This window comes from Schistocerca nitens, chromosome 1 (assembly GCF_023898315.1).
Source record: "Schistocerca nitens isolate TAMUIC-IGC-003100 chromosome 1, iqSchNite1.1, whole genome shotgun sequence".
Lineage (NCBI taxonomy): Eukaryota > Metazoa > Arthropoda > Insecta > Orthoptera > Acrididae > Schistocerca > Schistocerca nitens.
Window position 1 is genome coordinate 521397336 of NC_064614.1, and position 72089 is coordinate 521469424.

Genomic DNA, 72089 nt, shown 5'->3' on the forward strand with positions numbered 1-72089 from the left:
ATTAAAACATTTCCTTTTATCAATAGTGCAATTTATAAACAATGTTTTGTGAGTAGAATAAAATTTCCAATGGTAAACTTAACTGCTTTTTCGACGTTATTTTACCAGCTAACTAAAAATAGGAAAGCCTTGAACCCCTTCCACTAAATTTAGTTAGTATTAAAATTCTTTTACAGGGAGTGCAGTGGAGCTGACACTGAAATCATTAAGTATTTGGTTATATCATCGCTAGTCTCACTGAACTCTTCTGAATTCTACATGTCATGTGTGGTCTGGCGTCTCCTTACCAGTAACAGGTCCCAGGTTCAAACTAGTCAATTCCCTAAAAAACACGCTCAGAGCGTCGTTGCGCGAAAGTGGTAAGGAGACACGATATAGAACAAACAGACACAACGCAGAATGTTAGACACTGAATGGATATTATGTTGAGAAATAGGGTTTTGTAGCGAAAAGTGGGGAATAATATGGTGCATTGGAATTCTGAATAAATCCACCCTCTTTTAGAAGAAAAATGTTGCATTACGTACTGAACGCTCCTCATGCGATGTAAGTATATATCAGAAGTTCTGATTCACAATAAAATTCTCACACCACAGTATTGCGGAATGCCATTAGAGGAGCCAAAAAGAAATGGTACAGTTCATCTCTATTTTATAAATAGTTTGCATCATTGTGTTTTAGATCTTATAACGGATGCTAGGGCACTGTGGTGCATATATATATCGATGTGTGAAAGAACCAAAGAAATTAATCTACAAACTAACAAAAGTTAACTACATGACTTGACTTTTTGCAGTATAAACGCTTCCGACTGGTTCAAATATTATTAATCACCGAGTATTAGCCTAATAAATGAGTTATATTGACCATGTCCTAAGGATAAGGGGCTGATCGACTGACACTGCTGGGCAAGTTGTTTAGTATCAGTGTTTCAACTGCTGAATAATGCAACTCAATCAAGCAGGATCTATTGTAACAATAATCACTATGGTGTTCTGCTGTAATTGTTATATTTTTGATTTTACACAAATGTGAGGCAGTTAGTCCCTTCGACTTACAATTTCATGATGGTTATACTCATTACGAGTCTCTGTTTCATATCTTAATATGCTATAGCATTAATTAGCACAAACACACTATAATCCTCAGTGCAATTCAATTGTAGGTGGCCAGTGCAGTTGTTGCAACATGCGTACTCGTGGTACTATGTAGAAACTTAATAACACATTTCAAAATAAACTCTTTTGTGACGATTGGTAAATTGCCAAGGGTCAACCCACAGCATTGAAGACACGCTCAGTTGACAGTATGTACAATTGACGGCCTTTGTACTCCATATATCTTACATCATACATAAACCTCCATGAACATTTATATCTATCTCAGCTCAATATCTCAAGTCAGTATCACGTTTTCTTCAGATATATATTCCTTCATCTTCCACTGATCACTTTTCTTGATCTCCATAAATACACAAAAACTCCACAAGGATCCATTAGCTTTCTACATATGATAAACCACATTAACTTCATAACATCATGACACCACTTCTCTATACATCTCAATATTCTTTGTATATACCGCTACTTATCAAATATATGCCACTCTACATATTCTTGCATTGCCAATCCCCATCAGCTGTTATTCAAGTACAATTCCAGTTCCTTATAGTTTGCTTACTCTTTCATTACTTATGAGACAAAAACTACAAGGTTACATAAAACTCCTTACTGACACTAATTAGCTCTTTCCATATTTAAACAGATGTTTACCTACACTATCATTGTTGTAATCTAACTTCTAAACAGTTACATAATACAATACTTCTTTGGTACTTCATATTTATCTCCTATTATTATAATGAAACATACTATAGATATTACTAATTGGTTTTGATTGCACTGCCTGGGCAACCACAACGACTATGACAACACAATAACTTCTACTATATTCTAGATGTTGTCTGAATAACCACTATTCAATCTATTTGTTGATGTAATGAATACATCCTACTAATTTCTTAATTGCTCCTTAGTGTTTGCCAGGATTTGCTAATCATCCAACGAATTAATACCTAAAGATCTCCTATGTCTGTGGACAGCAAAGATTGTAAAGGAGTGAGTCTTGGAAAAGGAAGAAAAGTCTCACTCAGATGGGAGTGTACCAATCGCCAGTTACTATACAGACAAAAGAGTTACTTGTTCTCTGTGCTTTAACTGTCTTGGTCATACCTTTCATAGTTTACCTAACTCCATAGCAACTGAATTTGTACTTCACTCTCTCCACCATCTACCTTCTCATAATCCCTCAAATCGTCATCTCTTCTGGAATCATTGTAAAATTGACGACCATTTCCTTGGTTCTTGCGCCCATGGCTACCTCCTCTTCTTAGTTGGATTGGTTGGTTACAAGAGTGATTTCATTGGCAATTATAGTCTCCTCAGTTTTGCTTATTCGTCCAACAACCTTCCTGTGCAAATGTTGATTCTAATTGTTCAACTACCTCTATCAGTGTATCTATCCTTGATCAGGCTTACTGATAAGTTTTCTTGAATTTTTCTACTCAATTTTCTCTTAATGGCAAATATCATTATATCATTATTTAAAGGTTGCTCTAAAGTTCCATTCGATTTCCACAAATGTTCATCAAACTCCCTCAGGGTACCTCTCCAATTGTTAAGTAATCTATATTGCAGTAAGTTTTCCACCATTGCACACTAATTACCCCTCGACTAGCACTTCTTTAGAAATTCTCCTTCAAGTTGACCATAACAGCTAACTTCCTCTTTCTTCGTCATCCCCCATGTGAAAGCTTCGCCCTCCATTCTACATATAGCAAATTGAATCTTATCTTTACCTTTAAAATGTTCAGAGTAAATGCCCATTAACCATTTCATAAATGTCATAGGACACAAGATTCCCTTAGGTTTATATCGTTATCCTACATGAGCCTGAGTGGCCTTGTAATCCCCATTCACCACTGTAATAACATTATCCTCCCCACTGCTTACTTTGCACTACCATTCTTCTTATCAATTTCATCAGTTTTAGTTTCTAATTGTTGGATTTCTGCCTGCAAGTGCTGCATATCCTGTGTAATCTTCTGACTATCTTCTCTACTTTGCACTGATATATCATTTTTACATTTATAGCCAAGTCAGTTTGCTTAGCCCCTAGTCCCTGAATAGCGTCATCACATTGCCATTGCTTCTGTGTCAGCTCTTTGATAAGTTGGCCAAAATGAGTCTCATCTTCTAGGATCTTTCCCTCCAATTCTTCTTTGACTTCCTTAACACCTTCCTCAATTTTACTTTACAAAAGCAGCCCTTCTGCGAATTCAGCGCTGGAAACCAGCATTTAAACGCTGGCCCAGCCAAGTACATCAAGTTCAGGCACCGCAGGGCTACGTCTGATGAATGTCATGTGGCAACCAGGAATCCTCTCTGTGAACTCTGCCACCACTGAACCATGAAGAAGGGACCTCTGCCTGTCTGCCCAGACAGAGCAAGCAGCGCCGCGCCATCCACCTTCCCTGCTCCCCTCCATCGGTGCAGACTTCGACTCACGGCACCACCATCACCATGCCACAGGAAATACGCGACCTTCTGCAGTAGAGAAGACACGGTTGCCGCTTGCGACTGCAGCGCGGCTGCGTACTGCCATCTCACCTCGCCTCATATACCGGAGACGCCAGCGCAGCACTCTGTCTGCCAACCAGCGCGTGCATGGCTCTCGCTATACGTCAACATCTGCAGCTACGACGCCGGAATATTACGAGGGAACTCTGGAGCATGTCAGAGAATGGAGCACAATCAGAAGAGTGTCCGAACTGTATGAATTAGTAAACAACTAATATAAAGAGTTGCTGTATCTGCACCAGGACCTACCTTTGCTGCCATCCACATCCTCCATCTTCGACATAATACCAGCCCACACCCAGACAGCCTACCTCTCTCACCTTTACTTTGGTGTCAGGTGGACTGATGAAGATGGACATGAAGGTAGACAGTCTAGAAGACAGCAGTCAGCACTATGGTTCCATAGCAGCAGCCTTCCCGAAATGGGAAGGGAAGTCGACAGACAAAGGACAAAGATCTCAAGAATGTGTGAAAGTAAGATATGTAAGTAGCAGCACGATACCTTTTACTTTCACTTGTGGGATTCCCTACATCGTTTGATTTGACCTTCGCCTACTTTTTTTTCATAATGCTGGAGTTAGATACGCTGTGGTGTTTGGTAAGGGACAGAGGGCCGAACCGTTAACTCCAGTAATATGCAACCAATGCAGTTTACCTGGGCACCCTGCGCATGCACTGAGTCATATCCCATAGTATGCTGGGTTTGCCATAATAAGGGCGTTACACCAGCCAGTGCAAACAGTGAGGCTGGCTGACTTGAGGAAAGCCTTCGGTACTCCATAAACTTTGGTGATTTCGTAAGGTTAATCCAGAAGAGACATAAGGATTTTTGCTGTAAATAAAGAATTGTGTGGAATAAATGTTTTAGGATGAGAAAGGGAGATAGGAATAACATGTTTACTAGTAATTAGAGAAAGGCATAAAGTAGGATTCAAGATCATGGCTAAACCAGGAGTATTAGGAGATGAAATCTGGAGATTGCGACACCCAAGGAAAACATTTAGCAGGTACGGTACAACTTAGATCGTTAGGGTAGATTTTAGCTGTAGTACAGCGCCAATGGATTACAACTAGATTACAGAGTCATAACAGTATTGTTTGGTTAGGTATCACTGTCTTCACATTAAGTGGCAATGTCTCAAAACAGCAAGAGCACAGAGATACCACATGGATGCATGACACATCACTGGCCATGACATCGTCAGTTAATCTGTTCCTTGTCCCTCAAGAAACTATTGTCATGATAGCGGTAAAACCATGAACAAAAGCCGACCGAGCAAAAGAAGTTACATAGCGGGAGAATCTATCAGATATTGGAAGAGATGTTATAGCACGTGTGGCTGGGAAAATGTTAAGTTTGTGTGCAGTATGGATGCACCTGTTACCGCCTGTAGCTTGGTAAGCGGTTATGGATGCACCTGTTATACCGCCTGTAGCTCGGTAAGCGGTATTCGAGAGCTCTTAAAGTGAAGCCACTGGATTATTTGTTTTCTCTCTGAATGAGAGGTATCTGTTTATTGAGCTATTGAGATTTATTGTGAAATACTGGAGAATTATTGTAAAAATGAGAATTAAAGTTATAAGTATCATGGAGTATTACGTATATTTATTGATGTATTGTGAGGGAGCAAGTTCAGATAGATTCCCAAGTCACAATGACTTGAAGTTGCAACCAAAGCAACGTTAGCTTGGATCTCCTACTGATGTAAATAAACTTTTTCATATTGCTAGGGTATAAAATTGTGGAGCAAAAGGGCAGTGTGCAAACCAACGAGTTCACACAGTCCAGTAACACTAAGTAATAGCACTCCGTCTTCAGGCCACAAGTGGCTCATCTGGACCATCCGACCTCCGTGTTATCCTCAGCTGAGTATGCAGACAGGAGGGGCATGCGGTCAGCACACTGCTCTCCCAGTCGTGATGATGGTTTTCTTTGAGCGGAACCGCTACTATTCGATCGAGTAGCTCCTCAGTTGGCATCGTGAGGCTGAGTGCACCTCGAAAAATGCCAACAGCGCTTGGCAGACCAGATGGTCACCCATCCAAGTGCCTGCCAAACTCGACAGTGCTTAACTTCGGTGATCTGACGGGAACCAGTGTATCCACTGCGGCAAGGCCGTTGCCATCCGTAGGTTAAGCGGCACTTTATACACCATCCCTCAGTTTCTATACGTTCAAAACTTCCGGTTTCTAAGCGTATCTACACTACTGCAACAAGGTCTTTGCGATCTAAGCAGTAGGGCAGTACAAAAATCGCAGCGCGGGATTAGCCGAGCGGTCTCGGGCGCTGCAGTCATGGACTGTGTGGCTGGTCCCGGTGGAAGTTCGAGTCCTCCTTCGGGCATGGGTGTGTGTGTTTGTCCTTACGATAATTTAGGTTAAGTAGTGTGTAAGCTTAGGGACTGATGACCTTAGCAGTTAAGTCCCATAAGATTTCACACATATTTGAACCTTTTTTTTTTTTTTTTTTTTTTTTTTTTTTTTTTTTTTTTTTTTTTTTTTACTCTGGGCACTGCCATCGCCATGCCACTGGAACAACGCGATCTTCCGCAGTAGGGAAGAGCTGGTGGCCACCTATGACCGCAGGGCGCCCGTGTCCTGCCATCTCAGCTCACCTCGCACACTGTACATGCAACCGCAGTGCCCTGCCTCCCGATCGACGTGAAATCTTACCCATACAAGGCACACCTGGATAGCTTCCGCATTCCTGTTGTACACATTATTCTCAGCTGCCGACTGTACACAGACCATCGTATTGTCCGACAGATCAATTGGTTACTTTTCTCAATAACAACTATTTTATTCGCGAATCACACATCGTCAGTTTGGCAAACCATAGGTGAGTAACCAGCATGTGGCTTGAGCGCGACTCTCCATCTGAAGGATAAGCTCGTCATAATTTTAATACTATTCAGATGAAGAACAGGAATTAAACCCTTTGTTAAGCTTCCATTCCAGTCGTTCAGTGTTTAAAAATGTGAAGTGTTAGATGGATTCAACCAAAATTGGGGCAGAATTGGCGATTTATTTTTGTATGAATTGTTAACCTTTCCTCATTCTAATAAGCATCACCATTTACCAGTAACGGTTACATTTCTCTTCTTGACAGGTTTAATTGTGCTTCTTTTGCCAAAACGCATTATAATTTCCACAAACTCACATTGCAGCAGCTACTGCGACAGAATTCTGAAACAGAATGTCTCATTAAACAAGTAGCTCATTGTGTCGGTTTGCAGTAACAAAAGAGAAAAAATTTCATGTTTGTTTTTACACTAGGAAATTCTCATTTCACTAGCTATCGATGACTCTTAAAAAATTACAGTCACTGGAGTGGAAAAAAATCAAAACTACAGCTTCTGAATTATAGCCATAGCCTTCTGTGCCATCATTGACCAAAATCTCGTTTCGAGTCTCGAGCTGTTTAAGAGATATGGGGGATGCTGTGAATATTTCATTCTCGCGGGCGTGCGATCGGGAATGAAAGTGCTACGTACAATCCATTTTCTCGAGATCGGAGGGAAATTGAGACCTCCTCCCAAGTCTAATGGAAAATTCAATCTGTTATCTAAATTTCATATGCATCAACATATGAAGTAATACGCACCAAATGCAAAATCATAGCGGCCGCTATTTTTGCTGCAAAGTTTTCGAATTTTGCGCAGCGTCTTACTTAAATGGGTGTATCACAATAAATACGACGATTATCATGGTGATGGGCACCTCGCCACGAACCTGTTCGATTCTGTCAGCGCAGTCACGTCACGTCACACGTGCTATACGAGTCTCAATATCCTCTTAACCTTACACTGTGACCATTAAAGCTTTGTGACCAGACTTTGTAGAATCGAACATGAGACCTACTAAGCCACACACAAAGGACGTATTCCAAACTACCCAACGATTCATAAAACGACTGAAGCAACCTAATTCGCCCCAATTACATGGGGCTCCCAAAATCAGAGTTCGGAAATCGACTTCCGAATACCGCTTCAAGGTGGTCATTTAAACAAAATCGATTCTGCAAATCCGCTGCTAGTTGCCGGTTTTCCAATTCAGAAATCTATTTTCGCTTCCATATGAACACAACCGGTACTGAAACGTGCTTAGGCTGTCAGATTTCGTCTTGCTTTTAAAAGTTTTCCGCTAATATGGACGGAGTGGCTTTTTGTACAGTGAAGGATAAGTAGAAATATCAGCCTGAAGCTGTTTACACCTCGTCTAGTTGAACAGAAATAGTGACTGTGCCGGCTAAATCAGAAATTGTAACAGCTGTTTTCAAGGCGTCATATAGCAAGTCCGCTTAAGATCTTAACTTGTAATACGACAGTGGAAAACGGTTTCCGAAATTCGGTTTTCGTCTTAGGGAAAATGTATCGCACGTAAGCATAGTGATGGAGACACAACTACTTTTACCACTACTTAGTGGACGAACTGAATGCTATTATGTAAAAAACTTCTCCCTTAATCCATGTGATTGTGCGATCTCCTAATGAGGGTCTACATGAGCCACGTGGAAAGACTCAAATAAAATTTGTAGTAATCTTGTGAGGGTATGCGACCATCTGTTCTTCGACCACACAAAAAGCGGGTTGTGAATGGAAGTGTGAAAGGATGGTCGTTATTTTACATGCACATACGATCTGGCGGACAGGGTGAGCAGCGATGTGTAGCTGCTTGCTGGTGACGCTGTGTTCTACATGAAGGTGACGTCGCCGAGTAACTGTATAAGGATACAAGATGACTTAGACAGAATTTCTAGTTGATGTGATGAATGGCAGCTAGTTCTAAACCTCGAAACGTGTAAGCTGATGAAGATGAGTAGGAAAAATAAACGCACAATGTTCGAATACAGAGTTAGTAGTGTGGTGCTTGATATGGTCAATTCGATTAAACATCTAGGCCTAACGTTGCAAAGTGATACGAAAAGACACACAAATGTAACGACTATAGGAAAGGTGGATGATCGACTTCGGTTTATTGGGAGAATTGTAAGAAAGTGTGGTTCATCTCTAAAGGAGACAGCATATAGAACACCAGCGCAACCCATTCTTGAATACTGCTCGAGTATTTGGCATCCACACCAGATCAGATTAAAGGAAGATATCTAAGTAATTCAGAGGAGGGCTACTAGGTTTGTTACCAGTAGATTCAAACAACAAGCATGAGTTAAGCAGATGCTTCACCAACTCAAATGAGAGTCCCTGAAGGGCACACGACTTTCTTTTCGAGGAATGTTTTTGAGAAAATTTAGTGGACCGGATCTGAAGCTGACAGCAGAACGGTTCTACAGCAGCCAACGTATGTTCGAGTGAGGACCACAAAGATAACCCAACAGAAATTATGGTTCATACAAAGGCATATAGAGAGCTGTGTTTCTCTCGCTATATTTGCGAATGGAACAGGAAAGGAAGTGGCTAGTAGTGGTACAGATTACCCTCCGCCAATCACCGTATGGTGGCTTGTGGAGTGTGTATGATGATGTAGATGTGAATATTATGTACACCAAATGCCTGTAATTAACGTTCTACAGCTAAATGCTGTGAGAAGAATCTTGGTAAGCAAGATGCAGGCTGAAATGTGAACGATGTGCACGTGGACAGGGTGTGCCTGTCAAGTGCCTCTAGACGTCCGTACATGGAATGTATTTCTCGTCGCGTAGCGCGCCAGGCATAGTATCCGCCGTGGATGCTGCAGGCTATGAAACCACCTGCTACATTCCATGGAACGTGCTCTTCAAAGTGATTTGCGACCACAGTGCACTCCAACACTAGCTGTCAACTGCATCTGGCTGGCGAATCACAAGCTTATTTATGAAAATGGATGCGTATAAAATATTTGCACTAAATCTATAAGCAATCGTCACAGAAAGAGGGAATCACCTAGTGACGTACACCACAGTCTTGCTATTCATGAACCCATGTTTCCCCAGCACATTCATAAAATCGAACAAACTTTCTCCTGCGTGGAGAACGCTCTTGCTTATAATAAATAACATGGAGCATTGCAGATCATACTTCTATAAGTAAGTCTCAGAATCTTATAGGAAATACGGTGAAAAAATATTGCCATGAGCTGTGATGTTGTTGGTCACCACTTCAGACCTGACCACCAGCAATTACTTTGAAATGCCTTATATTTGTAATGTTTGTATGTTCTGGAATTTGCAATGTCCGTATAAATAACAGCATTCTGGAATATTCTATATCAGTATAAACAGCTTCACATTCCATCAAGGAGATGAGTTCTGTTCTGGCTGTATGATGCTGTTAGTAATAAACGCTCTTCCAGTACTGTCTATTGAATTTCATTGATCACCCTGTTTTCGTATTTGGGCTTGACTGTGGTTCAGACATGTCACTGTTTGGTGGAGATTCTGAGTACTTTAAAACATCTTCATCACTATGGCTGTAATTAGGAAATGTAAAAGCCATCGCCTAAACAGACAGGAACCTGAACACAAGTAGTATATCTTTTACAATATCTGTATATTCAGGAGACATATGGATTCCAAAACAGCAGTAACTGAGCTGCACATCAGGAATCCATCAGTATTATCTGGAGACACAGATCATGATCCGACGTAATAGCTGAATTAATTCGACTGAGTCACCAAATACAACAGGTGGAATGACATGATGTGTTTCGAAAATATGATCTTTTATTGGCACAACACAGCCCAACGATGTTTCGAGAACAACAAAGAGAAGCTCAATAGCTGGGACTAATTCCTGGCAGAACTGAAGAAAAGTTCAGCGACAATCAGCAGCAAGCCCCCTTAGCAGAAGAACAATTGAATAACAGGGGTAACTGGGACAAATTATTTCAAAGGTGTGATTCCAGTGGCCAAACAGTTTATGAAACATTCCACAACTACTTAATAGGTACGTTAAAAACTCATCTTGTTTCAAGGAAATATCATAAAACAAGAAAGGGTAAATTGTGGTACACTGGACAATTGGAGAATTTAAAAAATAAGCTACTGTTGTTAAAGCGACTTGGCAAAGTAAATATTTCAAATGAAATTAAGGACCTCAAAATAAAAAAAACTGTGAAAGAAGGAGCTACAATTGGCTAAACAAAGATATAAGACTATGCTCATAAAAAATAGAAAAAAAAAAGTGCAAAACAGCCTGCCTAGTAATTAACACCGTTAAAGGTGAAATCAGAAATTTTGATAAGACAGTCCAAATACCAGCAGATATATTCAACAAATATTTTGTAAGCTGCGCTGATGAAATCCAGAAGCTGATCAGTAAACCCAGTGTAACATATAAAGATTATCTTAAGAGCACAAACCTAAATCATAATCAGGACAGACCTTCACTGAAACACTTCAAAGAGGTATGCCAAGATGAAGTTCTAAAAATTGTCAAGGAAATGAATAATTCATGTTGTTGTTGTTGTTGTGGTCTTCAGTCCTGAGACTGGTTTGATGCAGCTCTCCATGCTACTCTGTCCTGTGCAAGCTTCTTCATCTCCCAGTACCTACTGCAACCTACATCCTTCTGAATCTGCTTAGTGTATTCATCTCTTGGTCTCCCCCTACGATTTTTACCTTCCACGATGTCCTCCAATACAAAATTGGTGATCCCTTGATGCCTCAGAACATGTCCTACCAACCGATCCCTTCTTCTGGTCAAGTTGTGCCACAAACTCCTCTTCTCCCCAATCCTATTCAGTACCTCCTCATTAGTTATGTGATCTACCCATCTAATCTTCAGCATTCTTCTGTAGCACCACATTTCGAAAGCTTCTATTCTCTTCTTGTCCATACTATTTACTGTCCATGTTTCACTTCCATACATGGCTACACTCCATACAAATACTTTCAGAAATGACTTCCTGACACTTAAATCTATACTCGATGTTAACAAATTTCTCTTCTTCAGAAACGCTTTCCTTACCATTGCCAGTCTACATTTTATATCCTCTCTACTTCGACTATCATCGGTTATTTTGCTCCCCAAATAGCAAAACTCCTTTACTACCTTAAGTGTCTCATTTCCTAATCTAATTCCCTCAACATCACCCGACTTAATTCGACTACATTCCATTATCCTCGTTTTGCTTTTGTTGATGTTCATCTTATATCCTCCCTTCAAGACACCATCCATTCCGTTAAACTGCTCTTCCAAGTCCTTTGCTGTCTCTGACAGAATTACAATGTCATCGGCGAAACTCAAAGTATTTATTTCTTCTCCATGGATTTTAATACCTACTCCGAATTTTTCTTTTGTTTCCTTTACTGCTTGCTCAATATACAGATTGAATAACATCGGGGAGAGGCTACAACCCTGTCTTACTCCCTTCCCAACCGCTGCTTCCCTTTCATGTCCCTCGACTCTTATAACTGCCATCTGGTTTCTGTACAAATTGTAAATAGCCTTTCGCTCCCTGTATTTTACCCCTGCCACCTTTAGAATTTGAAAGAGAGTATTCCAGTCAACATTGTCAAAAGCTTTCTCTAAGTCTACAAATGCTAGAAACGTAGGTTTGCCTTTTCTTAATCTTTCTTCTAAGGTAAGTCGTAAGGTCAGTATTGCCTCACGTGTTCCAGTATTTCTACGGAATCCAAACTGATCTTCCCCGAGGCCGGCTTCTACTAGTTTTTCCATTCGTCTGTAAAGAATTCGTGTTAGTATTTTGCAGCTGTGGCTTATTAAACTGATTGTCCGGTAATTTTCACATCTGTCAACACCTGCTTTCTTTGGGATTGGAATTATTATATTCTTCTTGAAGTCTGAGGGTATTTCGCCTGTCTCATACATCTTGCTCACCAGATGGTAGAGTTTTGTCATGACTGGCTCTCCCAAGGCCATCAGTAGTTCTAATGGAATGTTGTCTACTCCCGGGGCCTTGTTTCGACTCAGGTCTTTCAGTGCTCTGTCAAACTCTTCACGCAGTATCTTATCTCCCATTTCATCTTCATCTACATCCTCTTCTATTCCCATAATATTGTCCTCAAGTACATCGCCCTTGTATAAACCCTCTATATACTCCTTCCACCTTTCTGCCTTCCCTTCTTTGCTTAGAACTGGGTTGCCATCTGAGCTCTTGATATTCATACAAGTGGTTCTCTTCTCTCCAAAGGTCTCTTTAATTTTCCTGTAGGCAGTATCTATCTTACCCCTAGTGAGACAAGCCTCTACATCCTTACATTTGTCCTCTAGCCATCCCTACTTAGCCATTTTGCACTTCTTGTCGATTTAATTTTTGAGACGTTTGTATTCCTTTTTGCCTGCTTCATTTACTGCATTTTTATATTTTCTCCTTTCATCAATTAAATTCAATATTTCTTCTGTTACCCAAGGATTTCTATTAGCCCTCGTCTTTTTACCTACTTGATCCTCTGCTGCCTTCACTACTTCATCCCTCAGAGCTACCCATTCTTCTTCTACTGTATTTCTTTCCCCCATTCCTGTCAATTGTTCCCTTATGCTCTCCCTGAAACTCTGTACAACCTCTGGTTCTTTCAGTTTATCCAGGTCCCATCTCCTTAAATTCCCACCTTTTTGCAGTTTCTTCAGTTTCAATCTGCAGTTCATAACCAATAGATTGTGGTCAGAATCCACATCTGCCCCTGGAAATGTCTTACAATTTAAAACCTGGTTCCTAAATCTCTGTCTTACCATTATATAATCTATCTGATACCTTTTAGTATCTCCAGGATTCTTCCAGGTATACAACCTTCTTTTGTAATTCTTGAACCAAGTGTTAGCTATGATTAAGTTATGCTCTGTGCAAAATTCTACAAGGCGGCTTCCTCTTTCATTTCTTCCCCCCAATCCATATTCACCTACTATGTTTCCTTCTCTCCCTTTTCCTACTGACGAATTCCAGTCACCCATGACTATTAAATTTTCGTCTCCCTTCACTACCTGAATAATTTCTTTTATCTCGTCATACATTTCATCAATTTCTTCATCATCTGCAGATGATATATAGTACAGATATTTTTAATATGTCAAACGATCTACTGATAGAAATAATACATTATATTGCAGCACCATTAACATATTTCATAAACGTGTGTCTCATAAAAGGTTTTTCCTGATTCTCTCAAACTATCCAAGGTGACTCCAGCCTTTAAGAAGGGGAGCAAATCTGATAAAGTAAACTACAGGCCTGTTTTACAAATGCCAGTACTAGCCGAAGTCTGTGAAGGCATAATGTATCAACAAATGTATGAGTACCTGGAACTAAATGATATGTTAAGCCCATCACACTTCGTTTACAGAAAAGTCAACTATACATGCCATAGAACTCTTAGTGAGAGATTTTAGCAGTGCTCACACACAGGTAACATTATATGATCTGAATGATCTGAGCAAGGACTTTGACTGTATTTACCACTCTGTTTTGCTCTCAAAGCTTGAATACTATGAAATATAGGACAAAAGCTTAAAACTCGTCAAATCATACCTTAATAAACGAAAGCAAGTGGTGAGTTCAGGAAATCATCTGTCAAACACACTTGAAGTTCAACATGGCATGCCACAGGGATCTAAATTATGACCAGATCTTTTCCTTGTACATATAAATGACTTACTGGGAAACATAGACATAAAGTGACATATGTATGCAGCTGAAGTAACTTCTCTCTCTGTAAGCCAAGTATTTGATAACTTTGTCAGCTGCATGAATTTAACATAAGAAAATGCAATATTATGGTTTAATGTATATGGTCAACCATTAAATGAGGAAAAGACTCAGAATATGTGGTTCAGTCTATGAAAGACTGTAAAAATAGAAAAACAAAATGCAAAATTTTTAGATATCATACTTGTCCATAAATTAACATGAAACTCTCATGTTGAACACAATGCGGTTAGGCTGTTAATGGTTATACATCCGCTGAAGAGACTGATGCTCTGTGTGACATCTGGATATGTAAGGACAGCATACCTTGCTTTTTTTCAATCTGTTTTAAGGTAGAGGTTAATACTCGGGGGAAATAGCAAAAAAATAGTGAAATTCTGTTGATCCAGAAGAAAGCAACCAGAATAATGGCAAAGGTAGATAATAGGACACATTGTAAAGCATTGTTCATTAAATATAGAATGTTAACAGTTATTAATCTATATACTCTTGATAATGTTAACTATGTACTTGCTGAACTACCAAATATAGATGTAAAGAATCAAAGGCACATCTACAATACAAGAATCTGCACTTCTATGCTCTTACCACAAAATAGATTAGCAAAAACTAATAATAGTCATAAATATGTAGCAATTAAAATATATAAAAATTGTCTAAACATGTCTCAAGCATACCAATCAAAGTTTATAAGGAAACATTACACAACTTCATGTTAACTGACCCATTCTATTCATTAGAAGAATTTTTAGAAGTGCCCTATATCAATGTAAATATGTACAAATATATTTTATAAAGTTAATAGGCTAAGTGATCTGACAAAATCTATTACATGTAATAATGCTGAATGACTAATAAAGAATCTGAATCGTTATGGGGAAATGACACAATCTTACAAACAGATTGATTTGGCCCTGTACCAGATCACAAATGCTGATATGACAGAAGCCAACAAAATGATACACTTGATGAAAGGTGGAAGACCACTGTGAACTCTCTTCTCTTACCTGGCAGATAGTAAGAGCAGAGATAAAGAGATTCAACAGTAGTTAGCTGTCAGAAATGTTGGAGCGAGTACACAGGAGATAGCAGCCTTGAATGTCGACCCAATACAGCGGGAGGTAATACAGAAGAAGAGGTGTATTGGTCTTTAACACCAATCTCCACCACCAGCCAGACTCGTCTGGAAGAACAGACTCGACAATTCAGGCTTATGATACAACCATCAAATAACAACACAGCACCCAATTAATGCAGTTGCATCCAACTCCTACGCCAAGTAGAACGCCCTGCAGAAGAACAGATGCGTGGAGGACAGAGGACAATGAGCCATTGTGTTTCCACTGTGGACGCTCGGGACACATTGTACGTTACTACAGAAGAAGAAGGCGAGTTTTCGATGACTACTACTACACTGCCAAACGTCATCTCGCAACAGTTATTCACGCCAGTCAGCTGCAGACGATTATAGTCGACTTTTGAAACGAAGCCCATTGCCATTTCTTGGAGAAGGTTTCCTCCAAAGACGCCGTAGCTGTTCCTCACGGCTGTATAGAGGTACCAGCCTCTCTGTTAGACAACGACTTCAGGAAAACGAAGCGAGTCAACCATCTGTGGAGGTGAGATCGCCACAGATGAAAATCCTCCGTGGATGACAGTCATCAGTACATCAAGAAATCTCATGACAGCATCCTCCATGGCCAACGCATCCAGGTCTCATTCGACTCAGGGTCTACTTTCTCTGTAATGTCAGATGCTTACCTTCATCAGCTTAAGAAAGCTATGTTCCATGATATGAACGTGATTGTGCTAAAAGTCGCAAATGGGAAATGCATCCAGCTGCCAGGAACATGTATCGCAAGACTAACTATCACTGACAGAACACAGTCCTTCGAACTTGAAATTTGCCGGCCGCGGTGGTCTAGCGGTTCTGGCGCTGCAGTCCGGAACCGCGGGACTGCTACGGTCGCAGGTTCGAATCCTGCCTCGGGCATGGGTGTGTGTGATGTCCTTAGGTTAGTTAGGTTTAAGTAGTTCTAAGTTCTAGGGGACTTATGACCTAAGATGTTGAGTCCCATAGTGCTCAGAGCCATTTGAACCATTTGAACTTGAAATTTTTTCAGAGTGTAGTCATAACTGTATTCTTGAATGGGACTTTTGCAAGCATCTCAACTACTCATAGACTGTAGAAGATCAGAGGTCGAGATTGATGGAAATGTTCCAACAAGCACGCGGAACAAGATTTCTCTGGAGATTTATTTTCCATTGAAGACATTGTTATTCCGCTTTCATCAACAAGATGGGTACTAGTCATCGCTTGGAATGGTTAGACAGAGTGTGAACCGTTTGTCGATTGCAAAAAGATACTTAGGCTCCCAAAAGTAATCCACATACCAGCGACGATCATAAGTATTGAAAGTGGTCAAGGACAACTTTGAATCAGTAACTGTCATGAGCAGCGAATACTCATCCATAAAGATATGTGCTTAGGGGCAGTTTACTGTAGCAAAGTAATATGAATGATATTTGTACATGTAATTCGTGTCCAAAAATACTCCTGACAATTATCGTGCTTATTCTTTCAGACATAAGCAGACATGAGAACAATCTGCAGCTGTCATACATTTTATGTAAACTGAATGTCAAGGTGGGGAGAAAGGAAAGGACAGGAAAGGACCTCATGATGTCGGCTGCATCGAGACTTTATACGAGGTCAGCAGCAGCAAGTGAAAATGTGCGCCAGAGCGGGATGTGAAACCAGGGTCTTATGCTTACTAGGCATTGCATTAACCACTGCACCATCTGGACATACTGTTTATCGCAGTTGGGTGGACTATCTCAGTATGCCCCTCGGCCATCGTGTTGGTCTATGAATCCACGGCCTTTGGTGCAAATGCACAATCATGTATTAACCCCTAAGGGAATCTCAAAGTAGCCAGCATGGAGGACATAGACAGAGACTGCAGACAGGTGGCACTAAGTGGCAATGTGGGTCAGCCAAGGAGCATACTGAGATAGTACATGCAAATGTAATACTGTATCCCAGTGATCCAGTTGTTAATGCAACTGTATAGTAAGCAGAGATCCCAGATTCACATCCTGGTCTCACACATATTTTCACTCTGTGCTGCTGATCACATAAAGTCCCAATGCAGCTGATGTCATGAGTTCTTGCCTTTTCTTTCCTTTCTTCCCCCTCCCCCTTCAATTTACGTAACTCCTAATAATGTTAACAGTATGTGAATGTGTGTACTTCTATTATGAACTACTGTAGTGGTCAAAATTCTTTATACCGTCCCACAAAGTAATAATTAGACCGCAGAATACAATAATAAGTCATTGATTATGGTTAAAACAAATCCTGAACGTGATCAGCACTTCATGTACTGAAAACCTTCCGTATATAATACTGTCTGAAGCACTTATGTAAGCAATCAACTATCACACACATGAATGGTGAGTAGAAGCGCTATTAGAATCAATTCTATAACACTCCTTTCCAGCATACATTTTAATTATGTATGTACATCCAATGTTAGGCAATTTTACATCTGACTGGCGCTAGTAAAAAGATCCAGATAGTGTTAGAATGTTGTGTGTAAGAGATGGGATTTCTAATATTAAATCGAGAATTCCCTTCAATACGGACTCAAGTACCAGCAACCAATAAATTTTTGATATGTCTTTCAATTAATATTGAAACAAAATTATTCAAATAGTTTCATCTTCCTCTAAAATAATTTTGAAAAATTAATATAGCTCAGTGTTTTCCTTCAACATGTAAATGCCTAGTTTATAATGAGCTAGCGACATTTTAATTTTCTAACTCTTAATTAGGTTTTACTGATACTTAGTTCAATTACTTCATCATGAAGTTCCACATTAACTGGTATGTGGTTGCTATTATTTATACACCATGAACTATGGGCAGTTGGACATCTGCTATATCACTGATGTGTGTATATAACATTATTAACTTTTGTTAATGCTCAGGTAGATTCTGTGTCCCTATAGAGAAAATGTTAAATGTTTGGGTAAACCTAGCAATAATAAAATTTACTTTACTTATATGTGTGCTAACTGTACACCTTCCTTCTTTTGTCGTTTAAGATCAAATTAACTGCCAAGTCAGAGGTATAATTATAGTCATCTCCTTCCCTTTTATCTTTCAAACACATAATTTTCTTAGTTTCTTTTCATATTATGAAAATTACTATCAAATACCTACTTTGTCTTTACCACCAATACTAATTAATTATTATCCATCTTTTTTCTTTTTATCAAATAGTGGTGAAAAGATTATTATCCTCTAGATGGACATATTACATGTAAACTGTATATCTGAACTGTTATTCTCTGACATTGCTAACAGAAAATTACTGCTACCTTTACCTTCTTTTTTATATATTTTGAAAAATCTTCTGTTTTATTCTTCCTTGTTTGGACTCAGGGTTAATTAATGGCAGATTATACTTGCTTCAGATAAGAAGTCAGAGGCTTTGTTTTAATTTTTCATTAACCAAAGTTTTATTTGATCTACATTTTTACATATCAGGTTATCGTTGACTGGATGAATGCCAGAAAAGCTAGTTTCTCGAAACAACAACGATAGAAAATAAACAAATACAAACAAAAAACCTAAGTGCCACCATCACTTTAAAGCCTGAAGTTGCATAACTGAATCAAAATTCTACCTCCTCAGTTACTAGCCAACATGACCCAGTAACATTTTCTTAATGAATGGTCGCTTGCCACAATAATTCTGCAAGTAATGACAATTCCGCACAAACCTCACATTAATGGTTCCTTTAACAACCATAGCTTAAAAATCGAGGAAAGATCTCTGGTAATATACAGGCAACGCACATTATATGACGAAAGCGAAAATCCGTTTTAAAATCTATAGTGCCTGTTAAATAAAATATCCTGCAATTAAGTCAATACCTTACTCAGTGTAGATCATCAAACTAATATCCATTACACAAGAGCAGCCACTCAGGTTTACCTTAGATGGTGCCTGTTCCCCACATAAATACTGCAACCACTCAGCTACCTTAGAGGGTGCCAATTTCCAACATAAATACTGCAGCTACTATACTGTAACCACTAAATTACCTCAGAAAGTGCTAAATCTCTACACAAATACACCAACCATTCAGTTGCCTTAGAGGATGTCAAATCTCTACATAAATGCAGCAATCACTCAGTTACCTCAGAGTGTGCCATATTTCTACACAAATACATCAACCACTCAATTACGTTAGAAAGTGCAGAAAGAGACCACTAGCCACAAGATACAAAACAAATCGGACCACTTTCCAGTTGCATCAGATCTTTACACCAAACTACCAATAATAATTGGCAGGTCAAGCTACAGCTCTATGAGCCAAATGTTGCAATAATCTAACAATTCATATACACCTGTTCCATGTACCATTATTTCAAAAGATATCCCCATACTTGCACTGCTATATTGCAAGTAAAACCAATTCTGACCATTATAGCTGGAACCCACTCTACTTTATTTTATCATTAGAAAACATGAGTAGTCACAAAAATTTTTTTATAGTTGGCTTACCACACCACCCGACTTACTTCTGACTAGGTCTAGATTCCCAGATATACATATTCAGTGCTTATTCTGACCCCATGGGCACCCAAAGCTCTCTTGCAACTGTTTAAAGTCCGATCACAACTGCCCATAAGGTCCATGTGAAACCTTTCTGGAACCATGAAAGCAAACAGTTGTTCAGTGCTACCGTTACTTTTAACAGTCACAATATTCTTAAGGACGGCTGCTAGTTCATCTTCTAGTCGCCATCTGCCACGTGCAGTAACATCTTTGCAGCTCAAGCTGCTGTTGCCCTGTAGGCAATCAATATGCAATTTTGCTCTATACAAGCGTTTGAAAACCAACATATAAGCAAACATTTATAATGACACATCATAAACACATTTTCAATGACAATATACTCCCAGGTGCAGAGCCAACACGTTAAGGTGATAAAACTACTGTGACGCCAGATACCATCAAATATTTTGACATGCCACAACAACTGAATCAGCACAGGAAGGGCAGCTTACTGTCATTCACACAGGATCGCGTTCTGCTACCTACATCTACATTTACAACTACAACCACACTCTACAAGCCAACTGACGTTGTGTAATGGAACTTTAAAAAAACTATACAACAAAGCAGATTGCCTCTCTTGCAGTGTGAGCCACCATAGTTGGGTGAGCTTTCGCGCTTACTGTATGAACCACTACAGACAATGCTGGGGAAGGAGCTATTGTCGAACTGCTAGCAGGATCTGACCTAACTGAGGAACAACATTGGTGAATGATAACCATTCTGTATAAATTATTCCTTTCAAATGCTTTCAGATCAAAAGTGGAAAAAAGATCGGCCTATGGAAAAACATTGTGTCAACTTTCAGGATCATTCACCAATTGCCGGCCGGAGTGGCCGTGCGGTTCTAGGCGCTACAGCCTGGAACCGGGCGACCACTATGGTCGTAGGTTCGAATCCTGCCTCGGGCATGGATGTGTGTGATGTCCTTAGGTTAGTTAGGTTTAATTAGTTCTAAGTTCTAGGTGACTCATGACCTCAGTAGTTAAGTCGCATAGTGCTCAGAGCCATTTGAACGAAGCCATTCACCAATTAGCCAACACTCATATAGAGTGTTGATGGTCGAACAACAGATAATTCGCAAGGAAGTTGAGAAGATGCTCCAAGCTGTCCTCTTTGAATCTTCAGAGTCCTTGGTGCTCTCCTGTAGTCCTTGTAAGGAAGAAGAATGGCTCATGACATTTCTGTGTGAACTACTGATGACAGAACAAAACACAGAGAAATTTGTCTATCCACTGCCACACACTCATCACATCTTAGACTATTTGAAAGGAGCTAAGTATTTTGCAGCTATGAACCTGCAGACAGGGTACTGGCAAACTGGCCATGTCGAATCTCACCAGGAAAAGACGTCTTTAACAACTTCTGATGTCCTCCATAGTAGTAGCACAACCTGTGCGTCACCCCACTCTCCATTGTGGGAGACAAATTTGACAGTTTTTTCACTTGTTTATAATGAGCTAGCGACATTTTAATTTTCTAACTCTTAATTAGGTTTTACTGATACTTAGTTCAATTACTTCATCATGAAGTTCCACATTAACTGGTATGTGGTTGCTATTATTTATACACCATGAACTATGGGCAGTTGGACATCTGCTATATCACTGATGTGTGTATATAACATTATTAACTTTTGTTAATGCTCAGGTAGATTCTGTGTCCCTATAGAGAAAATGTTAAATGTTTGGGTAAACCTAGCAATAATAAAATTTACTTTACTTATATGTGTGCTAACTGTACACCTTCCTTCTTTTGTCGTTTAAGATCAAATTAACTGCCAAGTCAGAGGTATAATTATAGTCATCTCCTTCCCTTTTATCTTTCAAACACATAATTTTCTTAGTTTCTTTTCATATTATGAAAATTACTATCAAATACCTACTTTGTCTTTACCACCAATACTAATTAATTATTATCCATCTTTTTTCTTTTTATCAAATAGTGGTGAAAAGATTATTATCCTCTAGATGGACATATTACACGTAAACTGTATATCTGAACTGTTATTCTCTGACATTGCTAACAGAAAATTACTGCTACCTTTACCTTCTTTTTTATATATTTTGAAAAATCTTCTGTTTTATTCTTCCTTGTTTGGACTCAGGGTTAATTAATGGCAGATTATACTTGCTTCAGATAAGAAGTCAGAGGCTTTGTTTTAATTTTTCATTAACCAAAGTTTTATTCGATCTACATTTTTACATATCAGGTTATCGTTGACTGGATGAATGCCAGAAAAGCTAGTTTCTCGAAACAACAACGGCTCATGACATTTCTGTGTGAACTACTGATGACAGAACAAAACACAGAGAAATTTGTCTATCCACTGCCACACACTCATCACATCTTAGACTATTTGAAAGGAGCTAAGTATTTTGCAGCTATGAACCTGCAGACAGGGTACTGGCAAACTGGCCATGTCGAATCTCACCAGGAAAAGACGTCTTTAACAACTTCTGATGTCCTCCATAGTAGTAGCACAACCTGTGCGTCACCCCACTCTCCATTGTGGGAGACAAATTTGACAGTTTTTTCACTTGTTTATAATGAGCTAGTGCTGCTAGTGCTGCTAAACAGAAAGAAGAAATTTGTCAAAGGGGGTTATTAGAGGTAGACAACAAGGAAAGGACAGTAATACAGGATTGACACCCACATTTTACGAACATCTTATGAATAAAACTGACATCGTGTTTTCACCAGCTGAAACCCAGCTACTTTCTATAGAGCTGAAATTCAATGTTGTAGCTGCAATTACAAAACTGTACGTCGTAGACAATTTTACAGCAGACCTTAAATAAGGTTATTAGGTTTAGAACATGCGAAAGCACCAAAGAATGTTAAAATGCGACTAGCCGATGAATCCTGTAGATTCTTGGAAAACGAACTATCAGTTACTCAATCAAAACCATACATATATAGAACAGTAGAAAGCATTAGCCGTAAACTTCAGAAGAATAGCGCTCTAATTACAAAAGTTGATAAGGGGAACGAATTAATCATAGAATCCAAAGCGGAATACATAGAAAAAACAGAGGCATTTTTCGATCAAAATGGAATAACTCTCATGGTTTCAGATCCTACTCAAGCATTACAGGAGGAGATAAGAACAGGTTTACAGAATACCAATAAATTGATAGGAACGTTTCAAAAGAAATGACTCCTGAATATGAACCTGGAGCCACCCATACTAAGGAACCAGTTTAAGGTTCATAAAAACTTCCACCTGATCTGTCCTTTTGTGGACAGTACGAATAGTGCGTACCATAAACTGGCCCGGTGTCTACATTATAAAATCAAAGACAATTTCGTCCTTGAGAAAAATTATTCAATTAAAAATTCTGCCGAGTTGGTTAATAAATTAAATAATGTAATATGCCATGCCACATCAAAGCTGGCTTCCTTAGACATCACCAGCCTCTACGCCAATATACCGGTAAACCAGTCTTTAAATATTTTACAGCGCAATTTGCGTTTTCGTAAGAAGTTACCAGATGTTGAAATTGACAAGCTCATGAATCTCCTGCACATTGTTCTGAAATATAACTATTTTTCTTTCAACGATAATTTATATTGCCAGCCATACAGGTTAGGAATGGGTAGCCCAATAGCAGGCATTCTTTCCAAGGTTTTTATGACACGATGGAATCTAAATTTTTTGCAAGTAATGTAGAAGTAGCCAAGAAAATACAGTTGTATGCCAGATACGTAGATGATATTCTCTTAATAATTGACGGATCCCAAGAAGACGTCAGTCAGATATTTTTAACCTTTAATGATCTCTATGAGAAAATTAATTTTACTCCTGAGAAGGAGTCGCCCAGTAGGACACTGAACTACTTAGATCTGATGGTATCTATAATAGATAATCACATAGAATATGACATCTTTAGGAAATGTACGTTTTCGGATAATATTATACCTGCTGATTCAGCGCACCCGCTATGGCATAAAATGGAATTTTTTTCGTTCTAGTTTACATAAAGCGATGTCGGTTCATTTATCCCCAGAAGCCTTGGAACATGAACTGGTAACTCTTGAAACAATAGCCCAAAATAATGGATATGAGCCCGAAATTGTGAGATGCCTCTATAACAAGAAAGTAAACAATAACAGAACGATCACAGCTTCTACCGCGTTATATGTTACTCTGTATGACATAGTACTTATTCCTTTTATAGGCAAAGTTTCGAATAAAATCGGGAGTCTTTTGGAAAATCAGGGATTTTTTCCACTAATAATAGTCTTCACAGGAAACTGATTCATACTTTAAAACAGCCTAAACATAAATTGTCATTATCCAGAGTATACAAGATCACTTGTGGCGACTGTTCGAAATTTTATATTGGCCAAACAGCAAGAGCCTTATTAACAAGGTACAAGGAGCATATTCCGACTAAAACTGGAGATTGCACGTGCGGTTCGACATTTGCTGAACATTTAGTGGAATGGGTTCATGCACCCAACCCTCCCCCCCCCCCACAACACTCAACTATTCCATTGTGAAGTAAAAGGTGCACAGTTAGACATTTTAGAGGAAATGAAAAATTTTAAACATTTATTACATGACAAAAGCCACCTTCTTAATGACCAACTGCAGCTGCGAAATAGAAGTTTCTTTGAAGGTTTACAGCCGTTATTTCATCCACCATAATGTTAATGTAGGGTATGCTTTACCCCTGCCAACATAGTCATCTAACTACATTAGCAATGATATTCAAATAGTAGAGAGGGCATGGTTTAGCTATAATACTGAAACTGGGAAACATGCTGTTAAGTGATTTGCCTGAGGAACGTGGTATAAAACCAGTATTTGCAACTCCCTCATGCTGCTTCCAGATATTTCTCCAGTATTTGTAATGCATTCTATCTCAATGCCATGTCAGAGGTTTTGTGATATATCCATTGCGTTGTAGGTGAAGGTTGATTGAGAAGGATCACAAACAGTAGATGATGTGCTGATTGAGGTCGTAAGAAATGTACACTAGCTTTTCAGATCTCTAGTGTTACACTCTGCAGTAGAAATGCTGTCTGTAATTTGGAATCAAGTCGTTCCCTTCAACCACGTACCTGCGTTGGATGCTATGGAGAAGTCCTTTAATGATTACAGCCACTAGTGAATCATACTTCTGGAACACTCATATCCTGAAACACATTTTTCGAACCTATCAGCTACAGTGAAATTTTAGATAGTCCCTATGTCTCTTGCAAATTGCTGCCATTTATGCAGTTTTGCGCATGTGATAGTTCTAATTTAAGTAAGAACTGAGCAGAAGTCGAAGAGAATTGTGTCTACCACCTTCTGCAACCGTGTAGAAACAGAGTGACCTGAGTTAGTGGGCCAGGACCTTGTTTTAACCATTCAGTGGAAATGGGAATAAGTTGTCGTAGCTCCGCCAAGAATGTACGACGTGTAAGGTCAGCGCCAAACGAAAATTGTTTGTAAATTTAGTACAGCTGCCAATTTAGTACGCCTCCCAATCAGAAAAACTGCGCATTTGCACTGGGTGTTGGCAGCTGTACTACATTTACAAGCAATTTTAGACACGGAACGAGAGGTTATATCATGATCACATGGGTAGAACTGACATTAAAAAAATCGATAGCATTGCGGAAAATATGTATATATTGATGAAATATACACCAAAATGCTGGGAAATCTGTTACTATACACTGATAAGAGGTGCTAACCTCCATGGCATGGGTGCATCTGCAGAAATCTTATGTACTTGGATGGGCGAGAACTCAGTTTGCTCCATTCATTCACGAGACACAGAATGTATCGGTCTACTTTTGGTCAGCTGCAGAATAAATAAGTAATGGTGCTGCAGGGCAGGCAGTTCAAAGACAGTGCATGGGGCATTTCAGTCTCTAATTTTATCCTAAGGCTACGAGTATGCTCTGTGACTCCCATCTGCATAGAGACAGATTGTAAACTATGCACTATGCTCGAGGTGCTAGAAAAATGTAGAGCGCTGGCTGGTATATTTTGATGACATATGTGTTCGACAATTAACAATGAATGGATGTACTGCAGTCATCTCTACATTAGCAATGACATTCAAAAAGTAGAGAGGGGGTGGTTTAGCTATAATACTGAAACTGGGAAACATGCTGTTGCATCATTGCTCGGTGTTAAAATTACTGTAAAGCTGCTAAAATTGTTTGCACTACCAACTGTGATGCTTCTTATTAGAGTACATTGATGGTGTCTTTTCCACCCCATCCATCCACTGGTATGCTGTTGGTTACCACATAATGATTGACTGGCATCGCTTGTTTGAGTTGGAGAAAGAGTTTTGGTGGAGGGACAACACCTTCTGGGGATGGATAGCACTGAAGCAGTGATCACGTACATGACTGCAATATGAGGAACGCAGAGCCATCAGCAATTCCATCACTGTGACAGATGAGTTTAGATGTAGAGATTGTCAATCACTTTCGGACAGCAGTTTGGAAATTCTTCACAACACCGCCTGAGTCTTTATTTCAAATCATCCAGGGTGGTTGGTGTGTTATGGTAGCTACAGCAACAACATGGTTTACACTGTGCAACGCCTAGTTTTCTGTGAGAGTCAATGGATCAAAACGTGTTAATGTCAGTTTAGAACCTGACACAGACCTCGAAGTCGCGGGGAAAAACAAAATGTGTGGCAGTGTACCAAACGTGTTACAGCAGAAAAAAACAATGTTTCAAACAACGACACAGGGTCACACGGAGCGTCTCTCGTGACTTACAGTATAGTCCAGTATAGTCTGTGGGATATGGTCATCCTCATACAGTACAAGTGATGAAACTTTTGTGCAGTGGATCAATACCTGTATATTTAATAGGATCAGCACAATTCCGGCATGCATGCAGTATTTGTTTTCGATATATGGGAGGAGAGAGATGCAGTAAAAATCTTCAAGTTCTCTATTGGATGAAGTTAGTGGAGCTTTTATTGTTCGTAACTTTACTCTGGTGGATGGTACAGAATGACGATGATAGAATGTTGGGGCGATTGACGTGAATGGGCCCTGAGGGACATGGATCTGTAGTACCTGCTTGTAGTTTGGAGAAGCACCACAATGCAGTAGCAAAATCCACATCCCTCCCCCAGTTTCTGTACTGTCTTTTGTAGTGCCTTGTGTTGCAGAAGAAGGCTTTGTTTCTGTCAAATGGTCAAAACATAGTTCTGTCGCAGTAACTCAGTTTCACCTGTTTCTACACAGGTTGCAGAAGATGGTAGGTATAGTTTTCTCCAACTTCTAGTCAGCCCCAACTTACATTGGAATGATCACATGCGCAAAGCTGCAGGGACAGTAGCACAGAGTCCGAGGGGTAGTTTCAAGATGCATAGGGGCTACCTAAAACCATGCTGTAATTTTACTGTAGCAGATAGGTTCGAGAAAGGTGACTCGTTTCGAAATATGAGAGTGCCAGAAATATGATCCACTAGTGGCTGTAATCACTAAAGGACTTCTCCTAGGATCCAACGCAGGTATGTTGTTGAATGGAAAGAGTTGATTCCAAATCATAGGCATCATTTTTACCGAAAGCGTAGCAATAGAGATCTGAAAAGCTAGTGTACATTTATTACGACCACAATCATCATACCACCTACTACTGTTTGTGATCCTCCTCAATCAATCATCGCCTATAACTCAGTGGATATATTGCAGAACCTCTGACATGGCATTGAGACAGAATGCATTACAAATACTGGAGATATAACTAGTGGTGGCGGCGTGAGGAAGTTGCAAATACCGTTTTCAAACCACACTCCTTGGCCAAATCATTTTCAGAATTTGGTAACTTTATTATGAGGGTGCACTGTCGGCTACATGTAACTGCACTGCTGGTCTGATAATATACACTCCAGCGATCACTGTCTATATTCAGTTTCACGATATTTGTCTGGAAAAAATACATCATTTGTAGGTAATGCCATACTTTGATTTATAAAGCCGGTATAGCTTTTAACATGGATACTTGTGTGAACCTGCACAACCAAGACCGCTTGTGATGGTAATACGGTTGTGATTTTTTAACATACTTGTGTTTGTAAGACGATTATGCCTCTCTCTCTAAGACACGGTGGTAGCACACACAAGAAAAACTTATGAGACATGTCCACCCATCGTTGATTTTTGGTCAATATTATTTCGCATCACCAGCAATCAGTTACTGATGAAGTATTATAGTCAGTAGTAGGGGGTGCAGGATAGGTTCACCTTGAGCATCAGGCTTATAAAGTATGTGTATGTGCTCTGACATGTGCAAAGAAAATGACTATGTCCAGTCGTAATGAAGGTATGGATTTGACGTGGAGTACTGTGATAGCAAAGGGAAGAGTATGTCAAGTCATAAGAATGGTACCGGCATTTCTATTTCCAGAGAAAGAGCCTTCAGCAGGGTGTATTTCCGATACTTTGCTCATTGTCGAATGTCGTTCAAATGAGATCTCAATCGTAATGTTTAGTTGTAAGTACAGGGATCAAATATATACGAGGCCGGTTTTTATTCCTAGGACGATTCTGTCTGTGTGTGCTTGGGGTGCAGCGTGAATGATTCACGTTTCCCATTAACAGTAGTAGCCGTCTGAATTGAGAGGCCTGTTGGAGTGTAGGAATGTAACTGACTTAACCATGTTGTCCTCTAGATGGCTGAATAGTGAACTAATACTTAGTATGTGTTGGATAGCTTTTGTGATCAGGTGGAAATTTGAGAAGATTCAACATAGACGTTTGTTGTGTCTTGGCCATTATTCCCTCCCATGTAAATTGGTTGGTTGTCTGCTTCTGCACATTTCGCGCTTTTATTTAGTTTAGGGAACATCGATTGTGGTGTGTGCATCTAGCAGATGAAAGACAAGTGGAAGACACATTTGCTGGTTCTCTAGACATGAGAAACAACTGAGTTGACTTTGTAAATTGTAGGGGTGATTTGGAATCTGTTACATCACCGACAACGCTATTCGTGAGTGGAAATATCAGTTTCCTCTATGTTTTTCGAGTTCTTATGTAAAGATCTTTGCAGACGGGATAAGTTTCTAGCCCGAATTTGTAGAACAGTTCTGAGAGTGACTTCGGTCTGCTGAGGGCGCTCTTGTCACGCATGGGGAGTGGATGACTTGTGACCTTTGGCTACAGGAATATATCTAGTGCTGCGAGAAGTATATACAGCGCTGTCTGTCTACACAGTATATGTATGAGTGTCTGGTGGCTGATAACTATACGAATGACTTAAAGGGAGCGATTTTTGTATGGCCCAGGAAACGAATTGTATGTTTACTATATCGACACGAAACGCAGTGATATATTGCTGGATTGGAGATCAGTTTCACGCTCTAATAATCAAGTTCCTGTCCTCAGTGGCAGAGCAGTTTAATTGAGTAAGAGTCTTTCCATGTTTGACGATCTGTTAGCCACCTTGCATCATATAATTGCCGGTGGACATTCTGCTGCTTGAACATAGAGGTACTGTGGATTATTTTCCGACATACGTTTGTGACAAGTAATCAACCTACTATTCACATAAAAACAAAAAAAATACGTATGTCTAGTCATAATGGAAGGATAGATTGGACATGGTGAATTGTGATTTCAACACACCGAGGAGTACATCCAAACATAAGTGGTGATAGATTCACTTCATAAATGGCTGCACAATATAGCAATGCAAGTGGTCAACTGGATCTGCTATAGTGTACAAACAGGATGGGCAAATCGACTGTAACAATACGTCCCCTCATTGGCACCCCCAAGCATACCCTCGCATTTTCCTTGTTGTACTATTGACAGTGATGTTGATTTCAGTACTCCATCCCGTGTCAGTGATGTCTTTCCAAGCATTACGTCGGCAGGTGCGGTATTCATTATCTGACACAGTGCCGGACGCCAGTCATTCATAACACTTCTTTGAGAGAATCTTCCAGAAGTGTTGTAATCAAAGTAGAGTAATGAGTCAGAGTAAGACCCGAGGGTCTGGGTCTTCTCCATCGACGGAAGCAGTGTAGTGCACGACCCAGAATTTTAGGCAAAAGTATTAAATCTTTAGTGTATGTGACTGAAAGTAGCAGGAGGCTACCACGGAGTATTGTGGTAATAGCACTGGCCGTCAGCCATACTGTGTTGACATGTAGGGCACAATAACAGATGCACAAGTGAGTTGCAAAAAGAGGATATCTGAGTGCAGCACTAAACTGCCCCACACAGCAAAGAACTATCTAGTAAGCAGGTCATTGACTCGAATGAGTCTCTTCATTATGAGCGATGCGAGTACACATCAGGTTTTAGAGACACAAATGGGTAGTAACAAACGAGGCTGAATTTGAGGATGGAAGGCCACTTGATTTGGGGAATTGGTGATTGCTGAGTAGCCAGGCCATGGCACTGGAGCACCGTTGGACCTCGAGAAGACTGGGCAGAACCAGAAGCAGCCTCCGGTTCGATACCAGGTTGTATCTGCCGCTGCATTGGGTCCTTCATGGAACTTGTTGCCGATGCCCCATTGGTGTCCCGTCTGTGGCTGCGCTGCCAACGCTGAGGCCCAGAGAGGAACTTAGCGTCACATTGCTGCTGTCTGTGGCCCAGCCAATGGGTGTGGATCGAGACCCACACACAGTCACTTCCGCCATCGTGGAACGCAATGGGGTCGCTGTCTGGCATGTCACTCTGTTGGGAAGCGTTGCTGTCACAATTGGCCATGGCCTTGCCTTTGTCAGAAGGCCAGAGTCCTGAACAGCACTCCTGGGCACCATCCTAGCAGCCAACGCCAGCTGCATCATCCAGAGCTCATGAGGAGAGGGATGCCTGCCTCATGTAGAATTGAAGATATAATAAATCACCAAACGTTCACCAGCGCCTAAAGAGGTGCCACTACAGTGTTCTCCATACAGAGCACACATATTAGCTTTGTCACTGAGTTTTTGATGGAAAATGTAAATAGCATCAACTTCAATATTATTTAAAATAAGTATGTCATTTAAAAAAAAAACAATGAAGAGTTCGTATTACGCTTACTGCGTTCCTCAGACTTATATATGGGATCATATTCTGAGGTAATTTGGCAGCAACTAAGCGAGTTTTCAAACTAAAATAAAAAAGGGCATTAAAATCATGAAAGATGTAAACCAGAAACTCCTGTAAGTCCCTATGTAAGAGTTTTGTATTCTGCATTCATGGAAGCACACATGTTTAAGACTAATGTAATGGGCAAGGAAAATCAGATTATTTAAACTGTGACAATCATCACTATAACAATGTTGTTGTTGTTGTTGTTCTTTTCTTGTTGTATGTGTGACCTTCAGTTTAAAGCCTAGCTTGATGCATGTCTCCACGCTACCCTGTCCTGTGCAAATTTCTTCACCTTCAAACCAAGTGGTGTAGCGCAGTTGTTAGCATACTGGGTTCATATTGAAAAGATGACAGTTCAAACTCACATCTGACCACCTCGATTTAGGTTTTCCATGATTTCCCTAAATCACTTACAGCAAATGCTGGGATGGTTCCTTTGGAAGGGCACAGCCACTTTCGTTCTCTGTCTTTCCCTAATCCAAGCTGAGTATGGTCGCATGATGTCAATTTCCAATCTGAAACGCCAGCACAGCCCAGGATGGCGTGTTTTACCCCATATAGTGCTTAACGTATTTTGAGTGTTTTTCTTTGGTGCTGCAGATAATTCAGAAGTACTATGAAACTTCATATACACGTTTCACAGACATCTTAGCAATTTGATACTAGGAACTGAGGTTGGCTTAACGATGCAAAGAGCAAAAGTATGCTGCTTTTTCGGCACATTATCATAGCTTGGATTCAACTTTATTTACGTTTTTTCGGTAATGGGATAAGAAGAACAGCCCAAAATATTTTTTTAACGTTTCTATTGCACTTATTCATATTGTCAAATCTCTGTTCCAATTAATTGTGTTACAGTATTACTTTAGAAAGTGCCAAAGTGGCACGAAAAAAATAACGCCTTTGGAACTAAGAATTTCTTATAGTAAATACAGTAAGCGATTTGCACCATCTGCTTGTCCATTACAATTTTCAATTTTTTTATTTACCCTTCTGTTCTTTGTGCACAGTTAAAATACCTGTAACAATTCGCCACATAATCAGAAAAGTAAAGCTGTACACTATGTACAAAAAAAATTAAAAATACAATATAAATACTCGAATGTTGGAGTGATAAAAGAAGTGACAGCCAACAATTATTTTAGGTTTTCTATTGTGCTGATTCATATTGTCGAATCTGTTCTAACACATTACGTTAGAGTGACAGTGCATAGTAAACCATCTCATGAAGAAAAACTTTGATACAAGGGTTTGAGAACTTCCATAAATGAAAGGAAATTAACGAGACTATCGTGTATAAATTTTGTATGCATATGACTGTAGCAAGAATAAGTATACACTGACCGGTAATTTACTGAAACACATGTGGAAATTTATCTAGAACTTGTCTCATAAATGTATGGCCATCAAATCAGACCGAGCGAGGTGGTGCAGTGGTTAGCACACTGGACTCGCATTCGGGAGGACGACGGTTCAATCCCGTCTCCGGCCATCCTGATTTAGGTTTTCCGTGATTTCCCTAAATCGCTTCAGGCAAATGCCGGGATGGTTCCTTTGAAAGGGCACGGCCGATTTCCTTCCCCATTCTTCCCTCACCCGAGCTTGCGCTCCGTCTCTAATGACCTCGTTGTCGACGGGACGTTAAACACTAATCTCCTCCTCCTCCATCAAATCAGAGAAGTTATCTCTACAATACAAGAATTTTAATAAAGTGCCTCATATCAGTATGACAGTTACAATTACATATTTGTTGTATACAGCTACGAAAAGAAACTGGTCCAACTTTCACATACCTCTCTTTACACTTGTAGTAGCAACGATATTACACCACAGCTGTTGCTAAAACTCAAATGTGCAGCAGCATATATGAAACAAGGCAAATGTGTGTGACATTCGAGTTTCACTGTTACTGTAAATTGTACACAAGCATCTTTGTGACTAGCCTGATATGTTGTTGAGATGATATTCTACGCATACTCCCTAGAGAAGCATATTCTATGGTGCAAATATAATTTCGCGATTTTATGGCCATGTTTTTACAAGACAAGTGCAAGATAAATTTGAAATTGTGACTCAGTTAACTGTTAGTCAATGCGTACTTATTGGTGCTATGGTCATATGCAAATAAAATTTATACATGAAATACTGATTAATTTCCTCCAGTTTATGCAGGTTTTGAGAACCTTACTTGTATCTATATATTCATAGATGAGACTGCCTGCTACGCAGTGTCATCGCAATGTAATTCATTTGAATTGATTCAACAATAAGAATCAGCGCAACAGAAAACCTAGAGAAAACTTTTGGCTGTCACTTCTTTTATTACTTCAAAATTAGAGTACTGATCTTGTATTTTTTTTTGTTCATATTGTATGGTTTTATTTTTATTATGACATGGCGAAAAAGTTGTTATAGACATTTTACTTATCTATAAAAGCAGAAGGATAAACAGAGAAAAACTGAAAATAATAATGGACAAGCGGGTGCTGAAAATTGCTTACTGTATTTACTACCACTATTTCATAGTTTCAAATGCGTTGTTTTTAGTGACACTTCGGTACCGTCTACAGTACCATTTGTAAAGTAATTAATTAGACTAGAGATTCGACAATATAAAAAAATATTGTTTGCTGTCACTTCTTGTCCATGCAATGTACATTGTCTCTGGATGAATAAACTACTACTACTACTACTACTTTACCGAAAAAAGTAAATAAAAGTGGAATCTGAGGTATGATACTGTGGCGAAAAAGCACGATGCCATGGCGCTTCACATCTTTAACCCTATTTAGTTTCTGGTATCAAAATATTAGGATGCATGTAAAACGCTTAAAGATAATTCCACGGTACTTCTGAAGGTGGACTACCTGTAGCAGCGAAGCAATAACGCTCAAAATACGCTATGCGCTATACGGCCTAAAACGAGCTGCACAAAATCACTTTTCTTGAACTACCGGAAATGTTGTGTATAGAATTCTCATTATGAGCATCCGAATCGTCACTCCAGAGACACTTGTAGACTATGGCGCAACCAGATGTTTTACTGGCGCGAAACACTGAGGTCTTTGACTGTTTTCAACTTTGTGCGTGTATATCTGTGTTTATGTGGTGTTTATGATTGTGAGTTTGTAAATAAAGTGTAGTGAAATGAGTGCAGATACAGATGAATCAAATTCTGCTGATGCGATAATTTTTAAACGTAAACGTAGAAAACCTTTAAGAAAACGCAACGATGAGGAAATGGACTCCAATGAAAGTGAGGAAGAGGAAGATACAAGGTAAAGACTTAAACATTTCTTCAGATGTTTGTTTCAGCACAGCCTTATTTAATTGATGTTTCAATGCAATAGGAAAAAATTAGAAGAAATGAAGACACTCCAAAAGCTTCGTCAGAGGCAAAATGGTGTCAGCTTGGTCAGCTTAGCCCTTGGAAAGAAGGTTACATTACAAGAAGAGACGTCTGTGGTAAATTACCTACCAAGTTTGTTCCTTGAAGTTAATTAGTTTCATGTTCCATGGATCATTTGTACAGTTACTCATAATGATGTGGTACGAGTCATTATACATCGAAATTACACTTTAATATGTAAATACGGCTACATGTTGACTGTTTGAAAGGGCTCTTTAAAAAACAATGCAGAGGCGAGTTAGTAATTTCTACTCACCATCTTTTACACTGTACAATAACACAAATTCTTGTTCAGAATAGGAGTTGTCAAGAAGATACTGTTTCAGTTTGACAGAGGGCCAAAGTTCAATACGAAAACACACATTATATGTCACCGTGCAAATGGTCAGAAATTTTTGTGGCAGCGTTGTGCAAGCACTCCATATTGGTGCTAAGGACAATCTTAGTATGAAGTAATGAATGTCATCTTTTCTTTTGGTATTGTAATTATGTACATCGCTGTTCCTTTCGAAGTGCAGTTCATTATTTACAACAAACTTCATGAGGGAACAAATGTAGGCCTACTGTGAAGCAGTAGTCAGAATGTCTGCAAGATTACCATGGATGAGTACCACATAATATATTTACAGCATGTTCTGAGCAATTAAGAAGTTCTTTCTTACCCTAGAACATTATTCTGTATCACATTAGTAAATGAAAAATATGCGAAACTTGTCAGCTTACTGATTTGTCACTACCCAAGATTTGCAGTGATTCAAAGTTGAAAAAGCTTAAATGTGGCTGTTTTAGGAGTTCCAAAATATGTTTTTTCCAGTTTAAATTCTCGTCAGTATTGTCATCTAAAGCTTTTGAAGTCACCACCCTTTTCATTATTTCCTCAGCCTCTGTTATACTTTATGATTGCTGAAGTAGCTACCCCTACATGCGGAGAACTGAATGTATTGTGTCCTTTTGAAACTGAGAGTGTGGTAATTCACAGAAAATCACACAGTGATAAATACTTTTAAAACATTATTTACCATTCTTCTGTTGCTGTATGTTTTGGACTGATGAAAATACTAGTGTCATCACAGAAAGAACTAACTGTGTTTGTTGTATATGATATGGAAATTCATTTACATATAGGAGAAACTATAGTAGACCTAAGACTTAATCTTGTGGTACCCCATAAGTAACTCTCCACCACCCACCATCCCCCTCAGAAGAATCTCTCTTGTTACATTGGTTGAGTTATTAAATACAACTTTTGCATTCTTTTTGTTAGATGTGACATTATCCATTCATTGGTGATACCAATTCCATAAAACATCAGTTTATAAAAAAAATATATATGATTCACACAGTCAAATGTCTTATTTAAGTCACAGAAAAACCATCTGGTGCTATATTGTTATTTTGTGCTGGTAAAATTTGGTGATTGAATGTGTAAATGGCATTCTCAGTTGAGCAACTCTTCTGAAATCCAAACTGTGATTTTCTGAGGATATTATTATTGTTGCTCAGGTGAGATAGTATTCTAGAATACAATATACTCTCAAAACTTTTGGAAATGATGTCAGTAGCGAAAGAGGTCAATAGTTATTAATGTCTCTACTGTCACCTTTCTTGTAGAGAAGTTCAGACATGGCATATTTCTATCACACCATCAAATTACTTGATTTTTTAATACCTTCTGAGAAATTTTGAGTAGTTTCTGTGGTGTGCAGCTGCTGAATCTGTGCTTGTTTTTGCCAACAGATACATTTCCCTTTTTGCCCCACAAGATACTTTAATCCCTCTAGTGATCCATGGTTTTCTATATGGTTGTTTAATCTCATTTCTGATTAGCTTATGTGGAAAGCTGTTGTCAAATATGATATGAATTTATCATGCAATGGATTAAATTTTATGTTATCATTTGGTTCTCACAAACTGTTTTTAAAAAATTATTGTCCTACAACCATTAATTATTGTAACTGATTTCCACCAAAGAGTATCTGTCCTGTAAGTTGCTATGTTATTTATCATAACTGACTGTTCATCTTGATCAGAGAGAGAATTTGTTACCCTGTACACTTAAAACAGTATCATCCAAGAAAACGTTATCAATAAGGGGTTAGGGTCATACTGTCTTTATGAATCCGTGATGAAAAGTTAATTACTGAGATCAAATTGTAGGATCCAAATGAGGTTTGCATATCCTTTTTCCTGTCAGTATCGTTTAGAGAAACTACTGAAAACACCACAGACTACTGACTGTCTTCTGTTGTGTGACGGATCAAGTAGTGAGGAAACCATACATCTCATTAACTGTTCAAGATTTGCCATTGGGAATTTATAAACAGTTACTATTGAAAGTGAATTCATTCACAAGCACGCAAAATCTACCTGTTTCAACATTCTTGAACTTCTGTGTTAATATATGTGTAACAGCTCCTCCTTTCCCATATTCGTTCTACATGAGTTAGTTGTTAGAGTGTAATTTTTAAATTTAACTATTGTGGTTTAATTTTTGAATACTATAGTCAACCATTAGAAATTAAGTAAGGACTCTTACATTTCCAGACGGATCCATTTAAAGTGAAGACTGGTGGCATGGTGGATATGCAAGCCCTTAAAAGTGGAAAAGTAAAACGTGTTGATGATGCCTATGACACAGGAATTGGAACGCAGTTCTCAGCAGAGACAAATAAAAGGGATGAGGATGAAGAAATGTAAGTTGAAGAGAAATGAGTGTGTTAAGACTGTGTATGAATACAACTCCCCTTACCAAAAGAGAGCTCACTATCGAGAATAAGTGTAGATGGTTGGTGCAAGGCATGAAAATTGAGTATAGTGACTAGACTGGATGAAGGGAAGGGGGGCAGACTTATCATCATGTAAATGTATATTCGATGAATTGTATATGTGCCAAGATATCTGAATAGCCCTACGCGAGAGCTATGCTCACTAATGAGGTGGAGAAGATATATTTGTGTTTCAGTGGACAGATGATAGCAACTCTTACACTGATCCATTTGTATTCAGTAGGCTGAATTTCATGTGGAATGTGTGGAATAACAAGCCTTTAATTCCTGTGCTTCAGTCTGTCTTTGGTTGACATACATGGATTTTACGTATCCATGTGACGGCAGAGCATAATACACTATGTAGATGCCTTTGTGAGGTTTATCTGATGTTCAAGACCCAAATTACTCGGGAATTTTCTCCATTGTGTAATACAACTTTTCTGAATTTACCTGGAAATTTTAGTTTTTTTGTAAAGCTTGTGTTAAATATGGAGTGATAGTTGGTAATGACTGTTGTGTCTAGACCATACAGCCCAGACACAATGCTGTAGCCGATAGGGCACGCAAGGCTAACGCAGACGGGCGTGAAGTCTGGAACATGAGACTTATAATTGCACTAAAGAAAAATACGTAGCTTTTTTAATACTTAACTTTATTCTCTTGTTGGAATACATCTCTCCTGCATACTCGTAAGCTATTGGCACTGATACAAATGGCGCCTTGCTAGGTGGTCGCCATTTAACTTAGCAGAGGGCTATTCTACTGTCTATCTCTCGGCAAATGAGAGCAAGGCTTAGCACGTCCAATCGCTAGCTATGTTGTCCGTACAACTGGGGACGAGGTCTCCTCAGTCTCTCGAGACCTGCCTTGTGGTGGCGCTAGGTTTGCGATCCCACAGTGGCGACACGCGGGTCCGACATGTACTACAGGACCGCGGCCGATTTAAGTTACCACCTAGTAAGTGTGGTGTCTAGCGGTGACACCACAATGACAGATTCATTCTGAAATTATAAATGAGTGAACAAAGCAGGCTCACATCTTATTGTAATTACTTGTAGTAAATATGGAGCAAATGTTGCAACAACGAATGTAAGCCTCGAGCTACACTATGCATTAATTTGGTATGGTAGAACAATGCCAGAAATAAGTCACAGACAGAAACTGCAGTTTTGATTGCTTTTTCAAGTGATCTCATGTATGCTCTATATTATTTAATATTAATTGGTTATTTAATATCTGTGTTTATGAGAGGGAGTGTTTGTACTGAAGAAAGATTTAAAATTTTACCAAATATCTGCCAAAGTGGCTGTGGGGAGGCAAACATCAGTCATCTTTTCCAATGTGTTATCCTTTTCCATAATTGTCAGTGGCTCTTTTACCCTTGATAGACTATAGGTGCTTACTTTTGCTGCTGTGTCATAGTTCTCGTGACCGTTGTTCAAGTAATATAACAGGGAAACAACAGATCCACACGGCTGCTTATCAGTGATGTGGTGTATGTGGCAACACTGAAATAATTTAGACAGTTACCACTAGTATGGGATAGCTGAAGTGTGTTGTGTCACATCAGTTGACAGGGGTACCGAAGCAAATATGTTAGTGGCTAAAGGGAATCGAGGATGACTTCCGTACTAGCACTACAGTTGTTACTTTTCATTGCTTTAAAGTATAGTGTGATTTTATGCTCATACTTGTACCTCTGTTCCCTGTGTCATTTACCTGCAGATGAATTATCGGGTTTCCTCATTTTTATCTGTTGTTTCCATCCATGACTTTCCCCCCTCATTTTATCAGTACAGTCTTATGTTTCATTCACTAAGAATCCTTCTATTTTTTCACATCTAATAACATAACAAGTAGGGTTTTTGTATTAATTCTTATTTTTGATTAAGATACAGAAAATTAAATACAAAACAAAAAATGTATCAAAGTCAGTATAAGGTCACTTTAATTCAGTTTCATTTCCTTAATGAGACATTGTTTGTATTACATTGTACAACACTCCTATATTTCAGTCAGTATGTCATTTAAAGATAGGAAATCTGAAATACTGATAACACCAACATTTGTGTTTTCTAGGATGAAATATATTGAAGAACAGTTATCTAAGAGAAAAGGGAAAGTAAAGACAGAAGAAGGAGGTGGAGAGTCTTCTGATCAAAAGTATTGCTCTCCAGAGGAATCTGCACTACTTGCTGTGCCAGAACATCTCCGTGCCTCATCAACACATCGATCAGAAGAAATGCTTTCCAATCAAATGCTTAGTGGCATTCCTGAAGTGGACCTTGGCATTGAGTAAGTAGGAATTTACTCTTCATTTTACTATTTTAGAAAAGCTTTGAAATGTATCATAGCCTACTAGTTTTCCATATTTATGAACAATTTTCAGCACTGTTATATTTCACTTTTGTGATTTTTAGAGTTTACTTTCTAGTTGCAGTCATTCAAAAACTGTAAGACAGAAATATGCTGTGCGCTGCTGTTTCCAAATGGCACTGTTGATCATAGGGTGTAGTCTATTGGTTTTCCCTTAATTTCCAGATGATCAATTTTGAAGCTTGCTTTTGCAGTCTCTTAAAATACACTATATCAGTGCCACTTCTTTTTATCATTGTAGCAGTAATTATACAGATTTCAAAGTATTCAAAACAATTCTGCCCCCCTCACCCCATTTTCAGTCCTTCAGTTGTCTTTTTGAAATTTAGCAGATCCTCCAACTGACGACTCCTTTATTATTAGACCAAATTTTGTCATTTTAATTTATGAATAAACTTCCTTTGTTTCAGTCAGAAAATAAATTATCAACAAGATAGAAAGTGTATATTCAGGGTAGTGATACTTACAATGCTAAGTCTTTGACACTAACTGCCAGTTTCTGTGTGACACAAATATTCAGGTACATATATAGTTGTGAGCAACATGCTTGCAAGTGATTCATAAACCACTCAGTGGCAAAACTGATGCAGCAAGCTTCCCCTTAGTATTCTGTGAGTCTCATTTCTCCTGATTGTGAACACATTTGCGAGCACTCAGCAATGTCAGCCCCATTGTACCAGAGTTCCTCTTTGTGCTCGCTGGAAGAACCAGCTGCACACTCAGTGGCTTATGAGTAACCCACAAAATATGTAAAGCAGTAATGTCCTTGCAAATGGCTCATTAATCATTCTGCTTGAAAATGTGTACACATCTTTACTCCATTAATCTGAAATTATTAACCCTATAGGCTATCATATCCCCAGCCAAATTCTGGCATCCTAGAAGCCAATTATTGGACATCATATATAAAATACTAGTTAATTGCTGAAGTGTTTTTAAGAAACTTTCAGAACTCACCCCTATCCATGAAAGCCTTTTGCCTTCACATAATACTGGTTGAATAATGAAATAGTAAGTAATATAACTTCTAACAGAACATGCAATTTGTAACTGAAAATAGACATGGGGTGTATACAGCTTAACTGGGAATATTGGGTCTAACAAGATAACATGTAAATCCGGCTGTGAACTCATATGGTAAGGAGTGTTCATGGACATAAATTAATAATAGAGTGTTTCTGCCAGCCACCAATCAGTGGGTAATTCAAAGCTACCCTTCGCCTTTCACCCCTCTTGTTCTCTACCACTATTTCAGCTTTGTTGCAGTGCTGAACAGTACTGACACAAATTGTTGAATCCCTAGACATGTGCTAAATTTAGGGGTGCAGAGGAACATTGTGTTTTTTTGTGCAAACATACACTTTTTAAGTGGAATAGTGCCTGTTGACATTAACAAACTAAAAGTAGGGTAAATTAGAATGTCAGTGGTGTTTGTTGCGGGATTCTCATGCGAGTTGTTTACAAGATATCGTATTGTGCAAAATTTGCAGACCAACACTTGTTTGTGCCATTCAACCTGCGTAGTTGCTTAGTCTGATGTTGTTATACTTACTTACAGTGTGCTTATGTGTTCCTTAAGTGCATTGTGACTAGCCAGTCAGTTAGTGTGTGACAGTCCAAGCAGTAGATCATGATTGAACTGTGCGATTTTCCAGTGCTGAAAAGCTGACATGCTCATGGTGTATGGAGAGTGTAGGAAGAACACAGTTCATTCTTGTAGAGTGTATGCAGCAAGATATCCCGGTAGACATCAACCATCTTGGCAGTTATTTATCAATCTTTTCAATCAGGTACATGAAAGTGGTAGTCTAACACTAGCCAATGTAACAGAAGGAAACAAGCAACAACAGAAGAGGGGGAAGTTAATGTCCTTTCTGTTAACACAGTTGAATTGCACATTAGCTCCCAAGCAAGTGCAGAAAGAAGTTGCATGAGTTAGGCATGTGTCCTACGTGTTCTCAATCCCTATCACATATCTCTCTCCATCAAGGGCTACATGGAAACAGTTCTGAGACTCATATTACCCCCTGTACATGGGCATTAAGACAGGATACTCCAGATGTAACAAGTATCTTGTTTAGTGATGAGACCACATTTACCAACCACGGCCAGGTAAACTGCCGAAATGTGCACTGTTGGTCTGTTGACAATCCCCATTGGCTTTTTCATGTGGAACATCATCATCCATGAAGTATGAACATGTGATAGTGCCTCATGGTCCGATTTAAGGTGGTAAATGTACAAACTGGTGTCCGTCCATTACAATACACCGTTGACAACAACATACAACTGAGCGACATGCCAACTTTTTTGTTTCCAACGGAATAGCATCACAGGCTTGCTCAATTTGCTCTCTAAGATCATCCAGTGTGTGTGGTCTCACAATGCAAACTGCTTTCTTGAGAGTACCCCACTGAAAGAAGTCTAGAGGAGTTAAATCTGGAGATCGAGCAGAATACTCCACAGTCCCTCTTCGTCCAATCCGTCTGGCAGGGAATGAACAATTGAGAAATTCTCTTACATGCAGGTGAAAGTGAGGTGGCACCCCATTCTGTTGAAAGTAATAATCTTCATTTCCAAACACAACGCTAAGACCAGGAGTTGTCATTTCCAAGTACGAGTCGTCTGTGACAGTGTTGTCAAAGAAGTAGGGCCCGATTAACCCTCTAGAAGACAGACCACAACAGACCGTTACTCCTGATAGATTAACATGCCTTTGCTCGGTTATGTATGGATTCTCCCTGGCCCAGTACACGCAATTATGGCAATTAATTATTCCGTCAAGTTTAAATGTCGCTTCATCTGACCAAAGAATTTGATCTTGGAAATGTTGCTCTTCTTCACATCTGTTAATGAACCTTTCACAAAATTCGCTTCACCTATCAGGATCATCCTCGTTAAGAGCATGAAGAAGTCCTGGAATGCAAGGCTTAAAGTTCTGAGACCGCAAAATTTTATGAACACTGCTTCTGCAGATCCCAGTCTTATGAGAGCATTGCCTCACAGATTTCTTCAGGGATCGTGTATATGCCTAGATTACTGCATCGACACTCTCATTGTCTGTTGAACTTCTCTTTCGTCCGCTATGTCCCGTCATCATACCGTACACCATTCCTTCGACTTCAAACTTATCTCTGATTATTATAATTGATACTTTTGTCTTCCAAATTCAACTCTCCAACATCGGCGCACCACATTCACATTCTCTGTTTTCCAGTAACACTTTAGCATCCATTTCCATTGTTCAAAGAATAACACTATGTTTGCTGACAATCCTGAAACAAAAGAAAGCATTGTTATGTTTTTCACCGCCTTCTAAATTATTACTCATAAAACTTGTATTTCTGTCTCCTTTATTACAATAGATATTCTGTTTCAACATATGTATACATTATTTTGGGTCACCCTGTGTTCTTCACAAAAATTACACTTTCAAAGAATTATTACAATCTGTTTGCTGGCTTACAGTATGAGCCCCTGACTATCAATACATTCTGCAAAAATAGAGCATCAATAGCACTTTCCATTTCTGCAATATTTGCAATGCAAGTTTTAGGTGATTCAGCCTATATATTAATATTAGGCATTTATGAAAAATGTGGACAAAGATACCGTCTGCAAATTAACAATCACTTTTGATGTCAGTTGTTTTATCACATTTCTCAGTTAGCTCAGGTGAACTGCAAAAACAAATAATAATAATAATTTCCCTTAGTTTCTGGTTTCATTGCGTCCAAATTTGTACTCGTTAATACAAATTCACTCCTACTGACCAGGACTTATCTTTTTCTGTTGTTGTACATTCCACAGTTATTCCATTCCTATGGTTTTGACCTGCTCAGTGTCTTCATCTTACTGCCCATTTGTTTATTGCTACACTTGATCAATTAAGACAAAAAGTGCTTAATATCTCACACTTAAGCAATAGTAACTCCAATCAGGCACTTATTTCAACCAATGTTTTGCTGTATCTGTTGTGATCCTGTTTACTTTCTCCATTTCCTTTTCTTGTTTCACTGATTACAATTTACATTTTTTTCCCTTATTATATGTCTTCTCTCTCCATTTCTCTTAGCTATTCTATCATTTTGTTCAGTAATAATGTATTTAGCAAAGATTTGAGTTTTTTTTTATGTGCATAAGCAGTTTAAAATGATATCAGTGAAACAATTCTGTGTATTCTTTCTCACAGTGCAAAAATACGTAACATTGAAGCTACTGAAGAAGCAAAGCTAAAGCTACTTTGGGAACGCCACAGCAAGAAGGATGCTCCCTCGCAGTTTGTTCCAACCAATATGGCTGTTAACTTTGTTCAGCATAACAGATGTAAGAGGCAGTATATATATGATTTTGCATAATAAACAAGTCTGTCATACTGCACAGTCTCAAATTAGTGAAGCATACAATTTTTAATTTAATGTTTAAAGCACAGCAAGTTAGTGAGTAATCTCATTCTCATCAATGTTTCAGTTAATATTGAAGATCCAGAACCACCTAGGAGAAGAGATAAACATGTAGAAGAAAAGAAGAAGGCTGTTGTTGTGGGATTAAACCCAGAAGAGAGGGGCAAACGACAACGGGACAATGCTGAAAAGGCAACAGATGATTATCATTATGAACGATTTAAAAAACAATTTAGGCGTTATTAGTATGTGTACTGAGAACCTCTAGCTGATTTAATATTGTCTTGAAGTAAGTTTTGACATGTTAAAATATTTAAAATGATGACACTACAACCAAGCGTGAGAAAAGGAGATTAAAACTATTATAACAGCAGCGGACACACTTAGCAGTTCACACAGAATCCAGTAATATATGTTTAATTTTGTAAAATAACTTTGTTTATATAAAATAAAAACTCTTTCCCTTTTTAAGTAAATGAAAGCTTTCGTCTTGTTGACTGATAAGATGGTTACTTGTTGGTTACCATTCTGTTGTTTATTGCATGACATTTCAGAATAATTTCTATTATAATCAGTACATCTCATCATCTTTCAGATTCATTTCTTAAACATTTTTTCTAAGTGCTTTATGGCAGATGGGTAGATCATTGCCTCTACACCAGCAGGAATTGTTCATCTGTGGAAAATTGGTTCAGTTTCAGCATAATTCTAAGTTGTGGCAACAAAGCAAAATCATATGGGCTAAAATCATAGATATAAGGTAGTATCTTGTTGTAGTTGACTAGTGACATAAATTTTTATCAGTGTGCCAAGAAATTATTGGAAGAAAAGAACACGCTATTGGATCTCAGTCATGGATGGACGGTTGTAAGGACCTGTTTAATTAGGAGCAGGCATTGTTCCTCATACCACTTCCCATTTTTGAGAGATTGAATCCTCTTCACTTATGAAGTAGAAAACTGATTTTTTGTCTTTTTGAGGAACAGGGGTTTTCAGACTGTGATAACACATGATACACACTACTCTTCTTTAGGGATGGGGAAAAACTGACCAGTTAAAACCAATGCCAGTATTTTAGTTCTGAATAACCATTATTTTTTATATTTGTTTGGTCTCAGTTATAACAGGTGTTTTTTATATTCTGCTAATAAGTGATTAAAAAAAATATCAATTACAGTTTGAGTCACGACTGATGGTGGTCGAGTTTAGACTTGTTCTGCGCATCTATGCCATGCTTTCTTTGACAACCAATGAGCAGTCAGTAGTGTTCTCAGCACCCTGCTGTGAATGTCATAGCCATTGCGGGCATTAAACGTGATTGTAGTGAGTATATCATGGTGCTTCCATTAAACACATTCCGATACATTGTATTTTTATTTTGGAATCCTGGATGGCTCTATTAAATATATTGTTATACTAAATGCAAAGCTTCCACTTACAGAGACTATATCAGACACTGCTTCTCCTTTCTTATTTTCATTTTGAAATAGAGAACTACATATGATGTCTATCACTTATCATTATTTACTTCATTCAAAGATGAATCTTTAACTATACTGCAATCCACAGTACAATGGGAACTGTCAACACTGTGATCATCTTGTGTAAGTGGGTGAATAAACTTGATGTGAAGTACGAAATTTTAAATCTCTTTAATATTTGGGGTCTCATAATAAGAAACTCCCCCCCATGAACCATGGACCTTGCCGTTGGTGGGGAGGCTTGCGTGCCTCAGCGATACAGATAGCCGTACCGTAGGTACAACCACAACGGAGGGGTATCTGTTGAGAGGCCAGACAAACGCGTGGTTCCTGAAGAGGGGCAGCAGCCTTTTCAGTAGTCGCAGGGGCAACAGTCTGGATGATTGACTGATCTGGCCTTGTAACAATAACCAAAACGGCCTTGCTGTGCTGGTACTGCGAACGGCTGAAAGCAAGGGGAAACTACGGCCGTAATTTTTCCCGAGGGCATGCAGCTTTTACTGTATGATTAAATGATGATGGCGTCCTCTTGGGTACAATATTCCGGAGGTAAAATAGTCCCCCATTCGGATCTCCAGGCAGGGACTACTCAAGAGGATGTCGTTATCAGGAGAAAGAAAACTGGCGTTCTACGGATCGGAGCGTGGAATGTCAGATCCCTGAATCGGGCAGGTAGGTTAGAAAATTTAAAAAGGGAAATGGATAGGTTAAAGTTAGATATAGTGGGAATTAGTGAAGTTCGGTGGCAGGAGGAACAAGACTTCTGGTCAGGTGACTACAGGGTTATCAACACAAAAGTCAAATAGGGGTAATGCAGGAGTAGGTTTAATAATGAATAGGAAAATAGGAATGCGGGTAAGCTACTACAAACAGCATAGTGAACGCATTATTGTGGCCAAGATAGATACGAAGCCTATACCTACTACAGTAGTACAAGTTTATATGCCAACTAGCTCTGCAGATGACAAAGAAATTGAAGAAATGTATGATGAAAGAAAAGAAATTATTCAGATAGTGAAGGGAGACGAAAATTTAATAGTCATGGGTGACTGGAATTCGAGTGTAGGAAAAGGGAGAGAAGGAAACGTACTAGGTGAATATGGATCGGGGCCAAGAAATGAAAGAGGAAGCCGCCTGGTAGAATTTTGCACAGAGCACAACCTAATCATAGCTAACACTTGGTTTAAGAATCATGATAGAAGGTTGTATACATGGAAGAACCCTGGAGATACTAAAATGTATCAGATAGATTATATAATGGTAAGACAGAGATTTAGGAACCAGGTTTTAAATTGTAAGACATTTCCAGGGGCAGATGTGGACTCTGACCACAATCTATTGGTTATGACCTGTAGATTAAAACTGAAGAAAGTGCAAAAAGGTGGGAATTTAAGGAGATGGGACCTGGATAAACTGAAAGAACCAGAGGTTGTACAGAGTTTCAGGGAGAGCATAAGGGAACAATTGACAGGAATGTGGGAAAGAAATACAGTAGAAGAGGAATGGGTAGCTTTGAGGGATGAAGTAGTGAAGGCAGCAGAGGATCAGATAGGTAAAAAGACGAGGGCTAGTAGAAATCCTTGGGTAACAGAAGAAATATTGAATTTAATTGATGAAAGCAGAAAATATAAAAATGCAGTAAATGAAGCAGGCAAAAAGGAATACAAACGTCTCAAAAATGAGATCGACAGGAAGTGCAAAATGGCTAAGCAGGAATGGCTAGAGGACAAATGTAAGGATGTAGAGGCTTTTCTCACTACGGGTAAGATAGATACTGCCTACAGGAAAATTAAAGAGACCTTTGGAGATAAGAGAACCACTTGTATGAACATCAAGAGCTCAGATGGAAACCCAGTTCTAAGCAAAGAAGGGAAAGCAGAAAGGTGGAAGGAGTATATAGAGGGTCTATACAAGGGCGATGTACTTGAGGACAATATTATGAAAATGGAAGAGGATGTAGATGAAGATGAAATGGGAGATACGATACTGCGTGAAGAGTTTGACAGAGCACTGGAAGACCTGAGTCGAAACAAGGCCCCCGGAGTAGACAACATTCCATTGGAACTACTGACGGCCTTGGGAGAGCCAGTCCTGACAAAACGCTACCATCTGGTGAGCAAGATGTATGAAACAGGTGAAATACCCTCAGACTTCAAGAAGAATATAATAATTCCAATCCCAAAGAAAGCAGGTGTTGACAGATGTGAAAATTACCGGACAATCAGTTTAATAAGCCACAGCTGCAAAATACTAACACGAATTCTTTACAGAAATGGAAAAACTGGTAGAAGCCGGCCTCGGGGAAGATCAGTTTGGATTTCGTAGAAATACTGGAACACGTGAGGCAATACTGACCTTACGACTTATCTTAGAAGAAAGATTAAGGAAAGGCAAACCTACGTTTCTAGCATTTGTAGACTTAGAGCAAGCTTTTGACAGTGTTGACTGGAATACTCTCTTTCAAATTCTAAAGGTGGCAGGGGTAAAATACAGGGAGCGAAAGGCTATTTACAATTTGTACAGAAACCAGATGGCAGTTATAAGAGTCGAGGGGCATGAAAGGGAAGCAGTGGTTGGGAAGGGAGTGAGACAGGGTTGTAGCCTCTCCCCGATGTTATTCAATCTGTATATTGAGCAAGCAGTAAAGGAAACAAAAGAAAAATTCGGAGTAGGTATTAAAATCCATGGAGAAGAAATAAAAACTTTGAGGTTCGCCGATGACATTGTAATTCTGTCAGAGACAGCAAAGAACTTGGAAGAGCAGTTTAACGGAATGGATGGTGTCTTGAAGGGAGGATATAAGATGAACATCAACAAAAGCAAAACGAGGATAATGGAATGTAGTCAAATTAAATCGGGTGATGCTGAGGGAATTAGATTAGGAAATAAGGCACTTAAAGTAGTAAAGGAGTTTTGCTATTTGGGGAGCAACATAACTGATGATGGTCGACGTAGAGAGGATATAAAATGTAGACTGGCAATGGCAAGGAAAGCGTTTCTGAAGAAGAGAAATTTGTTAACATCGAGTATAGATTTACCGTATTTACTCGAATCTAAGCCGCACTCGAATCTAAGCCGCACCTGAAAAATGAGAATCGAAATAAAGGAAAACAAAAATTCCCGAATCTAAGCCGCACCTGAAATTTGAGACTCGAAATTCAAGGGGAGAGAAAAGTTTTAGGCCGCACCTCCAAATCGAAACAAAGTTGGTCCAACGTAATATGAGACACAATTTAGGTCGAATGAAAGACGATACAGCTACAGTAGTTTGGTTCGAGTCGTAAGCTTACCAGTTAAGCCTTACCAGGTAGCCATTGCTATGCGTCAGGCGCTCCGTCCGTATTTATACGGGTACCCTTCCTCTTTCACGTGCGTCGTCTGGTTTGAATCGATTGCTTATTTTGCTTTGATCTGATAAGTGCCGTTTTCTTTGTTATAGGTGTTTGTCACTCTAAGCTGAAAATGCATTACTGTACTGTGTCATGCATTGTTTGTCGAATTTTGATAGTGCGTGTTTGCGGCCTGTCGCCGCTCGCGGCATAACTTGCTTTTGTGCGCGCTACCGCCGCTTAAAGAAAAAAGAGGAATCGTCTCATTAGCGAAACAATGGCAAGAGACTGCTATTTGTTGTTACTTACACTGCTGCTTTCTTTGATAATGATCAACAAGAACCAAATAATAGACTGCGTATGATAGAACATGTTCTGAACGAGAGTTTAGCGAAAATTTTTCTCCGTTTGAAAATCTTTGCGGCCGCTTCTTTAGTACGTCAAATTCTGCACAGAAATTAGTCATCTTACATTTAAAATCTAGTCAGTTGCCATGCTTCATTTCTGACTATCACTATTAGGCATAAGAATAATACGAATATAAACATGACATGATACGTATATTCTTCCGCGTTTGCTGTTGTCTCACTCTAGTTTCGTAGTTTATTTGGCATTCAGGATTTAAATGTGAGAGCAGCAAACACGAAAGAATACATGGCAAAATGTTTATATTCGTATTATTCTTATGGTGAAGAGAATAGTGCATGTGATTCACATTTCATCAGGTTCCTATTAGCAACCATCTCTTCTCACGGGTAGGAAAAAACTCGGAACGTAGAGTTGGCCATATTGACAAACATCCCTAACAGTCTTGCCAGTCGGATTTTCGTAGTGCATTGAAATTCTGCTACATTCGAAGATGAACAATACGGAATTTGTATTTACTTCGTTGGATAATGTATGAAAATGCAGTGGTCGAAACTCGGGGCGGAGAAAAAAAAAAGCTCGTCTTCTACCTTTTTTTTTTAATTTATTTACTGATGCAGAGGTTTTGGCGCCAGTATTTATCTTTGTGCCCACAAAGCATGCTTGTGTAGCGCTGCATATATTCGACGGCAGAAGTTAGTTGTTGCGGCACCTACCAACATTTTTCAGAACTTCCGCTTGCTTTGCACTCGATTCTAAGCCGCAGGCGGTTTTTTGGATTACAAAAACCGAAAAAAAGTGCGGTTTAGATTCGAGTAAATACGGTAAGTGTCAGGAAGTCATTTCTGAAAGTATTTGTATGGAGTGTAGCCATGTATGGAAGTGAAACATGGACGGTAAATAGTTTGGACAAGAAGAGAATAGAAGCTTTCGAAATGTGGTGCTACAGAAGAATGCTGAAGATTAGATGGGTAGATCACATAACTAATGAGGAAGTATTGAATAGGATTGGGGACAAGAGAAGTTTGTGGCACAACTTGACCAGAAGAAGGGATCGGTTGGTAGGACATGTTCTGAGGCATCAAGGGATCACCAATTTAGTAGTGGAGGGTAAAAATCGTAGAGGGAGACCAAGAGATGAATACACTAAGTAGATTCAGAAGGATGTAGGTTGCAGTAGGTACTGGGAGATGAAGAAGCTTGCACAGGATAGAGTAGCATGGAGAGCTGCATCAAACCAGTCTCAGGACTGAAGACCACAACAACAATAAGAAACTGTAGCACTTGCAGAAGATTGTAGCTGTGTTGTAGGATAGAGTGTGGTGAGAAATATTTGTTAAGATAAAAATTTAGTACACTGTGCCCTTTCTGAGTTAATCAGCATTGAAATTAGTCAATCAGGCCATTGTGTGTGCAAATTCAGAAGGCTTGGCAACTACAGTTATTGTCAGTTGACCTAATAGCATACACGGTAGTGCAGGAGATTGCTCAGCCTTCTGTTCAGGTTTCATTCGTACTACCATTCCATTCCTTCCATTCCAATTTTTTTATCGCTCTCTTGTTCAGTTTTAGGAAACCAAATGAAGAACACATTTGATAACACCATCTCCAGTAGGCTGCTTGAATTTGCACACGCAATAGCTTGATTGACTGACTTTGATGCTAATTAACTCTGAGACAGTACAGTGTATCGAACTTTTTTCTTAACATTTATTTTTCAGCACAACCTACCCTACAACATGTGTACAAACATTTGAGACTGGTTCTGAGCATCTATATTTTGTTACAAGGAAGGAGGCTACATATCCCATACAATTTTTTTTAAAAAAAAGCTGTGTTTGGTCTCAGTTATGTTATGATTGCACACCAAATGGGTCAGCCCAAGAATACATCTGTAAAGCATGGCATCTGCCTCCAAATCACCACAAAATTTGTGTCATCATGCTGAAGTTACTCACAGTGAATAAAACTTTTCAAGTAGTTATGTTCAAAAAGCTAACTGTGTTGTAAAGGCAGCCCTGGAAATCTACTTTCCAACATCCTCACGTTTGCACAGGATATAGAATACATAGAACATAGTGCTAATAGCTAGAAATGAACCCTAACTCTGCACCCAAAGTTGGTGTCATATTCCGTGGATCATTTGAATGATGAATCATGATGATGTGAAACAAGTTGTTTGTCTTTCACATTACACATTCATGGCTGCGTGCTGACCATTTATAAGTACCTTTATTATACAACTGTTAGTGACTCCTACCCACCACCTTTTAGTTATTATAAAAATCAAAATTATTCTGTAGACTGAAAGGAGCTGTCAAGGAGAAACTTTTTCGGTTTGACAGACGGCAAAATTAAATCTGAAAACAGACATTGTATATCACTGTGTAAGTGGTCAAAAATTATGGTGGGAGCATTGTGCACCCTTTTTTGTGCTAAGAACAACCTTAGTGTGAGGTAGTAATGTCATATTTTCTTCTGATATTGTAATTATGTGCATCAGTGTTCCTTTTGAACTGCAGTGCTTTTCATGAGAGAGTCAATATACAGTGAAGCTGTAGTCAAAATATCTAACTCTGTAAAAAGAAAAAGTTTACTGAATGGTTGTGGGTGAGCACCATATAATGTTCTTAAAGTGCATTTTGAATGATTAAGACTTTCTTTCTTAAAGATTAGTTACTCCAGAACATTATTTCATATGACATTATTAAACTAAAATACACAAAATCTCTCTCTCTCCCCAAGATTTACAATGATTCAGAGTTCAAAAGTGACTGAACTAAGTTGTTTTAAGAGATGCAACATGTGATTTTTCCAATTTAAATTTTCACCAGTATAGACAAAAAAGTATAGACAAGTTTCCACCAGAGTTGTTATTTCCTCATTGGTGGAGTAACTATAAATGTGCAGAACCAAATATGTTGAAACTGAGAGTTAGACCATTCACAGAAGACCACTCAATAATACTCTTAAGAACATTGTTTGCCATTTCTTCTGTCGTTCTGTGTATGTTTGTTTGGATTTGTTACAATTCTAGTGTTATCTGCAAGAAGAACTAATTGTGTTTGTTGTATATTCTACAGAAGTTCGTTTACATACATGAGAAACAAACTTAGGTTATAAAGTGACTACACTAGGAATGCACAGAGATTCTTTATTCCATCTTGTATAAGTTTGCAGTGTTATCTTGGATATTTAATCAATGTATCAGTCCAAAGACATGTCAAATAGTATCATTAATACTGTGGGATTTTCCCTTCAGGTTGCTCTCATCAGTGTTAGAGATGAGCTTCCATTCACCACACAATGTGCAATTTTTGCCTGGTTTCTCAAAATTTGAGTGTGCTGCTCACTGTGTGTAATAAGTCAATGAAATCCACTTCAGACTTGAGCAGTCATATCATGTTTCCTTGGGTACACCCAATACATAATATTCAAAATGAGGGTCTACTTGTGAGATATGAAACCCTCTAAGTTTGCTTGCATACACTATTTGTAAGGTACGTTGGGTGGAGAAGAGGGGGGCATGGAAGGGGGGAGAAAACTATGATTTATACCCATAAATCAATGCTTGGTAATCCTGGTTGTAGAAAGTTTCAGGGCTTAAGCTTCCATGCAGGTGAACTAGGTAGTTGCCAAAGGCACCAAAGTGGAAATTCGTAAATTTCAGTAAATTGCATTTTTATGACTGCTTACATTTTAAGAGATTTTTTTTTTTTCCTTTATACGAATATAATATGAAACCATTACTTTTGTGGCCTCACAAATATCAACCACTCCAAAATGAAGTACTCACATAAGTGCCTGAAAGCTTCACCTTTGCTCACCACTCAAATTTCTGGTCTGCCCTGCACTAAAAAGATTGTATCTCTATGTATAAGGAGACTCTACAACGGAATAGTAAACCACTGATGTGAGGAGTTCTACATATGCCAAAATAGCTGCGGAAATTGCTTTCTCCACCTTCATTTAACTGTTCATGTATCAGTTGTACATGCAGAGAGAAACTTACTGAATTTACCATTAATTAAAAATTAACTCTAAAGCTCAGTGAGTAAGAAAAGTTAAGACTTTCACCAGTCTATCTGATTTGTGACCTACCAGCCAAATTTAAGGACTTTGGTAGGATAAGAGCAAGAAAACCGCCTCAAATCTTTCAAATAGCACATTGAACTCTAAAATCGACACACAACTGTAAATGGTAGCAAGCACTATGACATATTAAAATAACATTTTATTTTTTCTCATTTCTAAATATTCACCTTTCCTCTGAAAATCTGTTTAGTCATTTATTCCTGTAAGATTACTTAGTAACTTGAGCATGTAATAATAATTATTATTAGTATTTATATTGCTATATTTCCATTTATGGCAGATTAGTGGCTAGTCTGTTAATTAACACACACACATTCATGTGATGGGTTCAAACTCACTCGATTAAAGTCATTGCTGTTGTTCCTCCCTCCCCTGCTCCCCCTCCCCCCCCCCCCTTCTTCAAAAATCAACTGTATATTTTGTTGCATTAAGCCAATAAAAGACACTTCGGGTATCTATAGTGTCCTAAAAGCAAAATACAGTCACTGAATTTCACATCATTTTTAATAATATGGGTTCTACATCTACATATATACTCCATTATCCACCAAGCGGTGTGTGGTGGAGGGCACATTTCGCACCAAAGTCATATCCCCCCTCTGTTCCACTCACGGATTGTATTGCGCGAGGGAAAAATGACTGTCTGAACACCCCAGTACGAGCTCTAATTTCCCTTATTTTTGAATGGTGGCCATTGCGCAATTTGAAAGTTGATGGTAATAATATACGGTCTACATCCTGGGCGAAGATCGGATTGCGGAATTTAGTGAGCAGCCCTTTCCGTTTAGCCCATCATCTATCTGCAAGTGTGTCCCACTTTAAACTATCTATGAGATTTGTAGCTCTCTCACGATGGCTAAATGTACCAGTCATGAATCTTGCTGCTCTTCTTTGGACCTTCTCAGTCTCTTGAATCAGACCCAACTGGTAAGGGCCCCATACAGACGAACAATACTCTAAGGCTGGATGAACTAACATATTTTAAGCAATTTCCTTTGTTGAAGGATTGCATTGCTTCAGGATTCTACCAATGAACCACAATCTAGAGTTCGCCTTGTCCGTTACTTGTGTAATCTGATCATTCCATTTAAGATCATTTCGAACAGTCGCAGCATGATACTTGACGGATGTTACAACTTCCAAAGACTGGGCCTTTATTTTGTACTCATACTTTACTGGGGATTTTCGCCTTGTTATACGCAGTAGGTTACACTTAATAATAATGAGAGATAACTGCCAGTCATTACACCACACATTTATTTTCTGCAAATTCTCATTGATTTGTTCACAACTTTCATGTGATACTACTTTCCTGTAGACTACAGCATCATCGGCAAACAGTCTAATTCCACTGTCAATACCATCAACCAGATGTTTATGTACATCGTAAAAAGCAGCAGACCTATTACACTGCCCTGGGGCACACCTGAAGTTACGCTCGGTTCTATTGAAGTCACCCCATTCAGGATGACATACTGCTCTCTGTCTGTTAGAAAACTTTCTATCCAACCACACGTCATCAGATAGACCATAGGTGCGCACTTTATGGAGCAAGTGACAGTGCGGAACTGAGTCGAACGCCTTTTGAAAGTCGAGAAATATGGCATCAACCTGGGAGCCGGTATCTAGAGCCTGTTGTATATCATGCACAAAGAGGGGCCAGCTGTGTCTTGAATGACCGCTGTTTCCTAAAAACGTGCTGGTTTCTGCAGATGAGCTTCTCAGAGTCTAGAAAGATCATTATGTCTGAACACAAAATATGTTCCATGATTCTACAACAAATCGATGTCAGTGAAATTGGCCGGTAATTATGTGCATCTGATTTCCTCCCCTTTTTATAGATTCCTATGATCTATGCCTTCTTCCCATCCCATGGAACTTTCCGCTGTTCCAATGATCTCTGATAGATGATGGATTAGAATGGTGCTATATTTGTAGCATAGTCAACATATAATCTTACGGGGATACGGTTTGGGCCAGATGCCTTCCTGACGTCTAAGGATCTTAACTGTTTTACAATCCCAGATACACTAAACACTATGTCAGCCATCCTTGCATTTTTTCAATAAACGAAAGGGGGGATGGTGCTGCAGTCCTGTACCGTAAACAAGTTTTTGAAAGCTAGGTTTAGAATTTCAGCCTTCTGTTTATCATCATCTGTTACATTACTCATACTGTCAGCAAGAGAAGGTATTGAATAATTTGTAGCGTTCATAGATTTTACGTACGACCAAAATTTTTTGGGGTTATTTTTAGAATCTACAGATAAAATATTGCTTTCAAATCCGTCAAAAGAATCTCTCATTGAGATGCTTTCATTTTGCATAATGTTGTAGATGCACAAATAAAACTAGTGGGAATGCACTGTACTTCGATATACGCTTAGGTGACAGAAGTCATGGGGTACCTCCTAATATTGTGTCAGACCTCCTTTTGCCCGGTGTAGTGTAGCAGCTCAATGTGGCATGGACTCAACAGGTCTTTGGAAGTCCACTAGAGAAATATTGAAGTATGCTACCTCTATAGTCATCCACAATTGTGAAAGTGTTGCTGTTGCAGGATTTTATGTACTAAGTGACCTCACAATTATGTCCAATAAATGTGTGATGGGATTCATGCCGGGCAATCTGGCTTGCCAAACCATTCGCTCAAATTGTCCAGAATGTCCTTCAAACCAATCATGGACAATTGTGGCCCGGTGACATGACACATTATTGTTTGGAAACATGAAGTCCATGAATGGCTGCAGATAGTCTCCACGTAGATGCACATAACCATTTACAGTCAATGATTGGTTCAGATGGACCAAAGGACCCAGTCCATTCCATGTGAACATAGTTCACGCCATTATGGAGCCACCACCAACTTGAACAATGCCTTGTTGACAACTTGAGCCCATGATTTCATGGGATCTACACGACACTGGAACCCTACCATCAGCTCCTACCAACTGAACTGCAGATGATGTCGTGCTATTAGCAAAGATACTCTTCTTGGTCGTCTGCTGCCATAGCCCATAAATGCCAAATTTTGCCACACTGTCCTAACAGACAGATTCGTCATCTGTCTAACATTGATTTCTGAGGTTATTTCACACAGTGTTTCTTCTCTGTTAGCACTGAAAACTTGTCACAAACGCCTCCACTCTAGGTTGTTAAAGTGTAGGGCATCAGCCACTGCATTGTCCATGGTGAGAGGTTACACCTGAAATCGTATTGTTGTCACACTCTTGACACTTTGGATCTCAGGATGTTGAATCCCCTTATGATTTCCAAAGTGGAATGTCCCATGCATCTAGCTTCAACTACCATTCCGAGATGAAAGTGTATAATTCCCATTGTGCAGCCATTATCACGTCAGAAACCTCATCACATGAGTACAGCTGACAGCTTAGCCAAAGCACTGGCCTTTTTTACCATGTGTACATGATGTTAGTGCCATCTATATATGTGCATATTGCTATCCCATGATTTTTGTCCCTCAGTGTAGTGTCTGAATGACAATAATCAATGGTGGCTCATGTAAAACTTTACCAATGTCCTTAATATTACAAAAATAAACAGCTTGTGTTTCAGTACGTCGTCATGATAGGTACAACATAATTTTGATACAATATTAGCTTTATGTTATACACTATGATCATTTGTGGTGTTTATATTTTAGGATTTTTTTCTTTTTATCGTATTACTGTGTCCTACAACTTTAACTCCCCCTTTACCCCACACATCGCTGTTCCAGAATAACAAACATGGAAAGCAAGAAAGTGCATTGTGAACATTGCACCCATAGATCCATCTCTTTTCACACACTTTTATACCAAATTTCTTCATGTACTCCCTTTTTTTACCACCATCTACAGCCCTTTGACTTACAAGGGTAGTAATCATAATGAAATTGAATACATTAATTTTATATGTGTAAACTGAAGTGTTTCAGTATATTTAAATTTTGTGATTAATAGCTTAATGTGGCAAGGAATAAAATAAATTTAAAAAAAAATGGTAACAGCAAGAATTGAATCCTAGCCGATGAATTGCCAGTCGGCATGCTTGACCACTGCACCACTGTGTCAATATGTATAGTATCACTCAAAAATCAGTCATACTCAACTCGTACATCTTTAGAGAGTGTTTTACACTTTTCTAAGGTCTACTCAGGTAGGAAATGAAACCAAATGAGAGTATGGCATCGTTGACCGGGAGACCGCTATTTGGGGAAGTTCGGCCACCAAGTGCAAGTCTTATTCCATTCGACGCAACATTGGGCAACTTGCACACTGGTGATGAGGATGAAATGATGATGAGGACAACACAACACCCAGTCCCCGAGCGGAGAAAATCTCTAACCCAGTCGGGAATCGAACCCAGGCCCACTTGCATGGGAGGTGAGTGCGTTACCACCCAGCTAAGCAGGTGGAGACTCAGGTGGAATATACTAAAAACTTGAAAGGAGCATATACCTGCTTCTACTCACAGTTTTGAGCTAAATTGGTGAGCCATGCCTTCCCTTTGTTAGATTTACATTTGGAGTAGGGCTCCTCCAAAGATCTACTGCAAAGGGGCCTCTTTAGCAAATCATCTACAGAATTTGCCATGTTGCTTGTACAATACTTGACATGCACTTCCAAAGAAAAATACTGAAATGGTGCTATGAGCAACATAGCAGCCTTAGTGCCGGAGGGGAAGACATCACATCAGTACACGGATAGGTGAAATTAGTGCGGCTGACCATCATTTCAGCACTCAATATTGATTTCTAGTCATCGTGGAGAGAGTGCCACAAAACATGTTTTTGTTTGTTGTATTTGCATACCAGGAAGCATTCAAACAAAATGGCATAATATTAGTGTCATTTTCTGCTTACAGTTGAAGCGAAATTGCATAATTTTAGTGTCAATTTTATGATAAGGATAGATTACTACTCACCATGATGCTGAGCCACAGATAAGCACAACAAAAAGACTGTCAAACTACTGAACTTTCGGCCAAAAAGGCCTTCATTGGAATCACACACACACACACACACAGAGAGAGAGAGAGAGAGAGAGAGAGAGAGACAAATGGAACTCACACATGGCCACAGTGTCTGGCTCCAGAGGCCGGACTGTGATCAGCAGTGCCTGCTGAGAGAAGCAATCTGGGTGTTGGCGTAAGTAGGAGACTGGGGCAGCGAGATGGAGGGATAACAGGGTAGGAGGGGAGGCTAGTAAAGTGTTGCTTCTGGGAGCACCACTATCCCCCACCCCTACCCTGCTATCCGTCCTCCTTTCACCCCAGCCTCGTATTTAGCCCCACCACCCAGGTCATGCACTGCTGCTTGCAGTCTGGCCTTGGCAGCTAGAGACTGTGGTCATTGTGTGAGTGTGTGTTCAAAAAATTCTGGAACATTATCCACAAAATTTTGCTGCACTTACCTATTTCTTATTGTACATGGTCTCGATCAAAATACTCTCCTCCACAGTTGATACACCGCTCCCAATGCCATTTCCACCTGTGGTAGCAGCATTGGTATGCCTCTTGCTGGATCGCACAAAGCACTGTCTGCAGATTTTCTCTTATCATGTCTATCGTTGCAAATCTTCATCCGTTCAATGGGGTTTTTTACTTTGGATATTTAAAAAAAAGTCCAGAGGGGCCAGGTCTGGGAAGTATGAAGGATGAGAGAATGGTCACACATCAACAGGGATGAATTTGCAGGTGCATTATCATGATGCAAAGGCCATGAATTGTTTTGCCACATTTCAGACCATTTCCTTCTCACATTTTCTCACAGGCATTGCAACATGTCCCTATAGTACCACCGATTAACAGTTTGTTCCTGTGGCACAAATTCATGATGAATTAATCCTTAACAGGCAAAGAAAACTATCAGCATGGCTTTGACATTTGATCTCAACTGACCTGACAAGCTTTTTTTAGTCTTGTAGAACCTTTCCTTACCCATTGTGGAGATTGAACCTTGGTTTCAACATCATAACCATAGATGCACATCTCATCACCATGTACGATTCTCTTAAGGAACTTCTGATTCTCATTTGTGCGATCCAAAAGCTCTTCACAGTTTGTGAGGTGCAGATCTTTCTGGTCGTGGCTCATGAGCCCTGGGATGAACATGTCAGTAACGTGATGCATTTCAAGATGCCGTGTCAGGATTTCAGATATGATCCAACTGAAATTTTACATTCCTCTGCAATCTCTCGGACCGTCAGTCTTCGATTAGCTTGCACAACTTCATTGACATCCCTGACATGTGTGTTGTCGGTAAACATTGAAGGGCATCCTGAACAATAGTCATCTTTAACTTCTGTCTGGCCATTTTTGAACCTTTTAAACCATTCGTAACATTGGGTATGACTTAAGCACTCATCACCATAGGCTTGTTGCATCATATGCTGTGTCTCTGTAAAGGTTTTTTTGAGTTTCTTGCAACATTTAATGCAGGCATGTTACTCCTCTAATTCTGCCACCTCAAAATTCGCAAACTGTGACACAATGTTCTACTCAATACAGCACTGAACAGTAACTAACAGATGTACAACAAAGAAACTTCCAGCAGTTACACATTAAATACAGACATCTGCAGGGATGCCAACCCGCTTTTTGCTCCAACATGTCATTGTCATGATATTACAAATGTTCCAGAATTTTTTGAACAGACCTCATATGTTGTCTGATTCCAGTGCAGGCTTTTTGTTGTGCCTATCTGCAACTCAGCATCTCCACTATATGGCGAATAGTAATCAACCCTTTTCACAACATTGTCAATATTTTGTCTTGGATTTTCTATTGTATAATTTTAATGTGATATTTACAGTGTGCTCTATCACATTAGCACATGAACATCAGCCACACTGCCAATAATTGTTAATACTATTGTGTCTTGACTTTCAGTAATTTTAGTTCTCTTTAATTTTACATTGTGTTGCTGCTTCATTCTTGTAATTAAATATCTCAGTGTTACTAACCATTGACTGATACATTGTCATTGCGTTATTGACCACAAAAGTGAAGTAATAGTATAATTTGTAATTTTATTTTTAAAGGCAGGATTAGACGGTGATGGACAAGTTGCTCAGTTGAAGCTTTCAGTCCTCGAAACCATTAGCAACTGAATTACAAACAACGTCCTGGTAGTATGTATTACTCCTAGCTCTGAAAATGGCAGTCACTTGCCACGGCATCGAGTACACAAGAAATTTGGTACTTTAGGGGCCATATTGGCTCAGAGAAGGTGCCAAGGTACAAACATAGTGGATGTGTGTAATAGGATTTACATTATATACTGTTCAAACAAGGGTTACCCCTATAACAGTGAAGTAGTCACAAAACAACTTTGATACAGTTCATGAGCAGTGGAGTTCAAGTCACCAGTGCAGTTCTGTAGGTGATGAAACAATGGATAATAATATATCAGCTAGCCTCTGTGAGAGTCACCTTAACCAGGAGTCTTTTTATTTCGTATTTACTTTTCTTATACAGTGACATCTCCATCAAATCTCAAGCATGCACTGCTTTTCATTTCACTTATTCTCTCTCATCAGTGTCTACCACCCAGTACCAGAACTTAAAAGTGAAGCAAACATTCCAATGTTTTAGCATGCAATACCAAAGGTTTGCACCCATACAAATTTCTCTGCTTGTGGTGAGCAGTTATCAGAGATGCTTATGTATGATGATAGCCCTGGTTAGTGACATGCTGTTGACATACTGAATTAGCTAGCTATGCTGTGGCCCAGTTATCAGCTGTTTTGATCTGAGGTTCTTGGTAACAACCTGCTGTCCACATACAATGACCACATTCTTGATCCTGAGAGGACATACTGTACTCACATCAGATCCTTAACAAGTTATCTGATGAAAACTGTTTAAGTTTCATTACTATAAAGAGGGCTGCTGCAAGTCAGTCAAAATCTCATTTTATTATACTGAATTATGTGTCCCGATGCCCAAAAGGATTTCATTTATCCCCTTTCCCAAATTTATAAAGGCAATATTCAAGACAGATGGTAACTGGTTCTACAGATGCCTTTATGTTATCTTCTGTGACAACCATAAGAAGAATGGGATGGATAAAGAGATATACATTTTGTGCACCTCATTTGAGACTAGAAGAGGAAAGGGATTGACAGATAAAAGTACCAAGTATTCTGCTATTTGTTGCACCACAGTTTAACACACACACACAGTCATAACACTCCCGCTCACTTTTATTATACACTGTGACAGCAGCACTCCAAGCAGGCAGGAAGTTACACTTCTGAATATGACATTAGATGAGTGCGAATAGTATCATTTGAGAACAAAAAATGGCTAGCAAACAGCAGAAAACCTGGGTCTTATGCAGAAGGACATTGTACATCTAGTGAAGAACAGTTTCCTTTGCTACATTTCCAGCCAAATCCGTGAATGTGGAATCGAGGAAGCTTGTATGGAATACAATACCTATGTTATTTAACATGTCAAACAGTTCACCACTACAGCTGTAGCTGAAGGGAAAACCAAGCGTACATGAGAATAAGAATTAAAAAAAAATACTGTTTCCCAACACAGAAGAAACCAACTCCACAGTTGCTACCACATCTGAGCTGCAAATGGCAAACATTCACTTTCATGCATTAGAAAGTCGAGAGAACTGTAAGTATCTGTGAATTATTAGACTTAAGTGGCAAGGAAGGGTCTTCTATCATAATAAGTACAAATAAAAACAGTAATACATACTTCTTATGCATGATATATATGTTTATATTCTCTCACTTTCAGCTGAGTAACCTGCAATAATACACTTATTTGAAGGTATTTGTTCATGAATAAGTTGTGGTTATGTGCCTGAATCAGTGAGATGCTGCTATTTTTACATTTATTTCACAATAATTCATGTCTCTTGATAATTTACTAACACTTAGAACACAAAAATGTAACAATTGTTTCATTAATTAAGTAGAAAAATAATTAAAAACAATCAGTCTTAACGGCTGGCTTCTTTGAAACTTGTGGCGTTAGTGTTATTTCTGCTGTCAGCCAGTAACTATTTTCACAGTAGTGAGTGTCGTGACCATGTACATTATACAGTGGTTGTACCATGACCTGTGTAGTGTACATGAATTAGTAATAACAGCAGTTGTCTTATTTTATAAGTGCATCACTACAAATCCAAAGGTCTGAAATGTAATCTGTAATCATTTGGATTTTCTTCTCACTTATTGCCTCTTTCAGCTCTGCCAGTGGTGTATAAATGTGAAAAATTCCAAATTACACTATGGTTTGGACCCAGCCAGTTATAGTTGCCCTTATAACTGGCTGGGTAACACAGTTCAAAGGTCAGAGAAAGGCAAGGGTATATCACACTAATTTTATGAAGTCTAGTTAGCGATGTGGTGTGTGAGCAAATCTGAGTTGAGCACAGCTTTACCTAGGCATGGCCTACACCTAAACAGGACTAGGAAGGGAAGATTGGTACACCTGATTCATGAAAGTATAGGAGGTGGATCTCAGGCCACACATGGTCAAATACCTGTTGTCATAGATTAGAAAAGTAGGTCTTTTTTAGGATAAATCCATACAACAGGTTTCCCTGCCTAAAGAGTATCTCCATCAGTTTAAAAAATACTGAAATAATCACTCACAAGACAGATTTTAACACTTGAAATATCACACATTCCATATGTGATTCGAAAGTAAAATTCTATGTACTGACTTGACAGAAAATCCTAGAAAGTTCTGGTCTTACGTTAAATCAGTAAGTGGATCAAAACAGCATATCCAGACACTCTGAGATGATAATGGCACTGAAACAGAGGATGACACGTGTAAAGCTGAAATACTAAACACCTTTTTCCAAAGCTGTTTCACAGAGGAAGACCGCACTGCAGTTCCTTCTCTAAATCCTCACACAAACGAAAAAATGGCTGACGATTTGCTATATAATGGGCGTGCATAGTTCACAACCATCACAGTAGCATAACATGCATGCTAGGAGACGCATTAGAGGAGGAGGTGGTATTCTACACAAACTGCCCGTGGTATAACTACTGTGGACATGGGACAAAGCTTCAGAAACGCTTGGCGCTAGGTTATAAGGAGGTTAATCCGCTCAACGAAGTGTGTATGGAACATGACATTGCATACACTGCAAATAAAGATCTATCAAGTCGTCACATTGCAGATAGGATTTTAGCTGATAAGGCTAAGATGATACGAAAAGAAAGGATATTGGTATAAGTCAATGCATCGCAGCATTTTGCAGATGATAAAACCATGCTTGGAAAAATTAAGTTGGGTTTAGGAGTGACAAATTTCCAGAGAACTATGAATGCAGCACGTTGTGCACTAAACAAGAAGGAGAAAAACGCGAAGGGGGGGAAGCAGGGCTGTCTGAAGAACTGTATCCTGACAGCGATGTATGCAGCTAAACACACACTGAAGCAGAAAGATGTGGGAAGAAGAAGAAGAAGATCGGTGAAAGCACCTCAAGTTCTACCAATACCCAAGACATCCGGGGGTTCTATTCCTTTTCTCATCTCGGTCCTCTGCGCGCTCTTGGCGGTACGTTCCCTTGCTGGTTGTGCTGCAGCTATTGCTCGAATGGTCAAGAATGCGCAAAACTCCCAAGCACAGTTAGAAGAGGCAAGAAGACATAAACGCATGATCCAAGCCGCAGCCATTGGAGAAGGACTATACTTGAAACCGTACAGGAAAGGGCTTGGTCTATTTATAATTAAAAAAAAAAACTTTGGGGGTCCTACTAGATCAACCACTCACAAATACAGATCTATTTGTCTATGTGCACACGTTGCCATGGTGATTGTGACTTAGGCCAAGCAGATGGCTCTGAGCACTATGGGACTTAACTTCTGAGGTCATCAGTCCCCTAGAACTTAGAACTACTTAAACCTAACTAACCTAAGGACATCACACACATCCATGCCCGAGGCAGGATTCGAACTTGCGACCGAAGCGGTTGCTCGGCTCCAGACTGTAGCACCTAGAACCGCACGGCCACTCCGGCCGGCTTAAGTTTGTCAGGGATAAATTCAAGATACTAAGATTCCGTGATATGTTTATGCAGGATACATTACTGAAGACTATGTGAAAAACTGGTGAATGCGGTATTGTGAATTTGGATGCTGCTGGAGGCCCCGGCTCTCACTGGGTGTCATATGTTATGAAAAATGCGGATACCGTCTACTATTTCCACTCATTTGGTGATCTGAAAACACCAGAAGAATTACAATGATAGTCCACTCACAGAAGACGTATGCTCTACAATTATCGACACTATCACGACTTTAATACCCACCTCTGTGGACATCCTTGCATCATGTTTATCTTGACATTCACAAAGAAGAAGAAGAAGAAGAAGCATGCCATATAAGGATGAGGTTCAAACATTCACTCATCACTTGAAGTTCAGATGCAATGTTGTACACTTTGACGTTAAAAGAACAATCATCTCTACTGCATGCAAATTACTTCCCGTCAGTTGATCTTAGTGTTGGTGAATGGAGTATTGCATTGATTGGACTGGAGACATACAACAGCATCCCAAATATCACTGAGGCTAACAATAAAAATAGCTCTGAGCACTATGGGACTTAACTTCTGAGGTCATCAGTCCCCTAGAACTTAGAACTACTTAAACCTAACTAACCTAAGGACATCACAAACATCCATGCCCGAGGCAGGATTCGAACCTGCGACCATAGTGTCGCCCGGTTCCAGCCTGTAGCACCTAGAACCACTCGGCCACTCCGGCTGGCGGCTAACAATAAACTGCATCTGGATATTAATGGTGAAAAAGATATTGTGGAAATAGAACCGGGTACATACGATATCAACGATTTAAATTAAGTCTTAAAACAGTCTGGAAAAGGTATTGAACTATGTGCAGACATCAATACACTTAAATCTGAAATAAGGACTGTAAATGCAATGATTGACTTTAACCAGAAAGGTTCAATATTGCGCCTTCTGGGTTTCACAAAAGGACATGTTTTGGAGAAGGATCCAAGTAAATTTTACAAGTTTAATCAGAGTGTGGACATACTCCCCGTCAGCACAATCCGTGTTGAGTGTAACATTGCAACGAACTCCTATCTCAATGATAGACTGATTCATACTATTTACGGATTCTTTCCCTCGGTTGCAACGGGGTTTAAGATTGTTGAGACCCCTGCCAATGCAATATACCTTCCAGTGACAGCTCAGACATTGGACTATTTGGAGCTGCTTATTGTGGACCAGAATAATCAACTTATCGACTTTCATGGTGAGGAAATCATTGAACGATTACATCTAAGGCAGGATGGGCATATGGTATAAAACAAGTGCACACAATCCACAGCATGCCACTTCGCTACCGAACAGCAAAGTGATAACACGTGCAAACTACAAGTTTCTTAAATCAGTTGGCCTGAAGCCGTGCAATGACGTCCTCACTCTATATAACCAGTCCAGTAGAGCATGATGAGAGAATTCTATGTCAGGAATATTTCTCTCATAAACCTTACACTTCAACCACGTTTAACAAGAATGATGAAATCAGGATTGTTATCCAGCACCAAGACACACTCATGCTTCCATGCAAGAGTTTCATATATCTAGAGGGGTCATTCAAGAAAACTGATGGCAGCGATACAGTGGGACCCAAGCTGACATATAACGCTTTAGCATTCCTGTTCCAAGAGATACCCTATGAACTCAATGGGTCTGAGATTGACCATACACACAATGTCGGCATAACATCAACCCTTAAAACATATGTCTCGGCATCACCAGCAGAGGATAGAACAGTTGCAGAGTACAAATGATTTACAGCCTGCATACCTCTAAAAATGCTTATGGGGTACTTTGAGAACATGAGACAGATTATTATGAATGCTAAACAGGAACTCAATCTGGTACGGAGTGTGACGGACAATAACTCATACATTCAAGGAGCTCAAGAGAAGAATACGATCACAATCAGCAGGATAATATGGAAAATGCCTCACATCAGTGTGTCAGACAAGGAGCGTTTGAAGCTTTTAAAAGTCCTGAATTCAGGTACATTTCTGTCACTGACATTTCGCTTGAGGAACATTTTCCAGTACCCTGTGTTACCAACTGCGAGCAGGCAAACATGGGCTATTAAAACCTCCAGCCACCTAGAGACACCTAGATTCATCATACTTGCATTTCAGACTAATAGAAAAGGTAATATAGCTAATTATTCCACCGTATTCGACAGCTGCAAGTTAACTAATGCCAAAGTCTACCTTAATTCAGAATTCTACCCATATGACAATCTACATCTGCAGTGGAATCAAAATGAATGCAAGGTTTCGCGCATCTTTCTATGAAATTGCTGAAGGAGAGGGAGGAGGGTGTCTACTCGGTCCGCATAAGTTCAAAGAGCTTTCACCGATCATCATAATAGACTGCTCGAAACAGAATGAGATAATTAAGTCTGGACGTATAGATGTGCGAATTGAATTTGAATCATCGACAAATTTCCCAGAACACACTGCCACCTATGCTCTAGTTCTACATGACCATGTGATCAACTGCTGCCCACTCACAGGTGTTGTGCAGCGAGCTGTACAAATGAATAGGTACTGCTCCATACCTAGAGCATTTCATGATGACGTGTCATGCTGTGAATATCATTGTGGATGCTCAGGGTTTTTGTGACGGTGAGCGTAGATAGTTCGTATTTAAAGATGTTGCGGTTGTAGTGTACACACAGGATTCTGGAATAATAGAGACATTCTCAGCAAACATTGCATCAGCAAGATCTTTCAAGCATGTGAGGTGTGCTAAGACAAGGAAGAGCACAAAGTGTTTAACACCTTTCTACATGGAATTCACTGGGATGATCCTGACATACCCTATAAAGATAGGGTGACTGCACTTAAGTGATTCGATCACATGGACACCATCGTCTATGCGAAGGGGAAGGAGAAGATCTCATGGATGTATCGAATATTTAAATTTGCTTCTATTCAAGACCTGGAATTCTATGGCTATCCTTCTATCCATTGACTCAAGAACATGTATCAAATGGTTCAAATGGCTGTAAGCACTATGGGACTTAACATTTGAGGTCATCAGTCCCCTAGACTTAGAAGTACTTAAACCTAACTAACCTAAGGACATCACACACATCCATGTCTGAGGCAGGATTCAAACCTGCAACTGTAGCAGCACCGCGGTTCCGGACTCAAGCGCCTAGAACATGTATCAAAAAAGTCCCGTTGTATCTGCTTATGAAAATGTAAAATTACTTTTAAGTTGGTTGAGAAATAAATGATTTTTCCCCTAACAATCCTTGTATAGTTTTTCTTTTTTGACACCTACATCCTTAGCAAGTAAGTTTATCCTGGATACTATACCTGCCTCCATCTATATATGCATTCCACTGGAACTGTCCGACTCACTTACCACAGCCTTTGCGCGCTGTCAGTGGGGGAGTAGTGGTACCTGTGCTATAAATAGGTGTGCTTTCACATTCCTCGACTCTCGCCTGCAGGGAAGTCTCTAAAAATGTTTGTGTTAAAGGTGCTACGTCATGTAGCTGTGCATGCAATGCATATATATATATATAGTTCTTGAGATGCATTTCAGTTCAATGCAGTGATATTCTTAACTTATTATTATTACTAGAATCCAACACATGTTGGAGATTGCTCGAAGGGAATGTCAGTTATACAGAACCATACTTAAAATTAAAGAAGAGGTATTGACTAACTTACTTACAAGTTAAATACTATCACTAAAGAAATTCCATCCAATCAAACTATATTGAGCCGAGCTGCTCTGTGAACTAATGTTCTCCTACTTAACTTGATGGCTCCAATTTTTTTTTTTTTTTTTAAGTAGACATTTTCCGAACGTAACGAGACCAGTTATATATATTTGAAAGATTCATTTATCATTGAAATACTTTAATAACAAGAACATTTAATTGGATGGTTCCAACTTAACCGAACAGCTCTAAACATTTTTTGAACTGGGTAGCTCTAGACATTTTCCAACACAGGCAGCTGAAATACTTTAATAATAAAAATTAATTGGGTGGCTCTAAAGCATCCAACCCAAACAGCTGTACTAAAGAAAAAGAATTATTTGGATGGTGATAGAACTACTTTCACTGGATGGCTAGTGGCAGGTGAACAACATACAAGCTATTCTATTTAAAAGAAACATGCACATGGTGCGTAGATATATTTAGAGAATAGAAATACGTTTATATCAACAAATAAACATATTTTTTTCTGTTTTTCTCAATATTTTCTTTTTCGTTTTCACACAAATGGTGTGCATATATAAACATAAAATTTTATTCTTTTTTTTCCATTTTACCGTTTCTCTTCCGCACATTCTCTCTCTCTATGATACACGTGTACATAGCACACCAATATATTACACACATTCTCTCTCTCTCTCTCTCTCTCTCTCTCTCTCTCTCTCTCTCTCTCTGAATGAGAGACCCCCACCACCTCTCTCGCTACAAGTGAGTACGGGTGAGTTTCAGTCCCGTCATCACAAATGACTCTTTTATCGTCATGAGGCGACAGACTGATTTTAGATTGTGGTACAGTGTACACCTCGTGTCCTATTGATCGAATACTGGTCTGCCATACCATATGCGGTAGCTGCAGTGTAGCACCATGAACACCACCGCCCAGGCATTGCAAATAGTCTTTGATATATAGGGCTCTTGATACCATGCAATGCACACCCATAGCGCGCCTCTGGGTGGCACCTTCCAATGTGCAATATGCATACATTTTTGACCACAGACCTACGAACTCCACAATAGGCAATCCATTCGATTTGTCCTTTATAAGACCGATAACCTTCTTGTTCTGCGGAATAATAGCATAAGGATTATAGGCCGCATATGAGGACGTGTCGAATTCATTACCATGGCACCTAATTACTTCATATGGATCGCAGTTCTTCACCCAACAGATGAAGCTGTCTGCATCCATATAAAGTAATTTAGGATCTACAAAATGAGTTTTCACAAACTCATAATGAAAGTGGTACATGGGGAGTTTGGATAGGTCTAGTATGCACATCCCCACATAGGTTTCGTAAACTCTACTGCAGTCTTAGCCATCTCCACAGCAACAAAGTTCTTATTGAACATGGTGACCCACTTAAAATTTGGTCTGGCAATGCATTTTCTTACTCCATAATGCCCATCCCATTCGGTTCTAATAAAAATTTCACATCATCCCTTCAAATTCTCCATAGTTTTAACTAAAATATAATTATTCATTAATTTATAAAAATATTTCTCAAAGTCACATGTCACGGAAGCTCTCTTTCTCGTATTCAAATCAATATACTTCTTCTTCAACCAGGGGGACTGCTTGAAGGAAATAGCCCAGTTGATTCTAACCAGCTCCATACCCAAGCTGAGGCATTGCTGGAGGTTACAATAATGAATAATATACTTCTGCTTATACACCAGCGTTGTCATCAGTTTTGGTGTGGACCCTCCTTGCGGAACCAGTTGCTCTGGACACAGCGGCAAATCGGTAAGCGCATCATGCAAACTAATAGGGTATGTGAGTTCTGCCTCTACCACATACCCTACATCAGAATCAGCTGTCATACCCCCCATGATTTTTTCACCAAATCCCTTGCATTCCTCTTCAGGCAGCCATTGAAACTCGCCAATAGGCAGTGATTGCTGCATGGTGTGCCTGTATTAGTTATTCACGTTGAGATACATTATATAACTTGAACCAAGGGATGCATTGAACCTGTCACCCGTCCGTGGGTTATTTGCTTTCACGTGCTTATGGACACATTGGCAAAGACACCCACGGATCCTTTGCTCAAAGAAAAGAAGCATGTCAGAATCAGTCAATAATTCGATGCTACACTTCGTTTCCTTGAGCATTGCATCCCAAGACAACCCAGGTGCCGTGTAATAAAAGGCGGGGTCCAGAGAATATGTGGTCATACATAGACTCTGGAACTTCTCGGAAACATCCACAAGCAAGCGCACATCTGTGTCCATGTAAAGCTATGCATACTCTCCTAAAGTGGAAATAATGAATTCCAGCCAGACATTCACGGCATGCTCATACTTTGCATTCGTTATGGCGTCGCCTGTGAGGTTGCTGGAGAATGCAGTTATGTCGGGTAGCCTGGTTTCGTTGAGTTTCGCCATACTATCCACATACTCATATGGGAAAACCCCCTTGCTAGTCACAACTTTTCCTCATCGGGAAATGCGGCTCGAGTGATATGCATCTCTCTCCAAGGTAGAGTTTCAACAAGTTTCTGGTGTGGTACGTGCATAAAACATAGCGTATCAAGGAAGCGGAGCGTAATTCTTGGCGTCATTTGTTTGAAGAATGAAATATACTTCTCGACACTCTCAGGTAGGACATTCACCTGATCTTTCTCCAAACCGAAATCAGCCAAGTGCTCAACTAGAAAGTGAGCGTCATACCAACTTAAATTGTGGAAGAAAACGGATATGTGTCTAAGTAACTGGTACTTCAAATTGCATGCGTTGTGAGCTGCACCAAGGAACTTACCTGTAAGATGACAGTGGTCCCTACGCGGACTTTCCGCTTTTCTGTCTAAAAGCAGCCCACAAATATGACAATCAGTGGCGCTAATATACAAATCTTCATTCTCCTTCGATTTGGTCATGGGAACGTTGCCACTGTACAGCGTATCAACTTCGTGTGAAAATTTTAGCCCCAACGTAAGATTTGTATCGGTTAAGGTTGGAGTCATATGATGATACAATTTGATACGCTGCCGCATATGGTATGTGTTTCTCTGTAAATGTGGTCTGTGAGGTTGTAGGGTCGCCTTCACAGCGGGTCACAGGAGCGAGGAGGCATTCAATGTCGGCATACACTGCAAACAGGCATCGCTCCTGGTGGTGAGCATTCTTAAACTTTATGAATTTGTTTTCCTCAGTTGGCATAATAACACGTACGGGATCCTTGGAAGGGCACTCTACTAGATGCATAGCTAATAACTTGTCTGAGGAGAAATAATTGAGGCACCTTAAGCGAATATTCTGCTTACCATTATGATTACTTAGTTGGGTGGAAAGGAGTCGGGACATTCTTTGATCCAAACATAGTGATAATTATCACATTCAGAGAAGAGCAGCATGTTTACATGCAGCTCACACTCACAGGCAAATTTTGAGAAATGGAAGGGGCCAACAACTATATGCTTGTCTTGCTCATCTGACTTGCTTTTCTTCTCCAGGCCATAAACATGAACCGATATGCTAGTATTCTGGGCGTCAAATTTAGGTATGTCCTGGATCTTGACGGGGAACTCTATAGAATTAAAGTTATAATACAAATGAATATTATTACCTACATGGTATGTACTGGGACGTTCAGGATGATCTCTGTAATTGTACTTTCTCTCGCAAGCCAGGATTGACCATGCAAAACAAGTGTGATCATTTGTAATTTCGACCTTAATGCATGTCCTCTTGTTAGCTATATCATTAGGGAGCTTGATATAGCTAGACACTCCATTTACCAGATCATAGACATGTATATGGATGTCCAGGTGTAGAAATCTGCTGAGTGAATTAGGTGAGCCTTTCAATTGCATCTCTGAAAACTGACCCAATGAAGCACTCAAGGTGGATTTACGAAACCACTTGGTGATTGATGTGCTCCGCGTTATCACGCCATTATCCCTGCAAAGATAATGAATACCTGTCTCTCCAATGCCAGACTCAAAGCACTGCACCGCATTTAATGGCGGGATACCACGGATGATTAACTACAATGAAACAGGAAGGCATGCGCTTAGAAATCCGACAGGATCACAGTACACGCCTGCCGGGTTTTCGATCCTGGTGAACGAGATTCGCTTCTCAAAGGCGCCGTCAATCACTAAGTACTGCAACTGCGGTATGGTGTCACTGACTTGATGTTCTTCACTAAA

At 39.4% G+C, this 72089-nt stretch overlaps 1 protein-coding gene and 1 non-coding gene across 2 annotated transcripts; both read left to right on the forward strand.

Moving 5' to 3' along the window:
• Window positions 1-32349: 32349 nt before the first annotated feature.
• Trnaa-cgc (transfer RNA alanine (anticodon CGC)) lies at window positions 32350-32422 on the forward strand. Its single transcript has one exon. It is a non-coding gene; the product is annotated as a tRNA-Ala (tRNA).
• Window positions 32423-33996: 1574 nt separating this feature from the next.
• On the forward strand, window positions 33997-45249 carry LOC126236270 (telomere length and silencing protein 1 homolog). The gene is made up of 6 exons (XM_049945431.1): window positions 33997-34208; window positions 34281-34395; window positions 36884-37032; window positions 39187-39402; window positions 43676-43809; window positions 43954-45249. Exons 1-6 carry the CDS (start codon window positions 34078-34080, stop codon window positions 44130-44132), a joined length of 924 nt encoding a protein of 307 aa, XP_049801388.1. The 5' UTR covers window positions 33997-34077; the 3' UTR covers window positions 44133-45249.
• Window positions 45250-72089: the final 26840 nt, after the last annotated feature.

Coding starts and splice junctions, on each gene's coding strand:
- LOC126236270 (XM_049945431.1), top strand. CDS start 34,078: ATGAGTGCAGATACAGATGAATCAAATTCTGCTGATGCGATAATTTTT. Junction 34,396..36,883: donor TACAAGAAGAGACGTCTGTG/GTAAATTACCTA, acceptor TTACATTTCCAG/ACGGATCCATTTAAAGTGAA. Junction 39,403..43,675: donor GAAGTGGACCTTGGCATTGA/GTAAGTAGGAAT, acceptor TCTTTCTCACAG/TGCAAAAATACGTAACATTG.